Below are 72,089 nucleotides of genomic sequence, written 5' to 3'. Positions count from 1 at the left end.
ATTTCCTCCATTTTGCCCCTAGAAGTAGTATAAAAATGCTATTCTTCTTAAGAAGCATAGTTGACATGAGACATACCTTGTGCAAGACCTCCCCACCCCAGCTTTTATCTTTTCTACCTTATATTTTGCTTTCTTTCTCATCCCTTGTGATCTTCACCTCAGGACCCTGTCACTGAAGAATGTCCTGCTGCTTCACATCACTGGGTACTTAAGTAATAATTTTGAAATTGTCTTTACTGTGTAAGTTTCCCATGTGTACAAGGGGGTAGACTTGCAGTCTTCTGTCCCTATTTAAGTTGTTCAGTGTGCAACCTGGAGCCTGAACCTCTATGTCACAAGGTTGATAGAATATGTGGAATGCAAAATTTAATCACAGCAGGATAAAAGCAAGTTAGAACAAAAAATGGAACACAAAAGGTGATTTTGTTGGTAGGTAGAACCTGAGAATGTTGTCTTTTGAAAGAATGTGCATGATATCAGGACTTTAGGAGGCAAAAATCATGGAAAGTTTCACAGTGAACTTTACTGACCTATCTTGATGACCAGGAAGATACAAATGTTAAGAATAATAGCAGAAAGTGGAGATTGAGAGTATAGAATTTCAGTAGGAAATAGACTCAATAAAAATTAAGCAGCCAGGCAGTGATGGCCCATGCCTTTAATCACAGTGCTTGGGAGGCAGAGGCAGGTGAATCTGTGTGAGTCTGAGGCCAGCCTGGGCTAGAGAGTGAGTTCCAGGATAGGCTCAGAAGCTACACAGAGAAACCCTGTCTAAAAAAAACCAAAAAACCCATAAATTATTAAGCCTGGCTGTGGTGTTGCACACCTTTAATCCCAGCACTTATGAGGCAGAGCCAGGTGGATCTCTGTGAGTTTGAGGTCAGCCTGGGCTACCTGGTGAGCTCCAAGAAAGGCACAAAGCTATACAACGAAACCCTGTCTCCAAAAAACCAAAAAAAAAAATGAATGAATAAATAAATAAATAATCAAATAAATAATAAATAAAATAAAATAAAATAAGTTAGAGGCCATTTGTATGATAATTTGACTACAAAATTTTATTTGGCTTTAAGTCATGGAAGGATTAAACAAGGTAATTCCTACTCCTAGAAAGCAACTTTATACAAAACCTGCTACACCTGTGGTCCAAGCATGTCAGTGTCCATCTGAATTAAGAAGTCAAGCTTTGCAGGATCACCCATAATCTACTGGTCCTGGAAACAAGAAAGAATCAATATTTAAGGTCATGGATTCTTAGTCTGGGGGTTCAGTTCAGCATTGTTGCAGAATTCTATGTTTAAGAGTCAGAAACCCAGTGAGGAGACTGTGAGAGTCCATTGCATGAAGTTGTGAGGATGAAGCCTGGTGTTGCTGGTTTTTGTTTTTTAACTCTTTACTCTTTTGGGGGCCTGCCACTCAGCTCTCAAATAAATCACACAAAGGGAGGCTTATTCTTTTTTTTATCAGTGCCTGGCCTTAGTTTTGCTTGTATATAGGCAGCTTTTCCTTACTTAAGTTATCTCATGTACCTTACACCTCTGGGCTTTTATCTTTCTCTATTCTGTATATCTTTACTTTTTACTCCATGGTTTACTGTGTAGCAGGGTGGCTACCCCATGGTGTCCTCTCTTTTTCTTGCTCCTTCCTTTTTTTTTCAGTTTTCTCTTCCAATTTGTTCTCTCTGCCAGACAGTCCTGCCTAACCTTTTCTGCCAAGCTACTGGCTGTTAGACAAGTTGGTATTTTAGACAGGCAAATTATCACTGCCTCACAGAGTTAAACATATGCAACATAAAAGAATGCAAGTTACTTTTGTATGTTAAAATAATTGTTCCACAGAATAGACAAATATAACACATCTTAAAATAATATTTTGCAACAGCCTGGATTACATTTTGTGACCACATGATGTTGGGATACCTAAGATATGGGACATCTCCCATAGAGCACTAGCTGCATATATGGAGATGAAGTAAAGAGAATTATATGAGAAGTTGCATCAATAGGGCCATCTGAGCCTGTTCATAATGAATCCTCATGCATCTGAGATAGAGATATAGAATTTGATGTCTGTCCTGCTCTATTTCAGTATTGTCTTTGCCTAATCTTCCCTTGATATGTCTCCATTTCTTTATGTTATACTTTAAATGGTTTTCGGTGCCATTGTATTTTGGAAAGTTATAATACATTTTCTGATTTCACAAATGTCACCATCAAGAGACCATCTTGTATGTCAGAAGAGGCTTTGAACATTTGAAATAGTGTACTGATGTGGCAAACTATGAGGATCATTGAAGTGACTAAATGCATTTTCTTCCTAGATGATCACGAGCCTATAGGTACCTGGTTTAGAACATCTTTGATTGAATGAAAAACCTCTCAGACACAATGATATATGTGAACATGTGTTTCTCCTTGGAGACTTTCTTTTGATTGCCTCTTTAGTAGGAGGAGCCTTTTGGGAGAAAATTCCTCACTAGTTGTGTGATATGCATCTCTATAGCCTCAACTGATTTCCTGTTCTTCGTGTGTACTGAGTTGTGGTTGAAACTAATCAGCCAGCTTCCTTGGATTGTCATGCCTTCAACACCATTAGAGATTCTATCTCTGTATCACATAAGGTAGAGTAGAAGCAACTGCTATTTAGTGCTAAGGCAGTTTGTTAACCTGGTCTTTTAATATTTTTGGTATTTTTTGAATATAAGATTTGTCTGTGTAACCCCGAGTGTCCTGAAAGGAGTTCTGTACACCAGGCTGGCCTGGAACTCACAAATCCCCCTGATTCTGTCTCCCAAGTCCACAGATGAATGTGTGTGGACATTCCTGGCTGTTTTGCTTTTATATTATTGGATGATGGTCCTGGGATGTAGGATTTTGTAAATGTCAAGCATATGCTGTTGTACTGAGCTCCACACATATCTTGAATTTTCAAATTTGACACAGGTTATTATTCTATGTCTCTATTTGGCATGTATTCATGGTATTAACATTCTTGAGCCTTCTGAGTAATTGCATTGCAGGCACATGTACTTCCTCCTGCCTGTTACATTTGTTTTGAATTTTGAAATGGATATGAGTATTTTATCTGAATGCATGGATATGCACCATGTGGGTACCTGATCGTCACAGTGATCAAAAGATGGTCTCAGCCGGGCGGTGGTGGTGCATGCCTTTAATCCCAGCACTCGGGAGGCAGAGCCAGGTGGATCTCTGTGAGTTTGAGGCCAGCCTGGGCTACCAAGTGAGTTCCAGGACAGGCGCAAAGCTACACAGAGAAACCCTGTCTCGAAAAAAAAAAATGATGGTCTCAGTAACCCTGAACTTGGAATAATGAATAGTTGTGTTCCCTCATATAAGTACTGGCAATTGAGCCCACCTCTAAGCAAGACCAGCAAGAGCTCTTTACTAGCTTGCCATCTCTCTTTCATAATCTGTGTTGATTATTTATGGTCAACATTTATATGGCTAATGCTTTCTTCTTTCCATTTATAACTATTTAAACATGCACTACTTTTCAGTAAATTTTTACTTATGTTATAGTTTGAATTGTGGCACTTCAGGATTCTTGAGGAATACAAAACTAAAGTAAATGCATAACTCTTTGTAGGAACTTCAGTAAAAATTTCTTAGTTCTTTCTTTCTTGTTCTGCTGACTTTTGCTTGGGAGACAGGGTCTCAAAATGTACTATAGGATTTCCTAGACCTGATTGCATAGACTAGGCTGGGATTCAACTCAGACGCAGATATACCTGCCTCTGTCTTCTGAGTCCTGCCATTAAAGGCATGAGCCAATACACCATCTTATTTTTCCTTATAGTTAGTAATTGTTGATACAATTTCTCTGATGTGTACTCTGTACTGTTGATTTGTTTACTTGTCTCCCTATATTTGTTAATAAGCATTTCTCTTGCAAGGTGATATCCCATTCAAAGGGTACAGAAATGACAGAAGTGATCCTCCTATTCAGCTTCCTTCTAAAGGGACTGGTTGATTACATATAACTTGTATGTCATGAAGTAAGTGTGGGGAGCATCAGAATTATATGACTATACACTCAAAGAAGTATACATTTACAATGATGTAAGTATTATGGTTTCTCTTGTACACATGTATGGGATATTTAAGAATGCAGTGACCTATGATGATGTGCATGTCGATTTCACTTGGGAAGAGTGGACTTTACTGGATCATTTCCAGAAGAGTCTGTACAAAAATGTGATGCTGGAAACCTACAGGAACCTCACTATTATAGGTAAGATAGAGTTTTCTTCACATATTAAAATGAGAGGACAACTGTCCTTAGGTTTTTGGATGCTCCTCTGTAATTTGATTGAGAAAGAATATTAGGTGAATAAATCAGTCATATTCTAAGTTTCACTGAAGATAGTAACATAAATTTTGGACAGTTTTAAAGAAAATAACATATATTTCCTGGTACTATGTTTTAGGATACAATTGGGAAGACCATAATACTGAAGAGCATCTTCAAAGTTCTAGAGGAGATGAAAGGTAACTTTTTATTTTTTTGGTTTTTCGAGACAGGGTTTCTCTGTGTAGCTTTGCGCCTTTACTGGGACTTACTTGGTAGCCCAGGCTGGACTCGAACTCACAGAGATCCGCCTGGCTCTGCCTTCCGAGTGCTGGGATTAAAGGCGTGTGCCACCACTGCCTGGCATAAACTTAATTTCTTAAAAGGATACAAGAATAAAGGACAAATTGAATAATAAATTTTATTTGCATATTAAAATATTTATACAACCACATATTTTTTTAAAATTGATTATGGGGACTAAGCATTTGTTTATAACATTGTCTCAGAACCGCAATCAAATGTCAGAGAATTGCCTCATTCTGTAAACTTGTTTCCCCTAAGTCTGTGGACCTGAGTTCTTTCTCTGGGTGATCCATACTACTCCTACAATTGTTTTTTATTTCTATACTTGGGCGTTGACATATGTACACTCATACATCAGCACATACATAAATTATTTTTAGATTTGAATAAGTTTCATTGCAGTCCTTTGCAATTAAATGATTCCATAGGTTTCATCACTAGAACTCACATAGGGGAAGTAGAAAACAGACAAATATAAATTATCTTCTCAGTGCTACATACACATCCTGGCAGGTATAGACAAACAAATGCAGTTCAAACATTTTTAAGTGGATGAAAATACCGGCATGGAAAATAACCCAATTATTGAGAATATATAAAATGATTTGCCCATTTAAATTATAGAATTTTAAGAAATAATTCTGTTCTTCAAAACAATTATGGTTTCTTTTTAAATACTGTTTTATCCTTTCATTTTCTGATTCCATTGTAGGTCACTTAGAAACCCATATTTCTGGACTTAGAGGTGCATAAATGTAATTCCAGCACAGGGAGAATATGTTGGGCCAATCTCTGTGATTTTGAGGCCAGCTTGGTCCCCATAGTGAAACCAGGGCAGCCTATTTGGACACATTCTGTCTCAAGAAAATTCCAACAGAAAAGCATCTCTCAAATTATGGGATTTTTCATAATATAATCTGGCTGGATCGTGACTGGTTTCAACAAAAGCTTTTGTTATCTTTACTCACATCATGAGAAGTGTGTTACCAATGAAAATAAAAAAAAGTATAGAGAGTCCATTCACAGAGGTATAGAAATCCATTGAATCCTTTGACAACCATCTAGAGGACACTTTCTTCACCTTCAACTCACAGAAGACAGAAAGAGCAGTAGAACATCTTCATCATCGAAATTATAATGACATATTTGTAACATGAAGAGTTGGCTCAGTAGTACCCAAGTTTAATTTCTAGCACCTACATCAAATTTATTTCCACGTACTTGAGTGCATTTGCCTTGCCTCTTAGGAGACCAGATATGCAAATGGTAAAAAGACAGATATGTATGTGATTCCAAATTTTAAGAAAGGCTTTATTCATATGCCTGTTAGCTTAGAAAAGAATGAAATTTAATTTAAGTGCATAAGTTTTGCAAGTTAGTATACTGTGTTCCTGCTAGATACCAATGGTGACCAGAATGTGGTGTCTGATCCCCTGTGACTGGAGGTATTGTCAGTTGTCAGCTGTCTTGTGAGAGCAGGGGATGAGAGTCAGGTCCTGTTTATAAATGGTAGTGTCCTCAATGTTGAGCCTTCTATTCAAGCCTATGAACATGTCATTAATAGGAGTAAGGTGTGGATGGCTGATCTAAGTTCATCTTTACTCCAGCCCAGGTTACTCAGAAGAAATATAAGATTGATAGAACCTGAAACTACTTCACACTTGGTGCTCCAAGAATTTGTTTTTACTCTTCCCCAAATGAGAAATTATTGGTTGAGGAGCAGAGTATACCGTCATTTCAATTTTAGAAACACGTATCTATCTCCAAGAGTCATACATTGTGTTCATGTATCCATAAGAGCCATGTGTTGTTTCTCTTTGAACTTATTCCAGTGATGGTCCATCCTAAACGTGACAAGTTTTCCCTAAGCCCTCACATAACAATCAAATGCTTGCAATTATCAATTCCATTGACTCACAGTTTTATGCCACATACAATTCATATTCAAAATCTCCATTTTTTACAGCACATTATCACAAATATTAGGAAAAAGGACTGTATAACCAGAGACAGTTCTGACAAGGCAAGACCCAAGGAGGTTTTTTAGGAAACATTTCTGCTGGAAATATGAGACCAGATATAACTAAGAATATTCTGGATAAAAATGGATGACCAAGAGATTTCAAATTACTATTTAGAATGCTTTGTGTTGTAGGATATAAAACTAGCCCCCTGTATCGAATGTTACGCTGACCCCTGAGACAGTCACACCCTCTCCTCATTCAGTATCCTGCTATTTTCTGGTTGTATTAAAAAAACAAAAAACTGTCAAGTGATTTAACCTCTTAAAAATCATTTACACTTAAAATATGGAATGAAATAGGATTTTTACCCACCATTTAAAAATGTTTATACAGCTACTAAAAAACTCACATTTACAAATAGTTGGTTAAAATATTCCTCTGGATTTTACAAGTAGCGAGGCAGGGATACTGAAAGACATGATGGATAGTTAGTCAGACTTGGCTTCTTTCTCTTCCACTTCAGGGACTGGACTCTGTTTTTCAGTGTCTCTACTTTCCGCTGGCAGATCTGTAGTTGTTGGTCAGCCACTTTAGCCTGTTGCCTTTATTTTCCTCTTCCCTTTTGTTTGCACTTTTCTGTGTGATGGTTTATCTCATGGCCTTTTCCAGTGTTGCATCCACCTTGGCAGAGGCAGGCTTGGATAACAGTCTCACCGAGCATGACTTGGGCTCTGACTTCACCACTCCTTCCCTTGGGCAATGATTGTGGTGTCACTGGGTAGGAGGAATGTGTGATGCTGAACCTGTCATGGTGCTGCACTGCCTTAGCTGCCACCACATGAACTGCAGGGCCAGTGGGAGAACTGGTCCAAGAGTTTTCTAAACCCAAATCTCCACAAAATGAGGAGAAAATACAAAGAATACAAAGAGGAGAGGAACTGACACTGAAAGTCTTTAAAAGATGGTTGAGCATTTAATCCAAGTCACAAGAGTGAGTTTATCTCCAATGTGGTAAATAGGCAGCAATTGGAGCACAGAATCTCACATGTCAGGTGTTCCCCTTCTTGAGTTTATACCTCTTATAAGGAGAGAAAAGGAACTTACAGGCGTAAAGTCTGACTTGTCTGAATGTGATCACTTTCTGCTTCCCTGATGCCTGCAAAACATTCAGTTTGGAGCTCTGAATGGTGGTGACTCTAGAAGACATCCAGGTTATGAGATGATCCTGAGACTAGAACTGAAGTCTGTCTAAGGCTAAGACAATCAGGCATCTACAAAGAGCTGTGGAGTTTTGAAGAATTTGTAGGGATGGACCTTTGGGTGTGAAAGCCCAAAGTTCAAATGCCAGAGTAATTTCTGAGGTGTATCTGAGGACAAGCTGGCATGAATTGTACTCAACAATCACCCATCTGTGGGAGTGAGCTACCTCCATATGCTGGAAACCATGGTTGCTTATAACTCCAGTTGCAAGGGCTCTGATTCAATCTTCTGGTCTCTGCAGGTACTGCACAGAGACACAGGTAGGCAAATATCCATATACTTAAAACAAAGTTTAAAAATAAAATTCTTGCTGGAAGGTGGTGGTGCACACCTTTAATCCCAGAAATTGGAAGGCAGAGGAAGGCAGAGCACTGTGAGATCAAGGCCAGCATGGTCTGCAGAGTGAGTTCTAGGACAGCCAAGGCTACACAGAGAAACTTTTAGTTTGAAAAAAACTAAAAAAAAAAGTAATTCTTAAAAGCCAGGTTCTGGTAGTGCATGCAGGCTCTTAATCCCAGCACCCAAGAGGCAAAGGCAGGTGAATCTCTGAGTTCAAGGCAAGCCTGGTCAACAGAGTGAGTTCCAGGAGGGCCACTGGAGTTACAGAAAAAAACAAAAGAAAAATGATATTCTCTACAGTATTGTCACAGCCTTGAGTTGGGCAGCAGTCAGGGCTTAGTTAAAATGAACTTGTTCTGGTCCTTCATAGAAGCATTTGTGGTCTTCTGAGCCAGCTTACTTGTAGGCAAAAGAAGCCTTATTCTCAGGTTAGAATAGCTCAGAATAGCTGTTCATTTGAGACCACCATTCACAGTATGAATAGGTGACTTTCCCATGCTGGTTTTTGTATTTGTGTTCTATGTCCTTTGTGTGAGAATTGTGGCATTGATACATTCTTTAAATGTAGATTTTTAGGTTATACATTATGTTGTATTTCTCTTTTAAGTCATGCATCATGATATATTTGAATTTAGATCATACTGCATGATCTAAAAAATAATTTTGCTCTATAAATCTCCATCTGCCTAAGTGGCTAAACTTGCATTCTCCTGGCTCTATTTAAATTGTTCAATGTGCTACCTCAGGCCAGACTTAAGAGAGACTTAAGGATGACAGCACAAGTAGCATGCAAAATCTGTGCCAGACTGGCTTCTCTTTTGACATTAACCACCACTTGATGCATGTCATTATTTAAGATATTCTTGTTCATTAAACTTTTAGGTGTGTGGAAAAATTTATCCCTGGGGAGGCATATTCTCTAAGAGCAGTACCTCCAGCCTTGTAGAAATTTTTTTCTGAGACAAAATTTTTATGCTTGATCAGGTAGCCATGAGCACAGTCAATTTCACTGTCCTTGTGATTGAACCAACTACAATTTTAGATTGACGAACTCAAATACCACAGAGTTTTAAACTTTAAAATTTGGGTTATGTAGTCAACTGTGCATTTCAGTAACAGGAGAAGGATTTTTGTGTGCCTGGAGACTAGAAAAGAAAGAATAGTTTACTGTGTGCACTGCTGGGGGAAACAGAGGAGGCAAAATGCTGCATAAGTCACCATTATGAAATGGACCTGATTATGGAGGATCATTGATTTGGTAACTCCCCAGCACGTATTGATACATGTCATGTGAGTGAAGGCAGGCTAGATTTTGGGTGTACCATTTGAGAAAGTTAGCTTGAGGCCGTGAGTATTGAATTTGAGCAAAAAAATTATCCAATGCAGATATTTTCAATCCTGCTTGTGATGGTTATTTCCATTAGCTGTAGCTGTGTGTGCCAGGTCACAGGTCTCAGCAGCTAATGTTGCACATAGGGGCATGGTGATATGGTATCTTATTAATACCATTCCCTCTACCAGAGAATGGTGTTCTCTTTTTCAAAGTCAATAGAGCCATGTGTTTTTTCAATTATATTTATTTTTTTAACAAGACAATTATTTGTTTCACTGTTAGAATTTGATTTTCTTTAAATGCATCACTGCTCTTACCTCTTACTTGTTTCTGTTCCCTATTGTTTTCAGGTCATTAAGAATTATTTTCCATTTTTCTCAAGTGAGTTGATTATCTCTGTTTAGAGCAATGTCTCCTGTTGCTTAGGCTTGCCTCATACTATGCAGTTGAGAATTGCTTTGAACACCTAATTCTACTTCTGCTGCCCAGTAGGGGAAAGAAAGTTCTGCAAAGTGCTTTAAGACTGGACCTTAACTGGTCATTGAGAAGAAAATATAGACTGGTAAATGAGTGTCTTCCAACTTCTCTTGATTTTATTGCAAACTTACAAATGAAGAGGGACCTGTGTAAGAATTGAGTTCACTGACCAACTATAAAGCAGGTGTACTCCCATTACAGAAAGGGATGGGCAAGAAGGAACATGAAAGGTCTCTGCCTTTGACTGTAGCTCACATTAGAAATAAGTAGTGATGTAATCAATTTTATGTATTTTAGATGATTATTCATTGTTTTGACTGGACACTTGTATCCACAGAACAGGGAATCAAGAATCTGGATAAAGAACTGAACTTATCACAAAACCAAACTACAGTAGTTACACTAGTTTGACCCAAATAGAACTGGATAAAATGGTGTAGCCCTGCCTAAAAGAACTATTATTTTATAGGTTTAAGATGAACAACCTGAGAGAAAATGTGTGACTAATACTTGGTGTTCTCTAACACAAACCCCTAGTCTCTGAATCACATGGCCATGTAGCCTGTTTCAATTTTTTTAAATTTTATTTTATTTTACAATACAATTCATTTCTACATATCAGCCACAGATTCCTTTGTTCTCCCCATTCCCGCCCCCCTCCCCTTCTCTCCAGCCTACCCCCTATTCCCACCTCCTCCAGGGCAAAGCCTTCCACGAAGACTGAAATCAACCTGGTAGACTCAGTCCAGGCAGGTCTAGTCCCCTCCCAGGCCGAGCCAAGTGACCCTGCATAGGCCCCAGGTTTCAAACAGCCAACTCATGCAATGAGCACAGAACCCAGTCTCACTGCCTGGATGCCTCCAAAAAAGATCAAGCCAATCGACTATCTCACCCATTCAGAGAACCATTGGTTCATAGTTCATGTGTTTCCACTTGTTTGGCTATTTGTCCCCGTGCTTTATCCAACCTTGATCTCAACAATTCTTGCTCATATAAACCCTCCTCTTTCTCGCTATTTTTTTAAAATAGTTTTTGGTAATTATATTACATCATTTCAATTGTTGTTTTCTACTTCTTAGCCTTTCCATAGACACTTCATTGTTTTTTAATTCATGGTCTCCCTTTAACAGCAGTTACTGTTTTATGTGACTTAAGTTTGGCTGCAGGACTTCTGAGGTATGAAGGAAATGGTAGGTTGCACTGACCGGTGACTGTGTAATGGAATACACACCTCATGGAAGAGGAACAGAAAGTGCTCTGAGAGACTGGAAAAGTTTCTACTAAAATATATATTTCCCAGACCAAAGCCCCATCTGGCCCTAGGGTGGAATCCAGAGCTGTGAAGGCCTGTGCTGCCTTAGTCATTTGATCTCTGCTTACCTAGTAGAGGAGCTGCTACTGTCCTGAGGCCCTGTTGGAGACAAGCTATTGAGAAACTTTGGGCAAGCCTAGCAATCAGGAGCACCAGTGGGAGGTAGATTATGAGTTTTATCAAGGGTTCTCCTCTAATTAAGATATAGGGAACCATGAGGTAGTCCATCAGCAATGCCATGGTGAGGAGAGGTACTTTGCCTTTCATGCAGGAGGAGCAGGATGGCTGAGCTGTCAGGTCTGCTGGGAGTTCAATGGATCATGTGACAGACTGCTTCTGTTGGAGAAGCAAAAAAAGAAAGGAAAATGTCACCATGAGGCAGTCTCAAAAAAATGGAGGATTGGCTGAATGAGAGCTTTCCTAGCATGTGTGCATCCTATATTCAACTTTATCATGAAAAGATCAAAACAAAAATTTGGGCTACTGAGATGGCTCAGTGTGTGGGTAAAGGTGCTTGGCCCCCAATCCTGGATCTTCAGGGACAGTGTGGTGGAGAGTGAGAACCAATTTCTGTAAGTTGTCCTCTGACCTCTCTATGGACATATTGAATTGAACCCTGACCTTAATAAAATAAAAATGTCATGTGTTAAAATGTCACCACAAAACTCAGTATTTGCACAGTCAATGCTAATCAAAATGTTTCAGCCAGGTGATGGTGGCACATGCCTTTAATTCCAGCTCAGGAGGCAGAGGCAGACTGATCTCTGAGTTTGTGGCCTGGTCTACAGTCCAAGTACCAGGACAGTCAGGGATACATACAGCTACTCTGTCTTTAAAAAAAACAAGCCAAACCAAAAATTAAATACATAAAAATAAATGTTTCCTAAGCATATCCTTAATAATTTCAGAGTGAAAATGCCATGTTTTGTAACCAGATACCACCCCTAAATATCATGCATGAAGCCCTTTAGAAAACTGGAGAATAGCCAGTAGTAAGGCAGGACATGGTGTTCAGGGCCATGATGACCCTCAATATCAGCACACCCTTGACACTGACTCATGATTCCAGAAAGTCAAACCATGGGAAGTTTCTGCTCTCTCACGTGGAATATGGAAGTCCTGGGTTACATCTCCACAGGCCTGTGAACACACATGTCCAACAAAGAGGGTTGGATATGGTAGCCCAAGACCTTAATCCCAGCTTTCAGGCAGAGAGAAGCAGATGGATCTCTGAGTTCCAGGCCTGTAAGGACTATGTTGAGAGACCCTGTCTGGAAAAGAAAAAGAAAAATGCATAATGGAATATTGGTCTTTTTGAAAGCAAATCAAGAAATTCTGCTCACCAAGAAAAAATTGCTGGTTGCAGATGCTGGCAAATGGCTGTAAATAAATGCTCAGACTGTAGTGACAAAATGTCCAACTTAGAAAATATTTGAACAGACAGGTCAGCAATGATATGAGAATATAATGACCAATAAGTGGAGCTGTGAAGACACTCGGAGGGTTTGAGCAGTCACTCTGCAACCCTGAGGACCTGAGTCTGAATCCTCAGCACCTACATAAAAACAAATCCTGGAATATCATGGAAGCTTCTAACCCCAGCAAAGGATGAAGGACATAAAAGTATCCTGAGAGCATGTGGTTCAGTGAAACCCTGTCACAAAATGAAGATACATGTTATTTCTCTCTGGTATCCATGTTTGCACATATGGTTGTACAATCTGTCATGGTCACACCTGTGTCACACACACACACACACACACACACACACACACACACACAAGACAAGCAATGGGTAGAGGGCAATGCTCACAATCAAATGATGTGGCGATTGAAATTAGAGGGGAAACTGGAGCACCTGACCAAGACGACTGGCCCAGTGTGCCTGAGGGAATTTGGAAATGGTGTGGCAGTTTGAATAACCACTGGGTAGGTTTGGTGGCAGCCAATCATGGATCTCTATAAGGCAGCTTCTGGGAGAAATGGAAACACAATACAGGCTGAACATCCTTAATCTTAAACCTGAAATCTGGAGTTCGAGAACAATGAATTTCAGATCCAGGTGCCCCTGTGCCTCAGTACAGGAAGTGCTGCTCAACTGGAAGTGGCTTTACTCAGGATATGGAGATAAGATCCTCCAAGGATCCTCAACCAGTCAGAGGACTCCACCCTGGGCCACACCATCTGAAATCCACTCAGCCTCAGGAGAAAGCTGCAGGCATTATCATGACAACATAGACACTCAAGACTCCAGTCAGATCCAGGGGCCACCAGCTGGGACCTGGATGAAACTCAGTTCTGTTGATGCACCAGACCAAAAACTCTTGCCAGCCAAGCCTTCAAGCAGCATCAGCAACATGAATAGAAGCAAAGATATTTTTTGCTTTGGGCAAGCTGTCTGCTGAGTGATGTGAAAATGTTTTTCCTCAAGGCGGACATCCAGTCACAACACCACCCTCCCCAAGGCACAGTCTAGGCAGAGGCAAACATAACATTTGGATTATCATAAAACCAAGATTCGAGCAGAAGATGACCTTGCCTGTGCTCGGCAGTGAGCCCTAAGTTTGCCAGACAATAAGAAAGCCTATGCTCCAGGGGTGAGGTGTCACCACAGGAATACACTTGCAGCTGACTGATCTCTCTAGGCCACTCCCTAACCTGAATATGTGTTCCCTATTCTTTCTAAGCATTGAAGCTGAAAATATCATATAGGAAGTTCCAGAAATGAACACCACCAAAGTTGTACATTTTACACCATTCTGGTTGGGATAGCATAATCTCTCATGCCAGATGTGCTTGTGACCTCCACCAAATGCCCACTCTCAGTGCTCATCACTAAGGAGCTGCTTGAGTTACAGAAGGGATGGTGCTGGAGGACAGACTTAACAGAATAGACACCCCCAAAAGCAAAAGGACCCACCAATGAGATGCCAGCACACATCATGGAGATTGCCTAATGCTGAAACTCATGACTATGTGCCAACCTGGAGGCCACAGGTTCTTGATAAAGGTCCAAACGGTGTCCTTCTGGATGTTGCTGTGTCTTTCCATGTACCCTCCACCCCCACCCACTCACAGTGCCATCAGGAGTAAAGGACTCCATTACGTTCTTTGTTTTCCTCTTGTGTTGCCGGAATCTGGACTCAACACAGTGTTTGCCCTAGAACATGTATACTGCACCATGAAGACACAGAACATTATCAGGACCACACAATGGAGAGCTAGGGCCACTGGTTCTTCATGCTCAATGACAGGAAAAGCATCAACCCTTCTGTTACCTGAAGACTGGCTCCTTCAATCTCCCCAGGTATGCACAGGGCAGCTACTGCATGTAGCAACTTTTACAGGATACTTAGTGTTTACAAGACATTAATAGAATGCCTCTTGTATGCAGGTGCTTGGAGAAAGAGCAAACATCAAGTAAAAGATAGGAACACCCTAGAAAGTGAAAGCTAGGGCCACTGGGATGGCTCATTGGGTAGAGGGATTGATTGGGATGGCTCAGTGGGTAGAGGACTTGATTGGGATGGCTCATTGGATAGAGGACTTGCCATCAAACCTAACATCTTCAGTTCAATTCCTAGAATGCAAGTGGAAGGAAACAAACAACTCCCAAGAATTATACTCTGACTTTCACGTATGATCGCATGGTTTCTCCCCATCACATCACATTGATGAAACACAATGAGCGAAAAAAGCAAGTTTGGGAGCAAAAGGATTTTGGCCTATACATCTATATCACTGTTTATCCTTGAAGGAAGTCAGGACAGGAACTCAAAGAGGCAAGGAAGCAGGAGCTGATACAGAGTCCATAGATGGGTGCTGCATATTGGATTGCTTCTTCTGTGGTGACTCTAGCTTTTGTCAACTTGACATAAAACCAGCTAGTGTATCCCTAGAAAAAATTGGCTGACTGCTGAGATCTTGAATTTCCTGACTTCTTATTCTTTAAATTAGCAGAGAAAAAAAGATCCCTTCCTGTCACCATCTGGTCTGGCCCAACATGAGGTCAGCAAGACCCAACTATAGCACAGCCTCACCCATGGCCCTTGGATGGCCCTGCTTCACTCATGGTTGCATTCATCCCCCAACTCTGCAGTCCCTCCCTCATTCCTATTTTCCCTAATCTCGTAGGCTCAGCCCTTTAGTCTTCATCAGAATGGAGACTCTCTTGGTAAAAAGGACTCCCTGCCCAGGGAGACACTACAGCCCCATTATGCTTAAACCCTCCAGTAACTCTTGGGCTGCCCCAGCTCCCCAGACACTGCTTGCTGCTCCCTTTCACCTGCACACTACTTCCCAGCTGTGCTTCATATAAGCACTGTAAGATCTCTGCTCTCATTGCCTGTCCTCCTATGGTCCTTTGCTGTGCTTCAGATACTGTGTTGAACTTTCTGATTATAGCAGAATCCACCATGGCACTGATCCTGAATCCAGCAGCCACCAGCAGCATAGATCATGGGGCCAATGGCAGCTTTGTGCCCTGCACTCAGAGCTACCTCCTCCTTAAATGGTCACTCCAGGCTGAGGCACACTTATTTGCTGCTGGGTCTTTCAAACCCTAACCCTTCATGCCTCTGAACACTCCTGGGTCCAGTCCCTCAGTGCAAACCAGTACCTTCTGCTGCCTTCCTTGCCCTGCCTCTTCAGGTACAAATGCCCCATCAGAGCAGCTTGTGTCTCTCTGGGTTTCTGGTGTGCCATATGGCTTTCCTCCCATGGTTGGGGATGTCTGCATGCATGATTTATGGCTGCAGGTCCACTATGACAAGAAATTACCTTTTGATGTAACATACCAAGTGGGGAGTTGGAACAAGAGTGATATTTTGGCTTCTGTAATTACTTCCTGCTGACATTGGCACATTATTGTCAGGGCCTTGGAAGGCTAGAATGTTAATCAAAGGTAAGGAGGCAATTTAGAAACCTCTGGTTCATTGACCAGCTGAAGAAACAGCATTTGCATCAGTTGGATTAGTTTATATCAGCTTTCATGAAGTTCAGGGCTCATACTCATATAGAGCAGGTTGTCATTAACAATTGATGCTTGGATGTGTCTGTCAGCAAAGTGCAAACCTGTGGAGACAGATATAAACTAGGAACAGAAGTTAAAATTTATGACCTTATTTGGAACTTTTAGACCCATATAATGCAAGCCTTTATGTCATCAGACCTTTCTATTTCTCAGACCCTTGTCAGAACCATCCAACCTGTCAAACAATACCTGATTGGGGAGTGTGGATTAAAAAGAGACAGATAGAAAAAACAGAGACATACAAGAAAGAAAAAGACATAGGATAGATTTTGGAGGACTGTCACTGAATACTGTTCTATCCAGTTTACTCTGCCCATTGCTTATATAAAGCTGAGCAATAGACAAGGGAGCATCAGCAAAGCATACTACATTGTTACAGACTTCTTTATCTTAAGGTTGTTTGGGTTCAAGGAGCAGTTAAGCCACTTCCCTGCAACACAGATCTTAAAAGGTCTTATTAATAAAAAACCTAGAGCCAGATATTGGGGTATAAGCTGAAAGATTAGAGAGGTAGAGAGAAAGCTACTACATCTTAGCCCTATGAAATCCTCTGCCAAAAGAGAGAGTTAGCTCCTCTCTGCACCCTGCCTTATCACTTCCTCTCTTCAGAACCTCTCAACATAGTTACTGACTCTCTGTATGCAGAAAAAGTGGTCCTACATATTGAAACTGCAGAATTTATCCCTGATGAGTCAGAATTAACTTTGTTATTTATTCATTTACAAGAAATAAATGGAAACAGGAAGTATCCCTTATATATAACTCACATCTAATACCTTATGTGTCTGTCAGGCCCTTTAGCATGAGAAAATGAGGAGATTCATCAACCAATGATAGGAAATGTGTGGGAGGCCTCAGAATTTCATAAAAAAATAATGTCAATAGTGAGGTTTTAGAAAAGGATTTTTTCATAATCTGGAAACAAGCTAATGAAATTAAATGGAAATGTACTACTTGTTCAGTTTACAATCAGACTCCACTACCCGCAGGATGTAACCCAAAGGATACTCAGAAAAATGAAATCTGGCAGATGGATGTGTTTCATTTTGTAGAATTTGGAAAATTGAAACATGTGCACCACACCATTGATATCTACTCAGGATTTCCATAGGCAACTGCTCTGACTTTCAAAAAGACTGATTTTGTAATCCAGAAATTGCTAGAAGTTATGGCCATCATGGGTATACCTGTATAAGTTAAACCTGACAATGATCTAGCCTATGTCTCAGGTAAAATGAAAGTTTTTTTGCTTATTACAATATAAAATATATTACAGGTATACCATGCAATTCTACAGGAGAAGTCATAGAAACATCAAATTGAACTCTAAAGGGTATGCTAAATAAACAAAAAGGAGCAACAAACCCCCTAGAAATAGATTACATAATTCTTTATTAACTTTGTATTTTCTCAATGCTAATGAGAAAGGAACAATAGCTGTGGAGAGACATTAGACAATAGAAAAAAAATACAGAGTTAAATCAGCCTGTATATTTTAAGGATGTGCTAACCTCAGAATGGAAACCAGGATATATATGTCTTACGTTTGGGATGAGATTTTGCTTTGGTTTCTACAGAGAAGATAAGCTATAAATACCATCAAAATTGATAAAGGGCTGGGCGGTGGTGGCCCATGCCTTTATTCCCAGCACTCCGGAGGCAGAGCCAGGCAGATCTTTTTTTTTTTTTTTTTTTTTTTTTTTTGGTTTTTCGAGGCAGGGTTTCTCTGTGTAGCTTTGCGCCTTTTCCTGGAACTCACTTGGTAGTCCAGGCTAGCCTCGAACTCACAGAGATCCACCTGGCTCTGCCTCCCGAGTGCTGGGATTAAAGGCATGCACCACCACCGCCCGGTGCCAGGCAGATCTTTGTGAGTTCAAGGCCAGCCTGGTCTACAGAGGGAGATCCAGGAAAGGCACAAAGCTACACAGAGAAACCCTGTCTCGAAAAAAAAAAACAAAAAAAAAAATTATGGGGTTGAGGATTTAGCTCAATGGTAGAGTGCTTGCCTAGCAAGAGCTAGGCCCTGGGTTCGATCCTCAGCTCCACAAAAAAAAAAGATAAATGTTTGATTTGAACAAGACAGACCTCTCAATTAGAAGAGGTGATTGTTCCTCAACCAGCATGACTAACCCATTTAAAGTAACTTGGTTTAATGGTATTACATCACACTTAAATTTTATGTCTCCCTAAATGTTTGTTTCTGCTCTTCTCTACAAACACTTATCACAAATGGTGTTTATGTAGTCCCACTTCAATTAAAAATTAAAACTGGCTTTGGAGTTGGAGAATGCGTCTCTCCTTCTTTAAAGCCAAACATGTTAAAAAGAAAATGCAAAATCTCTGTAACATGTCAGAAGAATAAACTTATATGGGACAGAAGAAAGCCAAAATTAAGGGACAATTCTATTGCCACTGTTCTCATAATACTTTGGTTCTGTTTTGATTCCTCAAACTTTCCTTACAGTATGAATTTTATATCAAAATTTATATATATAATATATATAACATATATATATATATATATATATATATATATATATATTTGTAACTCAACATAAATCCAGTTACTCTGAATCTGATACAAGAGAAAGTAGGAAGTAGTCTTGAATTCATTGGCATAGGAGATCACTTCCTAAATAGAACACCAGTATTACAGTCACTGAGAGAAGCAATCAATCAATGGGACCTCAAACCGGAGAAGCTTTTGTAGAGCAAAGGACATAGTCAACAAGACAAAGCAACAGCCTACAGAATGGAAAAAGATCTTCACCAACCCCACATCTGACAGAGGGCTGATATCCAGAATATATAAAGAACTCAAGAAATTAGACATTAAAATGCCCAACAGTCCAATTAAGAAATGGGCTATAGAGCTAAACAGAATTCTCAACAGAGGAAGCTCAAATGACTGAAAGACATTTAAGGAATTGCTCAACATCCCTAATCAGCAGGGAAATGCAAATCAAAAGGACTGTGAGATACCACCTTACACCTGTCAGAATGGCTAAGATCAAAAACACTGAAGACAGCTTCTGCTGGAGAGGATGTGGAACAAGGGGAACACTTCTACATTGTTGGTGGGAATGCAAGCTTGTACTTTTCCATTTTGGAAATCAAAATGGCGATTTCTTAGAAAATTGGGAATCAATCTCCCCCAAGTCACTGCTATACCACTCTTGGACATATATGCAAGGAATGCTCAATCGTAGCACAAGGGCACAGGCTCAGCTATGTTAATAGCAGTATTTGTAATAACCACAACCTAGAAACAACCTAGATGCCCTTCAAATGAAGAATGGATAAACAAAATGTGGTACATATACACAGTGGAGTACTACTTAGCAGAGAAAAACAATGACTTCATGAGGTTTGCAGGCAAATGGATGGATCTAGAAAAAAATCATCCTGAGTGAGGTAACCCAGACTCAGAAAGACAAACATGGTATATACTCACTCATAAGAGGATAATAGATGTAAAATGAAGGATGACTAGACTGCTACTAACAACTCCAGGGAGGCTACCTAGAAAACAGGACCCTAAGAAAGACACAGGGATCACCCAACAACAGAGAAATGGATGAGGTCTACATGAGCAAACTGGATGTGAGAGGGGGTAATGAAGGGCAAATGTTGGGGGAAATAGAGCTTAGGGGAGTGGGAGTTCCCAGCTGGATCAAGAACAGAGAGGGAGAACAAGGAAAAAGAGACCATGATAAATGAAGACACCATGGGAATAGGAAGAAGCAAAGTGCTAGAGAAGTCCCCAGAAATCCACAAAAATACCCTCACAATAGACTATTAGCAATGGTCAAGAGAAAGCCCGAACTGACCTTCTCTGGTGATCAGATGGCTAAACACCCTAACTGTCATGCTAGAACTCTCCTCCAATGACTGATGGAGGTGGATGCAGAGATCCAAGGCCAGGCCCCAGGTGGAGCTCCAGGAGTCCAATCGGTGAGGGAGAAGAGGGATTGTATGAGCGAGAGATATTGAGACCATGATTGGAAAAAGCACAGGGACAAATAGCCAAACTAGTAGAAACACATGAACTATGAACCAATAGCTGAGGAGCCCCCAACTGGATCAGGCCCTCTGGATAAGTGAGACAGTTGATTAGCTTGAATTATTCAGGAGGCCCTCAGGTAGAGGGACAGGAACCTGTCCTTAATGCATGAGCTGTTTTTTTTTTTTTTTGAGCCTGATGCCTATGCTGGGACACTTTGCTCAGCCTGGGTGAAAGGAGGAGGGAACTGGACCTGCCTCGACTGAATCTACTAGGCTGAGCTGAATCCCCAGGGGAGGCCTTGCCCTGGAGCAGATGGGAATGGGGGGTTGATTGGGGGCAGAGCAAGAGGGGTAACCAGAGGAGGGAGGAGAGGGGAATACATGGCTGATATGTAAAATTAAATTAATTATAAAATTTTAAAAAATGAAGTGCTTCTTCTATCAAAGTGCTAAAAGAAAAAAATCTATTTTGCAAGCTTTGCTGACTCTGATTTCTGCCCCCAGCATGTAACAGGATCCTCCTAAATTCTGATTTTTTTCAATGGAAAAACTTTTACAACTCCCAAACATATTCTGTTACAGGAGTTTATTTTAAAAAAAAATTTTGTCTCATTTAAATTGGGGTGGTTCACCCCTACTCAAACAAACAAACCTTCCAAATAAGAATAGCAAGAGAGAATAAAATATTAATAACTGGACTTCATATATACTACATGAGTTCTAATAAGTCACCAAAATTGTTTATGTGCTTCTATTAAAATACACCAACGGCTGGGCAGTGGTGGCGCATGCCTTTAATCCCAGCACTCAGGAGGCAGAGGCTGGCGAATCTCTGTGAGTTCGAGGCCAGCCTGGGCTACCAAGTGAGTTCTAGGAGAGGCGCAAAGCTACACAGAGAAACCCTGTCTCGAAAAACCAAAAAAAAAAAAAAATACACCAATGGACACAGGTGTCATTTATTTGTTGTGAGATTAGCCAGATAAGGATTAGAATTCTGAGATTGAAACAGGCAAACACAGCTCTATATTTAGGATCAAACATGTTCATTTCAAACTTCGCTCTCCATCTTCTTTGCTTTTAGCATCTGAAAAGTGCTTAATCAATAAAGAGTAGCTAGCTGCTGAGTCTTTCCAAATGACAAAGGACAGGAGCCACACACAATATTTGATAACAGTCATGAAGTGAAGTGGTAATTTTTTTCAACCAAGTCAAGTGATTCCCTGCTCTAAAGCATTATTTTCAGCATTTTTGTAAGTTTAGGATCTGATTTTTCTGTTCCCAGAAAAAGACGTTCACTAGAAAGAGATGTGCCGCTTAGCTCATATAAATGCTAGCTCATCACCCCCATCCCCCCAAAAATGTGCAAACAAACAAAAAAACAAAGTCCCACTTATGAAGGAAGTGATTTTATAAGTCATGCCTTGAGATAGCAATCATCTCCATGGTGTATCCCAACCCATCTTTCTCTACGTAGAAGAAACTGACATGCAGAGAGACTAAACTGCCAAAGACATAACCAAGAATTTCCTGGGTGTGCCCACTGTCCTGCCCTTGTTTTGCACTCTATTCTTCAGACCTGCATTCTAAACCTGTACCTCTGTTTATTTCAGACTTTATACTCGTTGGATAGCCTTTGATGTAGCTCAAAAGGCCCTGTTACAGGTCCTAGGAGGAGAAGGACAAAATCAAAGTGACTTTTACAACTGATAAGGTCTATTTACCTTTGAAGAAGGAAATTTGTCAAAGATCTGTTTACAGAAACCTTAATGAATAGGCAAAGGAGTTAGAGGGATACTGAGAAGTTTTCACAGGGAATTGTATACATCAGGCCTAGGCTGTGTCATCCATCTCCAACCTAAGGTAACTAGTGGACACATTGCCTGTCACTACTTACACCCCCACATACCTAGAATTTAAGGTGCTACTTTGTTCTCAGGTTTATGGAGCGTCTTCTCACCTTCATGGAAGGACATAGCATAAGATTGAAATTCATAGTCAAGGCTCTAAATTCAAACCCAATTTCCCATATCTGAAAATTTTAATGGTCAGGGAATTCAAAGAAAAATACATTCATTGAAGTGAAGCTTGTATATAACACATTAGAAGAATTTAGCATGGTACTTGATGTGGCAAGACAATATCAGGGCACTTTTGTTGACAGGGTGAAGTGGTTTGTGAGTCTATGGGTGTCTCTGTGTCTTTGTAAAACTGTGACAGGGAAACACAGGTTGGGTTCAGGAGGAAGTAGGATCTCTTCTTCTGAAACAGATATGGTGCTGTTGAGCATTTCATGAAATACACATCTCACAGACCTGTGAAAACCCCACTGTCATAGAGTACTTTTTTTTTTTTTTTGGAGTACTTTCTTAACATCTTTATTACACTGAGTTATCAGGTACAGCAACTTAGAATGGGAAGAATTGATCATAGCCAACAATTTCAGGTAATAGTTCCATTTTTGGAAAATCAAGATAGGGATTCAGCTAATCATATCACATCCACAGCCAAGAACAGAGATAAACAAATGTACGCATGCTGCCTGTTTGCTTATGCTTATGCTCTAGCTTTTTCATATGTACACAGTACAGGTTGCAGACAATGAAATGATTCTGCCCATTTTAGGGACTCTTATCTCAATTAACAATAAAATCCCACAGAGACCTGCTCAAAGTAAATCTGATCAATATAATTGCACATTGAGGGTCCCTCTTCCCAGGTGACTAGTTTGATTCAGTCTGATAATAAAAACTAAGAATCGCCAGGAGGTGGGGCTGCACACCTTTAATTCCAGCACTTGGGAGGCAGATGTAGACCAATCTCTGTGAGTTCAAGGCCAGGCTGGTCTCCAAAGTGAATTCCAGGAATGGCTCCACAGCTACACAGAGAAAGTTTGTCTCAAAACTAAGAATTACATTCCCCAGCATCGCTGACAGGATTTGAGGAGATTTCTGCCTGCATTCAGAGATGTGGTTCTCAACCTGTGTGGGTCACCACCCCATTGGGGGTCGCATATCAGATATAATGCACATCAAATATTTGAATTACGACTCATAACAGTAGCAAAATTAGGACTGGAGAGATGGCTCAGAGGTTAAAAGCACTGCTTGCTCATCTAAAGATCGTGAGTTCTATTCCCCACAACCACATGGTGGCTCACAACCATCTGTAATGATATCCAGTGCCCTTTTTTGGCCTGCAGGGATATGTGCAGACAGAATACTGTATACATAATAAATAAATAAATCTTTTAAAAAACAGTAGCAAAATTAAAGTTAAGAAACAATGAAACAGTTATGTTTAGGGCTCACCACAACACGAGGAACTACTGTTCATGCTATTTAAAGATTTAAAGGGTCAGAGAATTGGAAAAAAATAGCCATTGATCTAGAGTGTCCAGTGGAACCCAAGTGTCTATGTTGCTAACTATGAAGGGGCTTGCAAAGGATTTTTCTGAATGTCCTTTGCTCTAAGGGAAACTCAAGTTCTGTGTGGAAAACTCCAGCTATCTGGCCACCTTTACTACCCAGTAACAGCAGACCACTTTGAGCTACTGAACAGAGAGTACAAAACCCACTACACACATGCTGATGACACAGATTTTAGTCACATTGGGCTCCATGACCATATCACGCTCCTATGGGTACTTGTTCCTAGGCTGTATCAGCCTCTTCCTCTAGCATAACTCTGCCTAGCTGTTTCCTGTAGATGCTTTACCAGGAAGTTGTTTAACAAGTGTCCTTCTCAGTCAGCATTACGTCTATAAAGTCGTGGCTAAGGAGATAAGGAGATGTAGGTACTTTTTTTTTGATTTTACATCTTTTTTGTATTGTTTTGTTTTTTTCATTTTTCATTATTAAGAAATTTACTACTCACCCCACATGCTGTCCACAGAGCCCCCCTCCTCCCTCTACCCACCCCCATCCCTCTCTCCCAAGCCACTCCACATTCCCACATCCCCCAAATCAAGGTCTCCCATGGGCAATCAGCAAAGCCCAACAAACTGAGCCTAGGCAGGTCCAACACCCTCCACACTAAACCAAGACTGTTCAAGGTGTCACACCACAGGCACTGGGTTCCAAAAGCCTGCCCATTGACCATGGATAGATCCCAATCTCCTACCTAGGTGTCTCTCTAACAGTTCGAGCAAAACAACCATCTTCTGTATCCAGAGGACCTAGTCCAGTCTCATGGGGGCTCCACAGCCACCAGTCCACAGTTCATGGGCTTCCACTAGTGTAGCCAGTCACCTCAGTTGCAGGTACTTATGATGAACTTCAGCATATATAAATTTCTGTGATATTATTACCTTGTGTACATAAAATTTCAGTAGGAGATAAAGATTCAGTTCTACACAGAGAAAGAACAGGAGGATGTTCAATCAATCAGGGAGGGATCTCTGGCTTTGGATGAAGGGGGTGCTGAAGGGCTTCTCTTGTATCCCAGCAGAGGCTCCTGCAAAGGTCAACTTGACTTCTAGTGTAAGGAAAGCTCATTAGCAGGGAAGCAATGTCAGTTCCCATGACATCTGCAGCTCTTCCCTAGACATTCTATTGTATCCTGGACAGCCCTGGCATCCTCTGTGATGTCACTATGTTGTGGCAACACCCACTGTCCTTGGGAAGTATAATCAGTGCTTTCACCATTTACTGATGAACATGATGGCATACTGAAGAGTCTAAATTGGAAAGAGAATGGAGAGGGTAGAGAGAACAGAGAGTGACAGAAGAAAGCTGATCTTCAGCCTCCGTGTAAAACATCAAGGAAGAAATGATCAACAGAATGGTGCAATAAGTTCTGTACAGGAAAAGGGAAGCTTCCTGGAGGAAGTGGGCTTGAGCTGAATCTTCCAGTAGTGGGAAAAAGAAAGTTGGAGTCTCTGGAAACCAACAGAACTTCCCTGCTTGTCATGGCTCTTGAAATTCAAGGATTCCAGGATATAAATTGTTTTGCTTCAGAAGTCAGGAACTGGTAAGATCAAAGCTTTATGCTGGGAACTCTTGGTTTTCATTCCTTTTGGAGGATAGGCATTGGTGATTGAACATGAGACCAACATTAAAGAGGGAGGGATTAATGAGGTGAGCCCATTTCAAGGCAGGACATCACTCTACTTCAACCACACTGGCTAACTTTAAGTACTTCCCAGCTGCTCTGTGTTCCTGAGTTGTCAGTGAGGTGACTTGTTGAGTCTGGTGACCATGTTCTGCCCTTATATGTCTTCTCCATCAATAGATATATGGTTAGTGACCTCTCAAGATATTTGAGGAAACTCCAAATTACTGGGGTGATTATGAACTATTGCAATTTTCTGCTGACTTGTGAACCCACAGGATTGCAGACTCTGCAGCCAAGATAAATTCTGAGTCTGCAGATGTGAATAAGCCTGAAGAGGCTATCTACTTGGTTACTTGGAGCATGTGTTATGAGGGAACCAGAGAGAACCAGAGAGCTGAGATAACCACTTCCCTTCAAATAGAGAAGACAGCTGAGATCCCCAGATGGGGCATCTGAAGCATGGAACAAAATAATTTGGGGTGTCACCAAGTCATTGGTAAACAAACTTTCTCAAACATTTGATTAGGACTCAGGGTGGTCTGTCCATACACTTTGCCTTGTCATACTGCAAGTTAATTTATCTTCATTTACCCACAAGGAGCACCAGGGAGCCACCATCCCACCAAACCTTTCTCACCAAGATGCAGGTGAAGCAGAAGGTCCAGAGACTAACTGGTCAGCTACAGCAAATGACTATTGAAAGAAATTAGCAGTGAGATCGCCTGATCTTTATCACAGAAGAGAGCATGAAAAATACGTATTCATTCTTTCAAACCCTGTGGTTTCAATCTCAGGTCCACTCTGTCATCATTAATTCATTTTATATAAGGTCTGTGTTTCTGGTAGGCTGCATCTTCAGGGTATGTCTTTGCCCAAAATCATGTCTCTGAATTGTTCCCAAAGGCAGAACCTCAAATGTGGACAGGAAAGTCATGAGGACATAGACTATTCTGCTTCCTCTAAAAAGAAACAAAAACAGAGCCTGTGGCATGAGTCATAGTACTCATGGACTGAGGCAGTAGTATGTGAGTTCCCAGTATGCATTTGAAGAGATTCTATCAAGTGCTCGCTAGTGTGAGATGTTAGTTGCTGTGAGTTTGAGTTAATTTTTTGTTACTTGCTTAAAAAGGCCTTGTGCGTTTGATTCTCCAAGCAGCACTTGGAACGGCCTGGTCACTCATCTAAATTTGTGGATACAGGAACTGAGACTGATCCCTGCTCCTTTTGTTCCCCTCTGAGAGGACACATCTGCATGCATTTGTTCAGCATCCAATTGATGGAGTTCTCCCACTTTCACTCAGTCTCTCTTTCTCTGTCTCTCTAAGTATCTCTTTCTCTGTCTCTCTGTCTCTCACATACATGTGTATATGTTGTGTATTTTTCTATGTGTTTGTGCATGTATCTCCCTCTAGTCCCTGCAATAAGGGATCTGAGGTTGGGTATGAGCAGTTCCCTATCTCACAGTTCCCAGGTGATACCTTGGTGAAAATTGGGAGCACCACTTTGAGTATTATAGTTCTGCCAGTGTACTTTCTTTAGTGACACATAGATATTCCCTTGGGGAGTTTATAAATCTGTCATGATGTTGAGTCCCATCCACAAAACTGTTCATGATGTTACTTTGGTCTCCATTGTGACAGGTCCCATCATTGAGAATTTCATTTTGAAGATAGGAGAAACGTTTTCATTGACTCTGGAGAATACACACCTGTGGAGTAGACACTAGGGAAATTCTTAGACAGCTATTTTGGCAAGCCTCCTGAGAGAGCTCATGCAGCTCCACCTCCCATCATCTAAACAGCCTGCCTCTACAGGTGTAGGGTCAGAATAGGTGTAAGTAAATTGTTTGCAAATCTGTGGGTTCGTCCTGGGTTTTGGTAAGAACAATATAAGTAAATTTGTTGCAACAACTCTGGGGAAAGGTGTCCTGACTACCTGGGGAGTCAGGCAACACCTTGATCTGCTTAGGACAGCTCTGATGGCTGGAACTGCAAGAAGACTGTTTAGCCCTGGAGGATGAGGTACCCCACACACCTTGAGCTGCTCAGAACAGCGGCTCTGCCCTGAAGGTGTCCTGGACACCTGAAGTTGTTTAGCACAGCTCTGATGGCTGAAACTGCAAGGGACTGTTCAGCCCTGGAGGGTGAGGTATCCTGGACACCTCAAGCTGCTCACAACAGCTCTGCCCTGAAGGTGTCCCAGAGACCTGGAGCTGTTGTGCACAGCTCTGATGGCTGGAACTGCAAAGAAGCAGCCCGACCATGGAAAGGACAATTTTCTGAATTTTTGGGAAATTCAGGCCTGGAACTGATGGGGGATGATCTCCCTGAAGGATACAACAATCCTGCTCTTCTCCTGGAGAGCTGCTACAGCTGAGCTTTGCTCAGTCCCCTCTTAAGGGGGCTTCTGAGCTGAGCTCTGCTTCTCTTGCCTATGCTGTGGCTTTTTTTACTTCACTCTGCAAAAGGGGAAACCCCTGGAGAAATGTAGCAATATCCTCTGGCACTGGAGAAAAGTGTCACTTTTTAGCTCTTTATGGCTCTGTCCACTGAGGGACGTCTCAGCAAAGATCTTCTGTTCAGCTCCTCCTTGCTCTGCCCTTTCAGCTCCCTTTTGCTCTGTCCACTGGGGGACATCTCAACAATGATCTTCTCTATGCCAGTGAATGAAGACCATCACACCCAAAATTCTTTTGAGAAAGATATTTATTTGGGAAGGAGGAGTCCAGGAGAGTAGCTGCCTCTACCAGGGTGAACAGAAAAGCCATTTTTTTTAAACTGACCAGGCAGGGCGGTTTATACTGGATGTTTTGGAGGTGCAGTCAACCTCGGGTTGACTTGGGGCCCACGGTTCTACTGTTCTGCTCTGTGATTGGTTGATTTCACAAGTCAGTTGGCCAGGGGCAGAGACGGCTCTGATCTGACTGAGACAAACTGTATTTCTTTCTGCCCTGATCTGAGTCTTTCCTCCCTAGTTCTGGGCTCCAGGGTCAGGGTGGGTTTCTTTAGCCAGCTCCTTGTCCCTACAATAGCAAGTTTAATAAGTACCAGAAGTTCCCAGCACTTAGGAGACAAGATGTGACATCCCGTGACATCCAGTAGTCTAGAACACACCCTGAATTCCTGTGATACTTGAGGACTATGTTCATGGAGTTCATTACCTCTAGGTCCAGGACCTACTACCAGGCAAATTCTTTCTATGAAAAGGTCAAGATGGGGCATGAGCAGGTCATGTCACACACGCAGAGCTTAAAGAATGAGACCACCAAGGCCTCAGAGAAATTAAATGGTCTGGCCGAGGATTCAGTCTTCCATTGTTAAGTGCCTGCATTTCAGGGGACCACAACATTGTGCAATGGCCATCTCTGGCTTTCCTTGTTGCTGTACTGCAGAGTCTGAAGCTCTGGCTCCAGCCTTTCTGCCTCTTAGCAAGCTTCCTTAGCAAGTAGTGCTTTGTCTTACGCTTCTCATTCTCAGCATTGCCAATAGTGAAAGAGACTGTTAGCTACTCACAACCCCATATTGTCATACTTAATAGCCTCCAGAACTACTATTTTTAACCTTCCTAATGTCGTGAACATTGAAGTATAGTTCCTCATGTTTTGACATTTCACCATAAAATTATTTTTCTTGCTATGTCATAACTGTAATCACTACTGTTATCAATCATAATGTAAATATCTGTTATGCAGAGTATCTGAGATGCCTCCACTTTGAAAGAGTAATTCCATCACCAAATGAGTCATGACACTTAGAAATCCAGTTTGCAACACGAGATGGATATCATGTACGGTTTTGTGCAGGGGTTTATTGCCATAGGATTGCTACACCACTAGTGTCTCCTACCCTCACTCAGATGGGATTTGTCCTCTTCTTGCTGATATTTTCCCATTTCCATGGTCAGAGAAGAGTAGATGGGGAATCTGTTTTCTTACTATAGGTTCTTGGATTTCTTTTGTTGTTGGAGTTTTCAGAAATAGTATGATTCTTTCGGGAACTCCCTTTTCTCTACCATTGGACAAGAGGAAAATGTCAGAGACCCCCAGACACAGAAAGAGCAGGTAAGAACAAGCAGCTGGGTCAAGGTTAGGTCCAGCACCATTTCCTCCTGTAACATTAGCCTGTTTAACATTTAACCCACTTGTGTTTACTTTATCAGTTTACTCATACACATCCCCCCCCACACACACACATTCAACCCCATCACCATTTTCATGACAGTCAATTGTTTATTTATTTTGTCCATGCACCAGTAGTTCTGGGAAGTGAGTCTTTTGTGAGAATCATTTGACAATCAATCCCTGCTTCTCTGCCTGAAGCTGAAATCCAATGATGGAGAAGGATCAGTCACACATCACACACCTTCACGTCATTATGGGGAGAGAGGTGCTATGAACAGCCTTGAGGGAGTAAGTTCAAAGTCCAGCACCATTTGCTTTTTGGACATTTGCTTTCCAGGGTTTATATATGATCACAGTGAGGATAGCAGCTTGCAAGTAGAAGAGCCCCCTGCAAAGGTCAAGTGAGTCATTCTCTTTGTCACCTCATTGGGTGGCATGTGGCCTTCTTCCTCCCATTCTCTGCATGCCAAGGTGGTCTCTTCACTTTGACAAGCTGTTGGTTCACACTTATAGAGACCTCAGTGGGAGTTAGGCAGCAGTGTTTACTGTGTGTTCTGTTCTCTTTTTTTTTTGTCCTCTCCCATCATTGTTTACCAAATTCCCTATCTGATACTCTCCAAAATGTTGGAACCACAGTGTCAATAACACTAGGGAAGACTGAATGTATTGTCACTTTTCAACGTGATGCCCATATCATAGCTGAGGGACTGTTTTACTCTCCATGTCAGAATGTAGCTCTGCCATGCTGAGAGGTCTTGAGCTCTGCCCCCTGACCCAACATCAGTGATTTTTGTTTCTGAAGCTTCTGGTCCCTGACCCAGCTAATTGTGAGGTTCCATTCATCCTTCCATTTGTGTGGTCTTTTAACTTGAATTGGTGTCATTCTTATTAGAGGAGTGTGTTATATACAATGATCCTTTTATAGAACTGAGTGTTTTACTGGTTCTTTGGTATGATTTGTCAGGTTTGATTTTATTAGTATTGGCTGAGTATTCTCTTGTGCTGTATGTGTTGAGATTCAGAACTCATTGACTTGAGTTCTAATCCTTCTTGTTTCTTTCTGACTAATGATATTTCATTTTTACATTTTCAACACATAGTTATTTGTGAATGAACTCACACACATAGTGTTCACTCAGTTGTGCACACACTATAACTCACATGTAGATGGTGGATGGGAATAGTTTACTAGTGTTCAATGCCTTTATTCTACCATGTTTCCCAGGAATTGAATTCAGACTTGTTGGCATGTACCTTTACTTGCTGAACCATCTACTAGTCCCTAATTTTTAAATGTATACCTTTATATCAAATAGACTTCGACTTCCCTTTTGCAACACTTTATTTTTTGTAGATTCCAATGCTCTGATATTTTCATACATTTCAAGAATGTTATACTCTATTCCTACCACCATTTGTGTCTAAGAACTTTGGAATCCACTCCCAATTTCTTTAGCATCTCACTGATTGTTCAGTGTTTTGTTTTCTAGCCTCCATGTGCTTACATATTTCCTATAGTTCATTTTTGTTCTTTTTTTATTTTTTATACTGTGATCTTATAAAAATAAAAATTATTTCAATTACCTTGTTTTTGAGAAGATTTGCTTTGCATAAAACCATTTTGAAAAGTAACTGCTCAGGCTGCTGATAAAAATGAATTCTGCTACTGTTCCATAAAAGTTCTGTAAATGTTAAATCAGTCCATTTATTTGTATATCAGTTGTTCATTTCTTTCCTTTTGTTTTGATAACTGATATAATCATGTATTGAAATCACCCAAAATAATGATGAATTCTATCTGTTATCTCATATTTTGTAGTGAGTGCTTTATAAAATTGGGAACATCAATGTCACAAGAACATATGTTTATGGACTCTTGTTGAATTTCTCACTTTATCAATATGTAGTGCCCTTCATTTTCTCATTCACTAATTTAACTTTAAAGTGTACATTGTGGACTATCAGTATGGTTACCTGTTTGTTTCCACATGTGATTTTTTGCCTATTACTTTGGCACTGAAGTTCATTTGTTGTAGGTACCAAATAGCTCTATGTAATAGAATATTATTTTAAGGTGTACTGCTTTTGTTCATGTTGAATTTGTTTAACTCTGTGAAGCTATGTTACTGTGACTGTGTAAAACACCTGATGATTTAATAAAGAACTGGCCAATAGCAAGAAAGGAGAAAGGATAGGTGGGACTTGCAGGCTCAGAGTATATATAGGAGAAAACTGGGTAGAAAGATCTAAAATCAGGGAGTCAGAGGAGGAGGAGGAGGGCTCCAGAAGCCAGCCACCCAGCTACACAGCAAGCCACAGAGTAAGAGTAAGAATTACAGATTTTAGAGAACAAGAAAAGCCAAAGGCAAAAGATAAAAGGGTTAATTTAAGAAAAGCTGGCTGGAAATTAAGCCAAATTAAGGGCTGGGTACTCATAAAAAAGAATAAGCCTAGATGTATGATTTACTTAGGAGCTGGATGGAGGGACATCAAAAGAGCAATAACCTCCAAAAACTGCTCTCTTTCACTTACATAGTCTATTCTGTCAGGCTATTTCTTCTAATTGGAATGTAAGACACTTAAAAGTCAGAATTATCTCGTTATAAAATAATTACTATCAGTTTATTATATCTCCTTTACAATAAGTTTTAATTTTTTAAGATAGTTTTTACTTAAATATTTTTAGTCTAATGATGTACTTGGACTCTCTCACATACATTTATACTCAACCTTCCCAGTTCTCTTCTTCTTGCTTTGGTTTTGGGAATGCTTTCTTCTAACTTATTATTTTTGTCTGTTTTTATAGGATACATTTACAGGATACATTGCAATCTTTGTGTTTAGCTACCGTAAGTGCACCAAAGATGAATACATTCTGAATGAAAGGATTCTTTTCTATTATTCAATACAAAATTTTTTTAATACATAGAGTTTTCAAGATAGCAATTTCAATTTCACCCATGGAGAAAAATGACATCATTGTAGGCTATGACAGGCAAAACCGAAGGGTGTTAGAAAATTTAAGCTGCCTTATCCAAGCTTTTAAAATTCTAGTTGTATCCATATTCTGCAAAGCCTTTAGATAGTACTGCATAATTTATTTGTGGCATAATGACATTATAATTTACTCAAATTATTGATATTTGAATGACTGATGTAATAGTAAAACTTACTCTAAAGGTTTCTCTTTTAATCACCAGTAACGTCATATGAGAAATTACTGCAATTATCAGTGATTTTTAAAAACTTAATTTATTCATAATAGACACACAGTCTCAGGGGGAAAAATATTAACATTTAAAAAGGGGTATAGTAACAAAGGCCTGAGAAATTAATGGGCACAAGAGTGGGGTTGTTTTCATTCTCCTGATATGAGAAGTAGATTATATGGACCATGTCTTAATGTTCAACAAACTACTGGGATAAAAAAGGATGCCTTTAATAATGCTTGGTTTACTACAGCCATATTAAAGGTAGAAGGAAAAATACTTATAACTCACAGAGAGACTTGTGTTTTCATGAGTAGAGAAATGAGGATATAAAGTGAGGTCATGTTTGGGAGAGGTTGATTTGCCATGGGGCTATTGTGACAGACTGTGAGATCAATATTGTTGCCTGGCAACCCAGGTGGGATTCTCTCTGCCCAGATCATGGCACAAACAAGCAGGGAGCAGCTGAGATACAGTGTTTTCTTAGGACACTTTATTATCCAAAATATGTGTACCATACAACCTTTATTGTGCACAAAGTGGGAGGTGATTCCAATCAGGCCATGGCAAAATCCTTTGAAATTACCCTTACACCTGGCACTAGTACTTAATAAAGGGTACCTAATCCCACTGAATACTGCCTGAGCAAAAGATGTTCAGAGCCTTTTCTGGGTGGATGTTCCACTAACTAAGAAGTAAACTATGGAATAAGAAATAAAAGCCTCAGAGTTATCTTCCAGGGTAACAGTTGTTCTATTGTTACCTTCTTTCTACAAGGTTTTAAGCCATTTCTTTTAGTAGATTGAGATTGAAGTGGGAGTTGCGTTTCTCTGAGACAGGTGCCCAACTTAACCTATCTGATGCACTGTTAAACCCTAGATGAATGGGGACAGTACCATCTATGAAAGGTGAGGGCCTTTTGTGTCAGTTTTGGACTTGGGGTCTGAAGATAGGTGAGGTTCCTGCCACACTGTTCAAGCTAGGATGCTATTGTTACTTATTGAGAAGTCTCAGTCTCTGGCTCTAGGCCAATGTTGACAATATTTATTGTGATGTTTCTGGACCCTCTTACTGCTAATAATGGGGTTACATTAATTTTTCAATATTTATAGTTACTGTAAATTGTGGAGCTTCCATTGACACTAGAAGAGTGACTCTGGTCTTAGAATCAAGTGAGTAAACCTATGTTTATTCTATGGAAATTCTATGCTGAAACCGAGTTGTCATAGTAATACACTCAGGTTTATTTTCCTTTGACTTCATGTGAGAGATTGCAAGTAATGGAGTCTGCATTCTCCAGGACATCCAAGGGGATTTAAGATCTGTGGAACTGGTGGGCAGTGTACATTCCCAAAGCATGCAGGGCTCTTGAATTCTTGACCAAACAGAAAGAGAAAAACAGTCTTACAGTTATAATAGTTGTTGTGTTTAGCAGGAAATCAAAAATTATCACCCAAGGAGTCTACAAATGGAGCTTAGGTAAGAAGAGAAGCTGCCTGGGCTTTCTTTCTTCACACTTGATAGAAAATGGAGATACAAATTTACAGAGCCACAGTCAGTGTCCCTAGCTGTTCTTTGGTTCTTTAAACTAAACCATTCCACATTTAAAGAGAACCCAACATATCCAGGTTGTTCTTCTCTCTTCCCATGAAGTTGAAAGAATACTGGTATTTCTCCTAGTGTTTGTTTTTGTTTGGCCACTGAGATTATAATATGATTATGTTATGTCCCCTTGATTTGTGGATGCACAAACATCCCATTTATGTTTTTATGTTCTATCCATTTGATAAAATTTTAACAATATGAATACCCAAACAGGAGCTAAATAATCCAACAATTGCTATGCCAATTTGCATGAGAAAAAACCCAGGAGGCCACAGTCCTACATAACAATCTAGCAGAAACTCAGGGATGTTGGGCATGTGAGAAATATTCTTTCCAATGGAATAGGAAAATATGTTACCTGATATAGTTCTTTTTTTTTAGATTGCATTACACTATATTAAAATCCTCTTTCTATGTGTGAACAATACCACATATATTACTTTGTTTACACATTCAGGGCTTCTTTTATTAGTCATTTTTTAAATAAAATCTAAATCATTTATAAGCATATACATTTCTAATATCATAAATATTATCTTCTCAGTTATCTGTTCTAGCTGCCTTTCCTTTCTCCTTCCTTGATTCTTCTTTCCTACCTACTTTCCCTCACCCACTTTTCATCCATTATCTGTTATTATTACTCACTATACTCATATTCAATTTATTTTCCTTTTCATATTTTTCTTTCTTTTTACTTTATTTCCTCCTTCCTTCCTTTATTCTTTCATTCTTCCTTCCCTCTTTTCTTCCTTTCTTTCATTTTTCTTCTATGAAATGTTCTTCTTTACAAGAGCTGAAGATTTAGTTCACAGACTAACCTCATGTGAGGAAAAATTACTACAAGTGAACCTCGTACACATTATTAATAGAAGATGGTGGAAAAATTGTAGCTTGCTTTGCTTGCTGGCATCTGGTTTTGCTAGTGGATTTGGAGTATCAGTGAGCAGAAGGCAGTGTCTTTTCTCTGGGTGAACATTATTAGGAGATGTCTATGCTATAATGGAATGTTGTTTCAAACCAGTGAAATTAGAATAGCTTCCTTTGTCCATTTTCCATTACCTTTGTTGCTTACCAGCAAAGATGCACCTTGAAAGGATTGTTTCTTTTTAACTTTGATGGCATTATATACCAACATGCTAAAAATCCCATACGGGTCTTGCAGGGTCAAAATTTAAAAAGTCTTCCATCCATGCTCTTCCATACATAGAGATACTGTCTATTTAATATATTTTATGATCACAGGTGCAATAATGAGGAGCATAAGGCCTACTTATAATCTAAGATTGGTTTGAACTAAGAGAGCTCATGAATTGGGAAAGAAGATAACATTCTGTATACTATAGAAATATTTATTCTTGTGAGAGAACAGGTAAGACTGTTGGCTCAAAAGCTTAAAATTAGATTCTCAGAGATTTGAATTATATAACAAGCTGCTTTTTATACCTTACAGCTTGCCCTCATGAATAAAGAAGATTTGTCAGCAACAAAAGGGATTCCTAGACCTAGTTTAGTAAAGAGTGAGGATCTCATGTCTCCAGTCATGATGTAAAGCAAAGGATAACCAGAATACAACCCACAGCTCCAGAGAAGCTATCTAAGAAGACGGACCCTAAGAGAGACACATAGATAGCCCTGCAAAGAAGAAATAGATGAGATCTACATGAGCAAACTGGTATTAATGGGGTAATGGAGGGCAAGGAATGGGGAATGAGAACACAGGGGAATGGGATGGTCAAGCTGGAAAGGGACAGAGTGGGAGAGCAAGGAAAAAGATACTATGATAAATGAAGACATCATGGGAATATGGAAAAACAGGGTGCTAGGAAAGTTCTCAGGAACCCACAAGGATGATCTCACCTTAGAGTACTGGCAATAGTCGAGAAAGTGCCTGAGCTGGCCTACTCAGGGACTGGATGGTTAAATACTCTAACAATCATCATAGAACCTTCATCCAGTGACTCATGGAAGCAGATCAACAGATCCACAACCAGGTGCCAGGCCAATTTCCAGGTGTCCTATTGATGAGAGAGACAAGGAATTCTATGACTATGATGGAAAAAAGTACAGAGACAACTAGCCAAAGTAGTGTAAATGCATGAACGGTGATCCAAAAGCTGAGGAGACGCCATGGTACTGGACTAGGCCCTCTTGATAGGTGAGACGGTTGTTTAGCTTGAATTGTTTAGGGGACACCCAGGCAGTGGGATCAGGACCTGTCCCTAGTGTATTAGCCAGCTTTTTAGAGCCTAGTTCCTATAGTGACACACTTTGAGAAGCCATGGTGCAGGGAGAAGGGGCTTGGACCTGCTTCAACTGAAAATACTAGGCTCTGCTGACTCCCCATGGGAGACCTTGCCTTGGAGGAGGAAGGAATGGGGTTGGGTTGGGTTGAAGGCTGGGAGGTGGGAGAAGGGAGGACAGGGAAATCTGTGGTTGGTATGTAAAATGAATAGAAAATCTCTCTATAATAAAAAAAACTAAAAAAATCTTAGTGCTATTACATTATCTGGCATCTCTGGAAAATTCCCTTACAGGGCAATACTTCAATATGATGTGCCAAGTGAATAACTGATTGGGAAAGGAAGATGCTCAGAACTTCAAATACATATATATATACATATATATATGTATGTATATATGTAATAAAGCTATGATATAAGATAAACAACTGATTGCTGATTATCCTACTTTATTACATTTCTACCAGACACATGAAAATATCTCTTTGAATACACACATAAAGTATTTAATGTTTCTGCTGTGGGATGTTCTGTATGGCAAATGTGTTACTAATTAGTCAATAAATAAAACACTGATTGGCCATTGGCTAGGCAGAAAGTGTAGGCGGGACAAGGAGGAGAATAAAGCTGGGAAGTGGAAGGCTGAGTCAGAGAGACACTGTCAGCTGCCACAATGACAAACAGCATGTGAAGATGCCGGTAAGCCACGAGCCATGTGGCAAGGTATAGATTTATAGAAATGGATTAATTTAAGCTGTAAGAACAGTTAGCAAGAAGCCTGCCATGGCCATACAGTTTGTAACCTATTTAAGTCTCTGTGTTTATTTGGTCAGGTCTGAGTGGCTGTGGCACTGGTGGGTGAGAGAGATTTGTCCTGACTGTGGGCCAGGCAGAAAAACTTTAGCTACCAATGGCGTCCAACGTGGTGGCAAGAGTTTCCACCTAAAACCTGAGAAAAGATTCTAAAACGGAGCTAAAAACAGTTTCTAATTGTCTCTCTCAAATGAGCCCCAGCTGCCGGTTTGAGCTACTGGTGAGTTCCTAGCGCGTGTGCTCGACCTGCAGTATGGCAGGAATGAGGCCTCTGCAAGTGGCACATTAAGCTGCACGGTGGATTTAGACTTTGCTAGTATAAAACAAAAAAAAAAAAGAGGTTTCTGGGCTACATGCTGCTTGGATAAATCATAGACCCACAATAGCTCCCAGAACTAGCGGTAAACTACGACCGCCATGTTGGGAAGCTGAGGTGGGCGGAGCCAGCAGCCACAGCTGCTGCAGGTTAAAGCAATAGATTCACAATAAGACAGATTCAGATGTAATAGTTTACAATGTGTGTAAAAGATACGTAGGCTTGAAAGAGTCAAAAAAGGTGATATATACAGTCAGTGAAACAAATACATAGTTTTAAAAAATAAAGTCTTTAAAGAGACATTAAATTAATATAAAAAATATAAGCCACGTAAAGATGAATATTACACAGAGAATCTGGATTGTGTTGTCTTTGGGATTCTTAACTTCAGAGAGATATTTGATTGTAAAGGAAGCTGAGTTAAACCAATATGCATATTTTAAAGATATCTTGACTTCAAAATTTGGATGTAAGGATATGTTGCTTTGGAAAGGAGACTCGGCTTTTGTTCCCACAGAAAGCCAAAGGCTATGGATTTGTTCCAGATTAAGATACATCAGGTGTGACCAGCCAAGACCCCCTGAAAGGTCTCCGATGACACCAGGGCCCAGATGATCCAACATCCAGAATGATTTGAAGACAACTGGCTCAGACAATACAGCCTCATGGACTATTCCATAATCCTAAAATTTTCTTTGTGTCCTCATAAGATACAGCGCCCCCCTCCAGCAGGAAGTAGTAAGAGAAGCTATGCCCAAATTCCCAAATTATATGTAATTTTACTTTGTTAAGGTTAAAACCTTCCTTTTGAAAAAAAAAAAACAAAGGGGAAGTGCTGTGGGATGTTCTGTATGGCAAATGTGTTGGTAATTAGTCAATAAATAAAACACTGATTGGCCATTGGCTAGGCAGGAAGTGTAGGCGGGACAAGGAGGAGAATAAAGCTGGGAAGTGGAAGGCTGAGTCAGAGAGACACTGCCAACCTCCATGATGACAAACAGCATGTGAAGATTCCGATAAGCCATGAGCCACGTGGCAAGGTATAAATTAATAGAAATGGATTAATTTAAGCTGTAAGAACAGTTAGCAAGAAGCCTGCCGTGGCCATACAATTTGTAACCAATATTAAGTCTCTGTGTTTACTTGGTCGGGTCTGAGGCTGTGGAACTGGCAGGTGAGAGAGATTTGTCCTGACTGTGGGCCAGGCAGGAAAACTGGAGCTACATGTCTCTAGTAGTTGTGTGTGCTGTGCTATGAGTGTTGCTGTTGCAAGCTGAGCAAAGGGCATGGCCCAGCTGGAGAACCACAATATGATGAGTGAGGGGTTGCTGTCCCCAGACTGGGAGGAGTGCTCAGTTGAGAAATGGGAGTCAGTGTGTCAGGTCCTTCCCTTGCTGGGTGGGAGGAAGTGGTCAGATGCAGAGTTCTGCTTGTTCTTGTCCTGCATTGTCTAGCATGGTGCCACCCTTCCTGCCTGCTCCAGTGTGGATCTTTGTGGTCCTGCAAAGTTTTTGCAATTGTTGAGATTGGCTGGCAGCCTCTGAATAACTTCACTCTGTTGGCTGCATCTGTGCAGAACACTGAGAGCAGGACTGTGCTTTGGAATGTCCTTGTTGATATCACTGTGAAATGCCAGCACCGTGTGTGTTGTTTCTATGGAACATAGATTTCCAAACTCAAAGAGAACTGGTCCATCCCTTATCTTCCAGAAGTTCTACACTTTCAACATTTAACATTAAGATTTAAAATCCAAGTGGAATTAATTTTAGGAGCTTGTAAACAGTATTTCCTGATTAAAGTTGCACTCTAATGCTCAACTGTGATGTAGAAGAGTAAAAATGATGGTAATAGAACTGATGGTACATGGTCTTCACAGTTCTTAGTGTGGAACCAAAATAAGACCAAAATACTTTCAACCCAAAACTAAAGGCCTAAGACTGCTCCTTTTTAGCTACAGGGCATAAGTTACTGGAACAGGCCAGAAGTTACTGAAACCAGTCAGTTCAGATTCCAGAAATCAGGAAGTGTAAACGTACAGAGCCACAAAGTAGTCAGGAGGTAAAGGCTGCTGGAGTATGGAATGTCCTCTCCCTGGCCCCCTAGGCAACTGCTAGATCATAGAATGTCCCAACCCTAGTTTCCATAGGGACTGTGTAATCACCAGATGCCCCCATCTGGGGGCAGCCAATGAGAAATGGTGGCAGGCAACCACTCCCTTAGAAGTAATTTCTAGAAGTCCCTAGAAGCGAGCCAATCAGAATTGTACCCATACTAGCACCCCTAAATGATGTAACCTTGTGATTTTTCCCTTTAAAAGCTGAGCTTGCAGATAATTGGGCACTTCCTCCAGCCTCCACTGCATTGGATCTGTTTGACAAAGTCCCTGCCTAGGCTTGTATTGCATTTGGATATCCCGAAATTAAACCTTGCTTTTGCATTCCGGCTTGCTCGTCCTTAGTGGTCTCTCTGGGGGTCACAATCTGGGCACAACACTTAGGAGACATTAATTCACAAAATAGAATTTAGGTAAGATAGGGCTGCATCACAAATACCCCAAAGATAAGTAGTATGGTAACCATGCTGATGAGAAATTACTAGGAAAAGATGTAAAAGTTTGTTCCTCAGGATTAACCAGCTACATTCCTTAACATGGGAGACAACCCTTGTTTATAACCATTAGAAAGGCCCATCCTTCCACTAAAAACCGGGTCTCTAACATGCTGTTCAAGAGACCATTACAAGGTCACAACCAACATTAAGTCCTGGTATGCCATGGAGGTTTATTAATTCTTGAACAGGGAGTCTCCAGTTTTTTTGAAAAGCAGTTTTGAGTCAAGTTCTCCTACATTGGTTGAGGTGGACTTGAACCCTGTCTGTAGCCCCACATAGCATTGCCTTTGTTATCCCCTGACTAATCACCCTAAATTCTATATTACATGTCTGCACCACCACAAGGTTCTAAAATTACCAGTTTGAGTCACATAGTGAATTGTCCACTGCACAACAAGGAAAGGAAATGTGTGTGAAAAATGGCTTCTTCAGACCAGAAGAGGAAGAAGAGTGGAAATGGCCTGCAGAGAAGTGATGATGACTGTAGACAGGAGAACAGGCCACTGTGTACACAGCATTGGGCATTAGACTAGGCAATAGCTTGATCACAGATTGAAGTTGAGTCTAGTGAGCTGAATGGGTCTCCATTACAAAGAAGGGATGATGGAGCATGGTGAGTGACTTTCTCTATAATTTCCCTGCATGTATTAATTTCTCCCATGTGAATGAAGATGGACACTATTGTGTGGTGTACAGTTTATGGAGGATAGCTTGGACTGTTAAGTATTCAGTTTCCAAATAGCAAACTCTCCTATGGAGATATGTGCAATCCTTACTGATACAGTGAAGTCAGCTGAGATATTTGAGATACAGGCCTTTGGCCATAATTCCATGTGTTAGCTTACAACACTCAGTTGCTACCATTTTACATGTGACAAAGTCATTCAGTCTCTTATAAATGGTATTCACTCTACCATGGGGGTGCCTACTCTGATTCAAAGTCAGTATAGCTACGTATGCTTTCAATCACTTTTGTTACTTTAAAATATCTATTATTGGTATCACTTTTAATATTCATTTTCTTTTAATGCATTACTGATAATTTTTTCTATGTTTCCCAGTTTAAGAATTTTATTCCATTTTTTCCTTAACTGGTTTGTTTATGTATTTATTTATGTCAGTTTATAGCAGTGCTTCTCATTCTTAGAGGTCATGGCTCCCTTTGGGGGATCAAATAACCCTATCACAGGACAGGTCTAAGACTGTCAGAAAGTGCACATATTTATATTATAATTCTAAGAGGAAAAAATATAGTTATGAAGTAGCAGTGAAAATAATTTTATAGTTTGGGTGTCACCACATCATGAGAAACTGTATTAAAGAGTCACAGCATTCGGAAGGTTGTGAACCCTTGGTTCAGGTAAAAATCTCTTGTAGCTCAGGCTTGCCTCACATTATGTAATTGAGAATTTGCTTTGAACACCTAATCCTGCCTCTGTCTCCCAGTGCTGGAAAGCAAGTCCTGCAACTCCTTCCAATATGAGCCTTGACTGATCTGTGGGAAAGAAAAATAGACCAGAGAATAAGTATCCTCCAACTTCTCTAGATTTTATTTTGCATATACAAATGAGGTGGAACTTGTGTAAGAATTGAGTTCACTGGCCAACTATAAAGCACATGTAGTCACAGCAGAGAGAGAGATGAGGAAGAAAGAGGGTGAAAACTTTCCTGCTGTGATAGTAGTTGACATTAGCAATGAGTAGTGAGGTTATCAATGTTACAAGATCAATAAATGTTCTGACTGGCCATTTCATGGGTCCACAGACCAGGCAATCAAGAATCTGGATACCAAAGAACTGAAATTTTGTAAAACCAAATTAGAGTAGTTACACTATTTGAACCTAAGAAGTAGAACTGAATAGAATGGTGTGGCCCTGCCTAACATGACTGTGTTTTCCAGGTTTAAGATGTATACCCCAAGAGAAATGGTGTGAATAGTACTTGGTGTCCTCTAATACAAATCCCTGGTTTCTGGAGCACATGGCCATAAAGCCTGTTTCAACTTTTTAACAAAATTATTTGGGATTATATTTACATTATTATCACAATGTCTTCCTGTTGTGCCCAGATCCTGACCCCCAGAGAGACCACCAAAGATGAGCATGCCAGAATGCAAAAGCAAGGTTTAATTCTGGATATACAAGCCTAAGGAGGGACTTTGTCCAATATAGTCAACACAGTGGAGGCTGGAGGAAGTGCCTGCCTGTCTGCAAGCTCAGTTTTTAAAGGCAAAAGCCACAAGGTTACATCATTTAGAGGTGCTAGTACGGGTACAATTCTGATTGTTTCGCTTCTAGGAGCTTTCTAGAAGTCATGGATTAATCTTACTTCTAAGGGAGTGGTTACCCACCACCATTCCTCATTGGCTGCCCTCAGGTAGGGACATTTCTGTGGTCAGTTACCCTGGAAACCAGGGAGAGGACAATCCATAGTCCAGCAGTCATTACCTCATGACTACGTTGTGACTCTGTACTATTACACTTCCTGGTTTCTGGAATCTAGACTGACTTGTTTCAGTAACTATTGGCCTATTCCTAGAAGGAGAAATCTTAGGCCTTAGTTTTTGGGTGAAAGCATTTTGGTCTTATTTCTAAGATGGATCATTTTGGTCTCACATTCCCTGCTTTCATACCCTCCCATAGACCCTTTATTGTGTTCTAATCCATGGTTTCTTTTTGTTTAAGAACAGTTACTGTTTGAATGTGACCTGTATTTGGTTGCAGGATTTCCCAGTTGTGAAGCAACAGTTTGGTTGCACTGGACTTTGATTATGTAATGAACAGTGCACCCATAGAAGCATGTGCCTTGGAAGAAAAACAGGAAGTGCTCTGGAGATTAGAGAATTTTACTAAAATACCAAATCTTCTGGTTAGTGTCCTATCCAATCAAGTGTGGAAGGACCCACCTGGGAGGGTTTATTTTCTCTCTGAGGCCTTTGAAATCTGCTTACCCAGTAGGGAAACTGCTAATATCCTGAAGCCCAGGTGAAGTCTCTGATGAGGGACTCTGGGGAGTGTTAGCAATTAGGAACACCAGTAGGAGGTAGCTTCCAGTTTCTTTCCAGGATTCTCCCCTTGTTCTGCTTTAGGGATCTGTAAGGAAGTCCACAAGCCCATGCTGTGGTGAGTGTAGCACGTTCAGTGCAGGTCTGTTGAGCTTTCTTTTCTGCTGGGACTAGGATGAACCATGATCCAGACTGTGGTTTTGTTGGTCCATGTGTTAACCTCGGCACTAGTGCTTGTCCTCTGAGCCTTCCTGTGTATGGATTTCTTGAGTATGTAAGTATGTAGAGCCTCTGCAGCCCTGCATGGGAAGATAGGATGCTTGTAATATCACTGACCAGTATGTGCCCATGGCCCAGTTTTTAGTGTGTGGTGGATAGCAATAATGCCTGCTCTGCCACCATCCTTTCTCCATGTTCTAGCAAGAGGCTGTGGATCAAAAAACAGAGACAAGAGACAGCAGGTCATTCGCCTCAGCAGAATGCCAAATGTCATTTATTGAAGGAGGAAGGAAACCTTAAATACAGTCTTACAGCACAATGGGAGAACCCCAGAAGGCAGAAGTTTCCTACTGATGTTTACAATCTTGCATCTAAGCTCTTAACACCCAATATGCAGGATACACAAACAAGGAACTTCCCTTAAGCATTGAGGAGGGTGGAAACTGGCAGGGAATTAGCATAGGGAGAACATCAAGGTCAAAGTCAGCAAGGAAGGCTGGAGAAATTTCGCAGTTGTGCATTGTGTTGTGTGGGTGGATAGGGCAGAATCCACATCTTGTGCCATAATCCATGTGACAGGAATCATTCATAACTAATAAGAAGTCTTTGTGTCATGATTTGAGAGCTGGTTGGTGGTCTAAATGAAAGCCTGCTACAGATTCACACTCACTCTTTCTCATAGAGGGTTTCTCTTCAGATATTACTATTGCATATATATTTGTATGTCTATATTCATAAATAAATATGAGCTGCTGAGTCCATTTGGTATTTTTTCTATTTATATGATTTTAGTGCAGTCCACTTTGTTTTGGATAACCAACTATATCTCATCCCTGGGAAATACAATTCTGCCTCTCAATAGTCATTAGTTTCCCATAGTTCTTGGTCTAGGGAGATGGTTCATTAGATCTCTTCAAACCTCCTATGTTACTATGTCTATTGGCCATGTTTTCTCTTCCACATGAGATCTTCTTGCAGGGCTCAGGATCTGTCTACTTTGTCAGCTTTGGCTTTGTGTTCCCAGCTCCTGTATGAATGCAGGTCTGGAGTAGGTCTCCTCTTCCTGAGCCCTGTGTTTGTAGTGGATGGGCTGCCCTGTTGTCTCTTCTGGCCTTGATCTTAGAGCAGCTCTCCAGTTTAGCTGCCAAGCACTCCCCATTCTGCTACTTACCAAAAAAACTAATGTCACCACAGGATTCCTATATCCTCTGAGTCAGGCAAAAAATAGTGTCTAGAAGGTTATTTCCAGGGAGGAGGAATGTCTGTGAGCACATTTTCTGGGTGTGTCTGTGAGGGACTTGCCTGGGGGATGCATCTGGAGATTGCAGTGAGGAGAGAACTAGAGGAATTTCTGTTGAGATCGTCTCAGGGATAAGATATGTTTAGTAGGTGATTTGTGGGCTTGGCCCAGGGAAATAGGAATGCAGGGCTGTAAAAGTTCACAGGCCATGTGCACCAACACTGCTCTTCTCTTGCCTATCTCAAATATCTATGGAACTGAAGGAGGTGTTCATGGAGTGTCACGTGGCCTGATAATTTGAAGTCCTGGAAACCACGGAACCTGAATCTAGCTGGACAAGCATCCAACCTAGGCTGATGATGAAACCAAGAGATGTGAAGTTCCCTATTGTGCTGTTGTAGTTGCTAGGAGTAGCTGGGTGCTGGGAACAATGCAAGAACTACTTGCCATGGTCATAGAGGTGAGAACCTGATGCAGGAAAAGTGAGACAGAAATCCATCTACATTTTTAAAGCATCTTCCTGCCACCAGGTTGTCTTCTGATTCTTTAGTCTATAAGCCAATCTCCAGAGCCTTGTTTGAGTCCATATGCCTTCCAAATACTTCTTGATTGCTCAGCTGCCATACTTAGCTTTCCAGGAGCCTCCATTGTCTCAGAGACTTCAGATACTGCTAGAGTCTTGGATGTTCCTGAGACAGCATGGGTGATCCCCATTGGTGAGCTCCTTGGTAAAACTGGAAATGTTATAAGGCAAATAATCTCATTACTGTTGTTTTGTAATCAGTGTGTTAAAGCCTTTGCATATCATAGTAATCTTCAAAGGTATAAAAGAACACACACTGGGGAGAAACCCTATGAATATAATCAGTGTGCAACACTGTACTCTACAAAAGCATGAAAGAACACATTCAGAAGAGAAACCCTATGAATGTAATCAGTGTGCTAAAGCCTTTGCACAACACAGTACTCTTCAAAGCATGAAAGAACACATACTGGAGGGAAACCCTATGAATGTAATCAGTGTGCTAAAGCCTTTGCACAATACAGTACTCTTCAAAAGCATGAAAGAACACATACTTGTGCAAAACCCTATAAATGTAATCAGTGTGATAAAGCCTTTGCAAAACACAGTACACTTTAAGTACATGAAAGAACCCAGTCTGGAGAGAAACCCTATGAAAGTAATCAATTTGGTAAAGCCTTTGCAAAACATTGTCAGCTACAAATGCATTTAAGAACACATACTGGAGAGAAACTATATGAATGTAATCAATGTAGTAAAGCCTTTGCATATCACCAAACTCTTCAAATGCATTAAAGAACACATACTGGACAGAAACTCTGTGAATGTAATCAGTGTGGGATAGCCTTTGCACAACATGCTCATCTTCAAAGTCATAAAAGAACACATACAGGAGAGAAACCATATGAATGTAAGGAATGTGGTAAAGCCTTTGTACGATTCAATAGTCTTCAAAGGCACACAAGATCCCATACTGGTGAGAAACCCTATGAATGTAATCAGTGTGGTTAAGCCTTTGTACAACATGGTAATCTTCAAGTACATAAAAGAAGACATACAGGAGAGAAACCCTATGAATGTAATCAATGTGGTAAAGCCTTTGCACATCACCAAACTCTTCAAATGCATAAAAGAACACATACTGGAGATAAATTCTATGAATGTAATCAATGTGTTAAGGCCTATGCTCATCACAGTACTCTTCAAATACATACAAGAAGACATGCTGGAGCAAAATCCTATGACCATTATTAATGTGGTAAAGCTTTTCATCATCACAGTCATCTTCAAATGCATGAAAGATCACATACTAGAGAGAAACCCCATGAATTTAATCAATGTGGTAAGGTCTTTTCACACACAGTACCCTTCAAATGCATGAAACAACACCTATTGGAGAGAAACCATATGAATGTAATCTGTGTGAGAAAGTCTTTGTATATATCAGTAGTCTTTGAAATCATTAGAAAAAGTCATACTGCAGAGAAACCCTAAAAATATAGTCAGTGTCATACAGTTTTTTTCTTTATACACAAATAAACCTTTTTCTGTGCAGTCAATCTCTTAAAGCCTTTGCATATTACAATAGTGTTTGAGTACCTGCAAAAAGTACTGAGGGCTTATTATTATAAAGTATTTGGCACGATCCTTATCCAAAAGACTTGCATTCGTTTACACAACGGTGTTCATTCTGTAAAGAACAATTTGACAGTATCAGCAATCTGTTCATGCATCATGATGTCCATTTTTACAGTGTTTGCCCCTGCAAAACCATGGAATAAATGAATTTATTAGTTTATAAAGCCCTCTGTGTAGAATAAAAGGTCAGCCAAAGAAACATATCTGGAAACTAAAACCAGAGCCAGTGAAAAACATTCAATTTGGCACTGAAACCAGAGCCAAAGAAATACATTCTACCTCTGACCAACTGACAACAACATCAACCAATCCATGACCAGAGAATCCAACCAATCACTGTGCATGAAACCCTCCCAATCTCGGAGCATGAACTTGAAATCCAACCAATACCTATCCTCAAAATATTTTCACTGGAAATCTTCACCACTATGAAGCCCTGTAGAAGCCTTGTGTCTGTTGAGCTGGCAGCTGCTCTTTTTCACACTGACACAGGCAGCCACTATTCTGGATTCCTCTCCCTATATAAATCTCTTGATTTAGATTTGGGTGAAGATCTTCTTTTGCCAGAGCAGAGCAGAATCTCTGCTGGGAAACTTCCTAGTGGAGTGGAACAGAGAAATAATGGACACCTCTGCAGAAAAATTCTCTTCAGGGAGTGGAGCAGAGCAGCAAAAGACAGATCTGCTGGAAATCTGTCTTAGCTGAGTGTAGCACAGCTAATCTGTAATTGCTCATTTTTGGAGAGGAGCAGGTTTGCCACATCCTTCAAGTAAACTATCCCATACTGGGACAAGCTTTCAGGACTAGCCTAACTTTCTAACAAGTCAGTATTCCTATCTCCTCACAGCTTTAGGTATCCAGCTTCTTTGCACAGCTTTTTTTTGAGAGCTGTAGGTATCCTGGAAACCTTTCCTGCACAGCTTCAGGTAGAGCCTGACAATCCAACAGCCAGTATATCTTTTTCCTTTCAATTGTATATATCCAGGATACCGTCTACTCCCAACTATAAGTGTAGCCTAACTTTTGATACTCAGGGAACTTTTCCTTCCAGAACTAAACACTTCCACCATGAATTTAAATAATAATGTAGTATTTTTAGATTTTATACTCCTCTTTAATTACATGAAATAACTAATTCAGGTGTCAAACTTTATGGATTTGTATTAGTTCCTTTTCTGTTCTTGTTATGTAATGTCTATGTCAACTTATGAGGTTTTTTTTGGCCCCAGGGTCATCATGTAAGTCAGACATGGCAGAAAAATCAAGAGCTCACATCCTTAGATTGCATTATGAAGCAGAGTGGGAACTGAAAATGATGTGTGGATGTAAATTATCAAATCCTACCCCTGATGACATATTTCCTCAGCAGAATAGCATTTCCCAAACCTTCACAAATGATACCACCAACTGAAAAGGATTTCTTTGAATTCAAGTGTACATGCTTGCTTTCTGTTATATGAACCAATTCACAATGAAGAAAATCTTTGTAAACCTTTAATTGTCTCAATATCTGTGCTACAGCAATGCATGCTTACAAATGAAAAAATTTCATCAATGAAAAATTGTTTTTTTTAAAGAGTTGTTTTAATTTTAATTATGTGATATTAGTACATGTTTTTTTGGGATATATGAATTTGAATACTAGTTTCTGAAAATGTTAGGCTTTTGGATCTTCTTGTAGCAAGAACTGAAGGAAGTTGTCAAAATCAGGTCTTATTTCTAGGAATAAAGTTTCCTTAAGTGCCCAACCATGTCTCTGGTTGTGAAAATATTTTAAAGCCTATTTATAACACATTAAAGTCAGGAAATAGGGACAAACTTATACAAGAGAAAAAAATTTTTCATGTAAACAACTTGGTACAGATTTTAGAAATCACAGTTGTCTTCAGCTTAAAAAAAAAATCTTACATCATTTACTTTGCAGTATAGCCTTTAAGGAAGTAAATTAGTTACTATGTTTAGTCAAGACTGATGGGGGAGATCAATGCATTTTCATTTCTATTTTGAAACATTTGAGGTAGATAGCAAGGTGCAGTATATGTGGGGCAAATTCATTTAGTTAAATTTGTTTTGTGGTCTTTATATTTCTTCTGTGGCTTTTGATCATCTTCCTTTGAGTTTTTACTTAGTGATATGTATTTTTATGCTATAATACATAGAATGGGAAACCCATCATCTTACTACTCTATTGTTTATTTAAATATCAGGCAGTGTAGGATCATACTTTCTGAGTAAGAGTGTCTGTGAAAAAGGTGGTGGGTTGTGGTGTTTGGTTTTGATTTCATTTTTCACAAATTCCCTTGAGATTTTGTTGTTTATGTTAAGCCTGGCATGGATTTCAGGAATGCTTCAAGGATACATTTGAACTCATGATCCTCATGTGTCTAATTCCAGAGTATAACACCAAGAGTAGATAATCTATGCCCAATGTGTGCTGTTTTGTCAACCCAACAATGTTAATTTTAAAATACTTAATAGAAAAGAATACAAGAAACATTAAACACTTTATATGTGCATTCAAAGTGGTATTTTCACGTGTCTGGTAGAAATGTAATAAAGTAGGATAATCAGCAGTCAATTGTGTTTCTTATATCATAGCTTGACGATTTCTTTCTGTATATATAATTTGAAGTTCCAAGCATCTTCCTTTCCCCATCACTTATCCATTTGGCACTTCACATTGAAGTATTGCCCTGTAAGAGAATTATCCCAAGATGGCAGATAAGGTACAATTTTTTACCATCTTCTATTAATTATGTATATGCGGTTCACTTGTAGTAATTTTTTCTGACATGAGCTTGGTCTGTGAACTAAATCATCACCTCTTGTAAAGAAGGACATTACATAGAAGAAAAATGAAAGAAAGGAAGGAAGAATGAAAGAATAAATGATGGAAGGAAGAACACAAGTAAAGAGGAAAGAAAAATATGTAAAGAAAAATAAAATGTATATGAGTATAGTGCATAATAATAAAAGATAAAGGATGAAAGGTGGATGAGGGAAAGTAGGTAGGAAAGAAGAATCAAGGAAGGAGAAAGGAAAGGAAGCTAGAACAGATAACTGAGAAGATAATATTTATGATATTAGAAATTTTTGTGCTTATAAATGATTTAGAGTTTGTAAAAAAATTATTGATAAAAGAATCCTTTAATGTGTAAACAAAGGAATATATGTGGTATTGTTCACGCGTAGGAAGAGTATTTTAATATAGTATAATGCAATCTAAAAAAAAGAACAATATCAGTTAACATATTGTCCTATTCCATTGGGAAGAAAATTTCTCCCATGCCCAACATCCCTGAGTTTCTGCTAGATTATTATGTAGGACTGTGGCCTCCTGGTTTTTTTCTCATGCAAATTGGCATAGCAATTGCCAATTTGTTGGATTATTTAGCTTCTGTTTGGGTATTCATATTGTTAAATTTTTATCAAATTCATAGAACAATAAACATAAATGGGATATTTGTGAGTCCACAAATCAAGAGGAAATAACATAATCATATTATAATCTCAATAGTAAATAAAAACAAACACTAGGAGGAAGACCAGTATTCCTTCAACTTCATGGGAAGAGAGAACAACAACCTGGATATGTTGGGTTTTCTGGAAATGTGGAATGGTGTAGCAATAATGCACATGCTACCACCACCCATTCACCATGTCTGAGTGAGGGGCTATGGATCAAAAAACAGACACAAAGACAGCAGGTCATTCACCTGAGGAGAATGCCAAATGCCCTTTATTGAAAGAGGGAGGAAATCTTAAATACAGGCTTACAGCACAATGGGAGAACCCCAGAGGCAGAAGTTCCCTACTGATGTTTACAATCTTGCATCTAAGCTGTTAATGCCCAATATGCAGGATACACATCAAGGAACTTCCCTTAAGCATTCAAGAGGGTAGAACCCAGCAGGGAATTAGCATAGGGAGGACATCTGGTCAAGGTCTGCAAGCAGGCAATGGATTTACACAATATGGGAGGATACCAGGGCCCTACAGAGTGGTTTAGTTTAAAGACCCAAAGAACAGCTAGGGACATTGAATGTGGCTCTGTAGAATTTGTATCTCCATTTTCTATCAAGTGTGAAGAAAGAAAGCCCAGGCAACTTTCCTTCTTAACTAAGCACCATGTGTACACTCCTGGGGTGAGCACTCCTGGGGTGATAATTTTTGTTTCCCTGCTAAATACAACAACTTTTGAAACTGTAAGACTGTTTTTCTCTTTCTGTTTGGTAAAGAATTCAAGAGCCCTGCATGCTTTGGGAATGTACACTGTCCACCAGGTCCTCAGATCTTAAATCAACTTGGATGTCTTGGAGAATGCAGACTCCATTATTTGCAATCTCTCACATGAAACCAAAGGGGGAAAAAAAAACTGAGTGTATTACTAAAACAAATCGGTTTCAGAATAGAATTTCCATAGAATTAACATAGGTTTACTCACTTGATTCCAAGACCAGAGTCACTCTTCTAGTGTCAATGGCACCTCCACAATTTACAGTAACTATAAATATTGAAAAATTAATGTAACCCCATTATTAGCAGTAAGAGGGTCCAGAAACATCAGAATAAATATTATCAACATTGGTCTAGAGCCAGAGACTGAGACTTCTCAATAAGTAACAATAAAATCCTAGCTTGCACAGTGTGGCAGGAACCCCACCTATCTTCAGACCCCAAGTTCAAAAGTGACACACAATGCCTTCAATTTTCATAGGTGGTACTGTCCCTATTCATCTAGGGTTTTAGAGTGTATCAGATAGGTTAAGTTAGGCATCTGTCTCAGAGAAAAGCAACTCCTACTTCTACATCAATCTAGTATAAGAAATGGCTTAAAACCTGGCAGAAAGAAGGTAAAAATAGAATAACTGTTACCCTGGAAGATAACTCTGAGGCTTTTATTCCTTATTCCATAGTTTACTTCTTAGTTAATGGGGCATCCACCCTGAAAAGGCTCTGAACATCCATTGCTCAGACAGTATTCAGTGGGATTAGTAATAGTGCCAGGGGCAAGGTTAATGTCCAAGGCTTTGGCCATGAACTGATTGAAATCACCTCCCACTTTGTGCACAATAAAGGTTTTATGGTCCACTTATTTTGGATAATAATGTGTTTAAGAAAACACTGCATTTCAGCTACTCCCTGCTTGTTGGTCCCATGACATGGGCAGAGAGAATCCCACTTGGGTTGCCAGGCAATAATATTGATCTCACAGTCTGTCACAATAGCCACATGGCAAATTAATCCCACCCAATCATGATCTCACTTTATGTCCTCATTTTTCTACTCCTGAAAACACAAGTCTCTCTGTGAGTTATAAGTATTTTTCCTTCTACCTTTAATATGGCTGTAGTAAACCAAGCATTATTGAAGGCATCATTTTTTATCCCAGTAGATTGTTGAACATTAAGACATGGTCCATATAATCTACTTCTCATATCAGGAAAATGGAAACAACCCCATTCTTGTGTCCATTATTTACTCAGGCCCTTGTTACTTTACCTCTTTTTAATGTTATTTTTTTCTGCCTGAGGCTGTATGTCTCTTATGAATAAATTAAGTTTTTAAAAATCACTGATAATTTCAATAATTTGTCATATGACGTTACTGGTGATTAAAAGAGAAACCTTTAGGGTAAGTTTTACTATTACATCAGTCATTCAAATACAATCAATAGTTTGGGTAACTTATAATGTCATTGTGCCACAAATAAATTATGCAGTACTATCAAAAGGCTTTACAGAATATGGACACAACTACAATTTTACAAGCTTGGATAAGGTAGCTTAAATTATCTAACACCCTTCTGTTTTGCCAATCATAGCCTACAATGATGTCATTTTCTCCTTGGGTGAAATTGAGTAGTGTTATCTTTAAAACTCTATTTATTAAAAAATTGTTGTATTGAATAATATAAAATAAAACTTACATTCAGAATGTATTCATCTTTGGTGCATTTAAGGTAGCTACCTTAAATGTCTTTAGCTAAAGACAAAGATTGCAATGAATCCTATGAATGTATCCTATAAAAACAGACAAAAATAATAAGGCAGAAGAAAGCATTCCCATAACCAAAGCAAGAAGAAGAGAACTGGGAAGCTTGAGTATAAATGTATGTGAGAGAGTCCAAATACATCATTAGACTAAAAATATTTAAGTAAAAGCTATCTTGAAAAAATAAAACATATAGTAAAGGAGATATAATAAAATGACAGTAATTATTTTACAACTTAAGATAATTCTGACGTCTAAGTGTCTTACATTCCAATTAGAAGAAATAGCCTGACAGAATGGACTACATAAATAAAAGAGAGTTGTTATTGGAGGTCATTGCTCTTTTGATGGACCTCCATCCAGCTCCCAAGTAAATCATACACAGAGGCTTATTCTTACTTATGAGTGCCCAACCTTAGTTTGGCTTAATTTCCAGCCAGGTTTTCTTAAATTAACCCTTTTATCTTTTACCTCTGGCTTTTCTTATTCTCTAAATTCTGTAAGTCTTACTCTTACTCTGTGGCTTGCTGTGTAGCAGGGTGGCTGGCTCCTGGAGCCCTCCTCATTCTCTGACTCCTTGATTTTAGAGGTCTCCACCCAGTTTTCTCCTTCTATATATACTCTAAGCCTGCCACCCCACCTATCCTTTGTACTTTCTTGCCTTCGGCCAGTTCTTTATTAAATAATCAGGTGTTTTACACAGGCACAGTAATATAGCTTCACAAAGTGAAACAAATTCAACATAAACAAAAGCAGTAAACCATAAATAATATTCTATTACATAGAGCGATTTGGTACCTGCAACAAATGTATTTCAGTGCCAAAGAAATAGGCAGAAAATCACATTTGGAAACAAACAAATATAACCACACTGATAGTCCACAGTGTGCACTTTAAAGTTAAATTAGTGAATGAAAAAATGAAGGTCACTACATATTGATAAAGTGAGAAATTCAACAAGAATCCATAAACACACGTTCTTGTGACATTGATGTTCCCAATTTTATAAAGCACACACTACTAAATATGAGCTAACAGATAGAACTCAACATTATTTTGGGTGATTTTAATACATGATTATATCAGTTATCAAGACAAAAGCAAAGCAATGAACAACCGATACACAAATAAACGGACGGATTTAACATTTACAGAACTTTCATGAAACAGTAGCAGAATTAATTTTTATCAGCAGCCTGAGCAATTACTTTTCAAAATGGTTTTATGTGAAGCAAATCTTCTCAAAAACAAGGTAATTGAAATAACTTTTATTTTAATAAGATCACAGTATAAAAAATACAAAATAAAACAAAAATAAACTATAGAAAATATACATATACATGGAGGCTAGAAAATAAAACACTGAATAATCAGTGAGATACTAAAGAAATTGGGAGTAGGTTCCAAAGTTCTTAGACACAAATGGTGGTAGGAATAGAGCATAACATTCTTTAAATGTCCAAAAATAACAGAACATTGGATTCTACAAAAAAAAAAGTGATGCAATAGGGAAGTTGAAGTCTATTGGTATAAAGGTAAACATTTAAAAAATTCGGGACTAGTAGATGGTTTAGCAAGTAAAGGTACATGCCAACAAGTCTGAATTCAATTTCTGGGAAACATGGTATAACAAAGGCATTTTTTAGTAAACATTTCCCATCCACCATCCACATGTGAGTTACAGTGTGTACACAGCTGAGTGAATGCTATGTCTGTGAGTTTATACACAAATAACTGTGTGCTGAAAACATAAAAATGAAATGTCATTAGTCAGCAAGAAACAGCAAAGATCAGAACTCATCTAAATTGGTTTTGAATCTTAACTCATATTGTACAAGAGAATACTCAGCCAATACTAATAAAATCAAACCTGAACAAACCATACAAAAAGAACCAATGAAACACACAGTTCTATAAAAGGATCACAATGTATGACACACTCCTGTAGTAAGAATGACACCACTTCAAGTTAAGAGAACACTCAAATGGAAAGAATATGGAACCCCACTATTAACTGGGACAGGGTCCAGAAGCTTCAGAAACAAAAATCACTGATGCTGGGTCAGGGGCAGAGCTCAAGACCTCTCAGCGTGGCACAGCTACATACTGACCTGGAGAGTAGTACAATCCCTCAGCTATGACATGGGCATCATGTTCAAAAGTGACAATTCATTCAGTCTTTCCCTAGTGTTATTGACACTGTGGTTCCAACATTTTGGAGAGTATCAGATAGGGGATTTGTTCAACTACTATGGGAGAGGACAAAAGAAAAGAGAACAGAACACACAGTAAACACTTTTGCCCAACTCCCACTGAGGTCTCTATGAGTGTGAATCAACAGCTTCTCAAAGTGAAGAGACCAACTTGGCATGCAGAGAATGGGAGGAAGAAGGCCACATGCCACCCAATGAGGTGACAAAGACCATTGCAGGGGGCTCTCCTACTTGCTATCCCCACCTTGACCATACATTAAACCTGAAAAGCAAATGTGCAGAAAGCAAATGGTGTTGGACTTTGAACTTACTCTCTCAAAGCAGTTCATAGCACTTCTCTCCTCATAATGACATGAAGGTGTGTGATGTATGACTGAATCCACCTCCATCATTGGACGGCAGCTTCAGTCAGAGAAGCAGGGATTGATTGCCAAATGATTGTCACAAAAGACTCACTTCCCAGAACTACTGGGGCATGGACAAAAAAATAAACAGTTGACTGTCATGAAAGTGGTGATGGGGTTGAATGTGTGTGTGTGGAGGAATGTGTATGAGTAAAGTGATGAATTAAACACAAGTGGGTTGAATGTTAAACAGGCTAATGTTACAGGAGGAAATGGTGCTGGACCTAACCTTGACCCAGCTGCTTGTTCTTACCTGCTCTTTCTGTGTCTGGGAGGTCTCTGACATTTTCCTCTTGGCCAATGGTAGAGGAAAGGGAATTCCAGAAAGAATCATACTATTTCTGAAATCTCCAACAACAAAAGAATCCAAGAACCTATAGTAAGAAAACAGATTCCCCATCTGCCCTTCTCTGACCATGGAAATGGGGAAACATCAGCAAGTAGAGGACAAATCCTGTCTGAGTGAGGGTAGGAGACACTAGCGGTGTAACAATCCTATGGCAATAGACCCCTGCACAAAACCATATATGATATCCATCTCGTGTTGCAAACTGGACTTCTAAGTGTCATGACTCATTAGGTGATGGAATTACTCTTTCAAAGGGGAGGCATCTCAGATACTCTGCATAACAGATATTTACATTATGATTGATAACAGTAGTGATTACAGTTATGACATATCAAGAAAAATAATTTTATGGGGAAATGTCAAAACATGAGGAATTATACTTCAATGTTCATGCCACAGGGAAGGTTAAAAATAGTAGTTCTGGAGGCTATTAAGTATGACAATATGGGGTTGTGAGTAGCTAACAGTCTCTTTCACTATTGGCAATGCTGAGAATGAGAAGTGTAAGACAAAGCACTACTTGCTAAGGAAGCTTGCTAAGAGGCAGAAAGGCTAGAGCCAGAGCTTCAGACTCTGCAGTACAGCAGCAAGGAAAGCCAGAGATGGCCATTGCACAATGTTGTGGTCCCCTGAAATGAAGGTACTTAATAATGGAAGACTGACCCCTCGGCCAGACCATTTAATTTCTCTGAGACCTTGGTGTTCTCATTCTTTAAGCTCTGTGTGTGTGACATGACCTTTTCATGCCCCATCTTGAGCTTTTCATAGAAAGGATTTGGCTGGTAGTAGGTCCTGTACCTAGAGGTAATGAACTCCATGAACATAGTCCTCAAGTATGACAAGAATTCAGGGTGTGTTCTAGACTACTGGATGTCATGGGATGCCACATCCTGTCTCCTAAGTGCTGGGAACTTCTGGTATTTATTAAACTTGCTATTGTAGGGACAAGGGGCTGGATAAAGAAACCCACCCTGACCCTGGAGCCCAGAACTAGGGAGGCAAGACTCAGATCAGGGCAGAAAGAAACACACTGTTTGGCTCAGTCAGATCACAGCCATCTCTACCCCTGGCCAACTGACTTGTGAAATCAACCAATCACAGAGGAGAACAGTAGAACCCTGGGCCTCAAGTCAACCCGAGGTTGACTGCAACTCCAAATCATCTGGTATAAACCACCCTGCCTGGTTAGTTTAAAAAAAAAACTGTTCTGTCCACCCTGGAAGAGGCAGCTACTCTCCTGGACTCCTCCTTCCCAAATAAATATCTTTCTCAAAAGAATTTTGGGTGTGATGATCTTCATTCACTGACATAGAGAAGATCCTTGTTGAGATGTCCCCCAGTGGACAGAGCAAGAGGGAGCTGAAAGAGCAGAGCAAGGAGGAGCTGAACAGAAGATCTTTGCTGAGACGTCTCAATGGACAGAGCCATAAAGAGCTAAAAAGTAACACTTTTCTCCAGAGCCAGAGTACATTGCTATATTTCTGCAGGTTTTTTTTCCCTTTTTGCAGAGTGAAGCAAAAGAAAGCCACATGATAGGCAAGAGAAGCAGAGCTCTGCTAGGAAGCCCCCTTATGAGGGGACTGAGCAAAGCTCAGCTGTAGCAGCTCTCCAGGAGAAGAGCAGGATTTTCGTATCCTGCAGGGAGATCATCCCCCATCAGTTCCAGGCCTGAATTTCCCAAGAAGTCAGAAAATTGTCCCTTCCAGGGTCGGGCTGCTTCTTTGCAGTTCCAGCTGTCAGAGCTGTGCACAACAGCTCCAGGTCTCTGGGACACCTTCAGGGCAGAGCTGTTGTGAGCAGCTTGAGGTGTCCAGGATACCTCACCCTCCAGGGCTAAACTGTCCCTTGAAGTTTCAGCCATCAGAGCTGTCCTAAGCAGATCAAGGTGTTGCCTGACTCCCCAGGTAGTCAGGACACCTTTCCCCAGAGTTGTTGCAACAAATTTACTTATATTGTTGGTACCCAAACCTGGGACCAACCCACAGATTTGAAAACAATTTACTTACACCTATGCTGACCCTACACTGGTAGAGGCAGGCTGTTTAGATAATGGGAGGTGGAGTTCCATGAGCTCTCTCAGGAGTCTTGCCAAAATAGCTGTCTAAGAATTTCCCTGGTGTCTATTCCACAGGTGTGTACCCTCCAGAGTCTGTGAGGATGTTTCTCCTGTCTTCAAAAAGAAATTCTCAATGATGGGACGTGTCACAATGGAGACCAAAATAACATCATGAACAGTTTTGAAGACGGGACTCAACATCATAACATATTTATAAACTCCCCAAGGGTATATCTATATGTCACTAAAGTAAGTATACTGGTGAAACTATAATACTCAAAGTGGTGTTTCCAACTTTCACCAAGGTATCACCTGAGAACTGTGAGATAGGGAACTGCTCATGCCCAACCACAGATCCCTGATTGCAGGGACTAGAGGGTGATACATGTACAAACACATAGAAAAATACATAACATATACACATGTATGTGAGAGACAGAGAGACAGAGAAAGAGATACTAAGAGAGACAGAGAAAGAGAGACTGAGTGAGAGTGGGAGAACTCTATCAATTGGATGCTGAACAAATGCATGTAGGTGTGTCCTCTCAGAGGGGAACAAAAGGAGCAGGGATCAGTCTCAGTTCCTGTATCCACACATTGAGATGTGTGACCAGGCCTCTCCAAGTGCTGCTTGGAGAATCAAACGCACAAGGCCTTTTTAAGCAAGTAACAGAAAATTAACTCAAACTCACAGCAACTAACATCTCACACTAGCCAGCACTGGAAAGAATCTCATCAAATGTATGCTGGAAACTCACATACTACTGCCTCAGTCCATGAGTACTATGACTCATACCACAGGCTCTGTTTTTGTTTCTTTTTAGAGGAAGCAGAATAGTCTATGTCCTCATGACTTTCCTGTCCACATTTGAGTTTCTGCCTTTGGGAAGAATTCAGAGACATGATTTTGTGCAAAGGCATACCCTGAAGATGCAGCCTACCAGAAACACAGACCTTATATAAAATGAATTAATGATGACAGAGTGGACCTGAGATTAAAACCACAGGGTTTGAAAGAATAAATACCTATTTTCATGATCTCTTCTGTGATAAAGATCAGGCGATCTCACTGCTAATTTCTTTCAATTGTCATTTGCTGTAGCTGATTGATCAGTCTCTGCACATGCATCTTGGTGAGTAACCTTTGGTGGGATGATGGCTCCCTGGTGCTCCTTGTGGGTAGATGAACAAAAAATAACTTGCAATATGACAAGGCAAAGAGGATGGACAGACCACCCTGAGTCCTAATCAAATGTTTCAGAAAGCTTGTTTACCAATGTCTCGGTGACACACCAAATTGTTTTGTCCTGTGCTTCAGATGCTCCCTCTGCGCAACTCAGCTCTCTTCTCTATTTGAAGGGAAGTGTTCATCTCAGCTTTTTGGGTCTCTCTGCCCTCATAGCAATGCTCAAGTAACCAAGGAGATAGCCTCTTCAGGATTATTTACAGCTGCACACTCAGAATTCAACTTGGCTGCAGAGTCCACAAACCTGTGGGTTTACGAGTCAGGAGAAAATTACCATTGTTCACAATCACCCCAGTCATTTAGCGATTTCCCAAATATCTTGACAGACCACTCTAACCATATAACTATTGATGGAGAAGACATATAAGGGCAGAATGTGGTCACCAGACTCAACAAGTCACCTCACTGACAACTCAGGACACACAGAGCAGCTGGGAAGTACCTAAAATTAGCCAATGTGGTTGAAGTATAGTGATGTCCTTGAAATGGGCACACCTCATTTATCCCTCCCAGTTTCATGTTGGTCTCATGTTCACTCATCAATGCCTATCCTCCAAAAGGGATGAAAACCAAGAGTTCCCAGCATAAAGCATTGGCCTTACCAGTTTCTGACCTCTGAGCCAGAACAATTAATATCCTGGAATTCTTGAATTTCAAGATCTATTACAAGCAGGGAAGTTCTGTTTGTTCCCAGAGACTTCAGCTTTCTGTGCCCTATTACTGGAAGATTCAGCTCAAGCCCACTTCCTTCAGGAAGCTTTCCTTTTCTTGCACAGGACTCATTATGTGATTCTCTTGACCATTTCTTTTTTGATGTTTTACATTGAGGCTGAAGGTCAGCTTTCTTCTGTCACCCTCTGGTCTCTCTACCCTTTCCATCTCTTTCTGAATTAAACTCTTCAGTATGCCATCATGTTCATCAGTACATGGTGAAGACATTGAATAAGCTTCCCAAGAGCAGTTGGTGTTGCCTCAACATAGGTGACATCACAGAGGATGCCAGGGCTCTCCAGGATACAGTAGAATGTCCAGCGAAGAGCTGCAGATGTCATGAGAACTGACATTGCTTCCCTGCTAATGTGTTTTCCTCATAACACACAAGAAGTCAAGCTGACCTTTGCAGGAGCCTCTGCTGGGATACAAGGGAAGCCCTTCAGCATCCCCTTCATCCAAAGCCAGAGATCTCTCCCCAGTTACTTGGACATCCCTTAGTTCTTTCCATGTGTGGAACTGAATGTTTATCTCCTACAGTAATTCTATATACACAAGGTAATAATATCATAGAAATTTATATATGCTATAGTTCATAATAAATACCTGCATTTCCTTATCTCTTTGGGCACAAGATATTATAGACTTAATGCTGACAGAGAAGTACACTTGTTAAACAATTTCCTGATAAAGAGTCTACAGGAAACATCTAGGCAGAGTTATGCTAGAGGAAGAGGCTGAAACAGCCTAGGAGCAAGTACCCTTAGCAGTGTGATATGGTCATGGAGCTCAGTGTGATTAATATCTGTGTCATCAGCATGTGTGCAGTGGGTGTTGTACTCTCTGTTGAGTAGCTCAAAATATTCTACTGTTACTGGGTGGTAAAGGCGGACAGACATCTGGAGTCTTCCACACAGAACATGGGTTTCCTACAGAGAAGAGGATATTCAGAAAAATGCTTTGCAAGACCATTCATATTTAGAAACATAGACACCAGGGTTCCACTGGACACTTTAGATCAATGTTTCTTAATTTTTCCAACTCTCTGACACTTTAAATAGCACTAACAGTAGTTCCTCATGTTGTGGTGAACCCTAAACACAACTGTTCCATTGTTTCTTAACTTTAATTTTGCTACTGTTATGAATCATAATTCAAATATTTGATTGCAGGATATCTGATATTCAACCCCCAATCGGGTGGTGAACCACAGGTTGAGGACCACAGCTCTGAATGCAAGCAGAAATCTCTTCAAATCCTGGCAGTGGTTCTGGAGCAGTGACATTCTTACTTTTTATTATCAGACTGAATCAAACTAGTCACCTGGGAATAGGGACCCTCAATGAGGAATTATATGGATCAGATTTACTTTGCGCATGTCTCTGTTGGATTTTATTAGTTGTTAATTGTTAATAGTCCCTAAAATGGGCAGAATCATTTCATTGTCTAAAACCTGTACTGTGTACATATGAAGAACCTAGAGCACAAGCATAAGCAAACAGGCAGCATGTGTACATTTGTTTATCTCTGCTCTTGGCTATGGATGTGATATGATTAGCTGAGTTCCTACCTCAATTTCCCAAAAGTGGAACTATTACCTGGAATTGTGGGATATGATCACTTCCTAACATTCTAAGTTGCTGTGCCTGATAACTCAGTGTAATAAAGATGTTAAAAAAGCACTCTATGACAGAGGGGTTTTCACAAGTCAGTGAGATGTGTATTTCATGAAATGTTCAACCACACCATATCTGTCTCAGAGGAAGAGATCCTACTTCCTCCTGAACCCAACCTGTGTTTCCCTGTCACAGTTTTACAAAGACACAGACACACCCATAGACTCACAAACCACTTCACCCTGTCAACAAATGTCCCCTGATATTGTCTTGCCCTATCAAGTACAATGCTAAATTCTTCCACTGTGTTATATACAACAAGCTAAACTTCAATGAACGAATTTTTCTTTGAATTTCCTGACCATTAAACTTTTCAGATATGGGGAATTGGGTATGAATTCACAGCCTTGACTTTGAATTTCAATCTTAAGCTATGTCCTTCATTGAAAATCAGAAGATGCTCCTTAAGCCTGAGAGCAAATAGCCCCTTAAATTCCAGGTATGTATGGGTGTAAATAATGACTGGCAAAGTGTCCACTAGTTACCTTACATTGGAGAATAACTCCGGGGCTGATGTACACACACCCCTGTAAAAATTTCTCCCTGTCCCTGTAATTTCTGTGCTTCTTCATCAAGGTTTATGTAAACAGATTTTTGATGAATTTCCTCCTTCAAAGGTAAATAGACCTTATCAGATGTGAAAAGTCACTTTGATTTTTTTCCTTCTCCTCCTATGACATAAAACAGGCCCTTATGAGCTACATCAAAGGCTATCCAAGGAGAATAAGGTCTGAAATAACCACAGGTACAGGTTTAGAATGCAGGTCTGTGGAACAGAGTTCAAAACAAGGGCAGGAGAGCAGGCACACACAGGAAATTATTGGTTATGTCTTGGCAGTTTAGCTTCTCTGCATGTCAGTTTCTTTTACCTAGAGAAGTTGGGTTGTACCATGGAGATGGGTGTTGTTACAAGGCATGACTTATAAAATCACTTCCTTCATAAGTGGGACTTTGTTTGTTTGTTTGCATGTGTTTTTCTGGTTTTTTTTTGTTTTTTTGGTGGGGGTGATGAGCTAGCATTTGTATGAGCTAAGCTGCACATCTCTTTCTGGTGAACATCTCTTTCTGGGAACAGAGGAATCAGATCATAAACTTATAAAAAGTGCTGAAAATGATGCTTTAGAGCAGAGAATCACTTCACTTGGTTGAAAAAAATTAACACTTCATTTCATGGCTGTTACCAAATATTGTACATGGCTCCTGTCTTTGCCATTTAGAAAGAGTCACCAGCTAGCTATTCTTTATTGATTAACTACTTTCAGATGCTAAAAGCAAAGAAGATGGAGAGGGAAGGTAGAAATCAACATGTTTGATCCTAAATATAGACTTGTGTTTGCCTGTTCCAATCTCAGAATTCTAATCCCTATCTGGCTAATCTAACAACAAATAAATTCCAACTGTGCCCATTGGTGTATTTTAATAGAAGCACATAAACGATTTTGGTGACTTACTATAACTCATGTAGCATGTATTAAGTCCAGCTATTAATATTTTCTTCTCTGTCTTGCTATTCTTATTTGGAACATTTGTTTGTTTGAGTGGAAGTGAACCACCACAATTTAAATGGGGGAATTTTTTTTAAATAAACTACTGAAACAGAATATGTTTAGGAGTTGTAAAAGTTTTTCCATGGGAAAAAAATCAGAATTTAAGAGGATCCTGTTCCATGCTGGGGGCAGACATCAGAGTCCACAAATCTTGCAAAAATAGATTTTTTTCTTTTAGCACTTTGATGGCAGAAGCACTTCATTTTTTAATTTTATAATTAATTTAATTTTACGTATCAGCCATGTATTCCCCTGTCCTCCCCTCTCCGGGTCCCCTCCTCGCCCTCCCCCCATCAACTCCCCATTCCCATCTCCTCCAAGGGAAGGACTCCCAGGGGGATTCAGCTCTGCCTGGTAGATTCAGTCAAGGCAGGGCCAGTCCCCTCCTCCCTTCACCTAGGCTGAGCAAAGTGTCCCAGCATAGGCCCCAGGTTCCAAAAAAACCAGTTCATGCACTAAGGACAGGTTACAGTCCCAATGCCTGGGGACCTCTTAAATAGTTCAAGCTAATCAACTGTCTCACTTATCCAGAGAGAGGGTCTGATCCAGTTCGGGGATTCTGAGCTATTGGTTCATAGCTCATGTGTTTCCATTAGTTTGTTTATTTGTCCCTGTGCTTTTTCCAATCATAGTCTTAATATCTCTCGCTCATACAATCCCTCTTCTCTCTCACCGATTGGACTCCTGGAGCTCCACCTGGGGCCTGGCCAAGGATCTCTTCATCTGCTTCCATCAATGATTGGAGGAGAGTTCAGTTAGGGTGTTTAGCCATCTTATCACCAGAGCAGGTCAGTTTGGGTTTCTCTCGACCATTGCCAGTAGACTATTGTTGAGGTATCTTTGAGGATTTCTGGGGACCTCTCTACCACTTTGCTTCTTCCTATTCCCATGAGGTCATCATTTATTATGGTCTCTTTTTCCTTGTTCTCCCTCTCTGGTCCTGATCCAGCTGGGACCTCCTGCTCCCCTAAGCTCTTTTTCCCCCTGACACTTGCCCTTCATTACCCCTCCTCACCGCCAGTTTGCTCATGTAGACCTCATCCATTTCTCTGTTGTTGGGCGATCCCTGTGTCTTTCATAGGGTCCTGTTTTCTAGGTAGCCTCCCTGGAGTTGTTAGTAGCAGTCTAGTCATCCTTCGTTTTACATCTATTATCCTCCTATGAGTGAGTACATACCATGTTTGTTTTCTGAGTATGGGTTACCTCACTCAGGATGATTTTTTTCTAGATTCATCCAATTGCATGCAAACCTCATGATGTCATTGTTTTTCTCTACTGAGTAGTACTCCACTGTGCATATGTACCACATTTTCTTTATCCATTCTTCAGTTGAAGGGCATCTAGGTTGTTTCCAGGTTCTGACTATTATAAACAATACTGTTATGAACATAGCTGAGCATGTGCCCTAGGGGTATGATTGAACATTCCTTGGGTGTATGCCCAAGAGTGGTATAGCTGTGTCTTAGGCGAGGTTGATTCTCAATTTTCTAAGAAATTGTCATATTGAATTCCAAAGTGGAAAAGTACAAGCTTGCATTCCCACCAACAGTGGAGGAGAGTTCCCATTGCTCCACATCCTCTCTAGCATAAGCGGTCTTCAATGATTTTGATCTTAGCCATTCTGACAGGTGTAAGGTGGCATCTCACAGTCCTTTTGGTTTGCATTTCCCTGATAATTAGGGATGTGAGCAATTCTTTAAATGTGCTTAAGCCATTTGAGTTTCCTCTGTTGAGAATTCTCTGTTTATCTCTATAGACCATTTCTTAATTAGACTGTTGGGCATTTTGATGTCTAATTATTTGAGTTCCTTATATAATCTGGATATCAGCCCTCTGTCGGATGTGGGGTTGGTGAAGATCTTTTCCCATTCTGTAGGTTGTTGCTTTGTCATGTTGACTGTGTCCTTTGCTCTACAAAAGCTTCACTGGTTTAAGAGGTCCCATTGATTGATTGTTTCTCTCAGTGACTGTGATACCAGTGTTATATTTAGGAAGTGATCTCCTATGCCAATGTGTTTAAGACTACTTCCTACATTCTCTTCTATCAGGTTCAGAGTAACTGAATTTATGTTCAGTTACATATATACATACATATATATATATATATATATATATTGATATAAAATGCATACTTTAAAGAAAGTTTAAAGAATCAAAACAGAACCAAAATATTATGAGAACTGTGGTAATAAAATCATCCCTTAATTTTGGCTTTCTTCTGTCCCATATCAGTTGACTCTTCTGACATGATACAGAGATTTTGCATTTTCTTTTTAACAACATGCTTGTCTTTAAAGAAGGAGAGAGTCATTCTCTAACTCCAAAGCCAGCTTTAATTTTTAATTGAACTAGGCCTACATGAACACCATTTGTGATAAGTGTCTGTATAGAAGAGCAGATACAACATTTAGGAAGACATGAATTTTATGTGTGATGTAATACCAATAGCCCAAGTTAATTTAAATTGGATGGTCATGTTGGTTGAGGAATTATCACCTCTTCTAATTAAGAAGTCTGTCTTGCTCAAATCAAACCTTTATCAATTTTGATGGTATTTATAGCTTATCTTCTCTTGTAGCAACAAAAGTAAAACCTCATCCCCAATGTAACACATATCCTGGTTTCCATTCTGAGGTCAGCACATCCTTAAAATATATAGGCTGATTTAACTCTGTAGTTTTTTCCTATTGTCCAATATATCTCCACAGCTATTTTTCTTTTCTCATTAGCACTGAAAAAATACAAAGTTAATAAAGCATTATGTAATCTATTTCTGGGTGGTTTTTTTTGCTCCTTTTTGTTTATTTAGCATACCCTTTAGAGTTCAATTTGTTATTTCTATGACTGCTTCTCCTGTAGGATTGTATGGTATACCTGAAATACGTTTTATATTGTAATAAGCAAAAAACTGTTTCATTTTACCAGAGACATAGGCTAGATCATTGTCAGGTATAACTTCCAGTAATTTCTTGATTGGAGAATCAGCCTTTTTGAATCTCAGAGCAGTTTCCAATGGAAATTCTGAGTAGGTATCAATGGTGTGGTGCACATGTTTCAATTTTCCAAATTCTACAAAATAAAACACATTCAGCTGCCAGATTTCATTCCTCTGAGTACCCTTTCAGTTACATCCTGCAGGTAGTAGAGTCTGATTGTAAAATGAACAAGTAGGACATTTCCATATAATTTCGTTACCTTGTTTCCAGGTTACTTAAAAAAATCCTTATTTAAAGCCTTACTATTGACATGATTTTTTTATGAAACTCTGAGGCCTCCTGTACATTTCCTATCAATAGTTGATCAATCTCCACGTTTTCTTGTGCTAAAGGACCTGACAGACTCATATGGTATTAGATGTGAGTTATGTATAAGGGATACTTCCTGTTTCTGATTATTTCTTGTAAATGAATAAATAACAAAGTTAATTCTGACTCATCAGGGATAAATTCTGCAGTTTCAATATGTAGGACTACTTTTTCTGCATACTGAGAGTCAGTAACTATATTGAGAGGTTCTGAAGAGAGGAAGTAGTAAGGCAAGATGCAGACAGGAGCTAACTCTCTCTTTTGGCAGAGGATTTCATGTGCTAAGATGTAGTAGCTTGCTCTGTACATCTCTAATCTTTCAGTTTTTACCCCAATATCTGGCTCTAGGTTTTTTATTAATAAGACCTTTTAAGATCTGTGTTGCAGGGAAGTGGCTTAACTGTTCCTTAAACTCAAAGAATCTCCAGATAAAGAAGTCTGTAACAATATTGTATTCTTTGATGATGCATCCTTGTCTATTGCTCGGCTGAATATAAGCAAAGGGCAGAGTAAACTGGATACAACAGTATTCAGTGACAGTCCTCCCAAATCTATCTTATGTCTTTTTCTTTCTTGTACGTCTCTGTTTTTTCTATCTGTCTTTTCTTAATCCACACTCCCCTATTCAGGTATTGTTTGACAGGTTCGGTGGCACTGACAAGGGTCTGAGAAATATAAAGGTCTGGTGACATAAAGGCTTGCATTATATGGGTCTAAAACTTCCAAATAAGATCATAAATTTTAACTTCTGTTCCTAGTTTATATCTGTCTCCACAGGTTTGCACTTTGCTGACAGACACATCCAAGCATCAATTGTTAATGACAACCTGCTCTATATGAGTATGAGCCCTGAACTTCATGAAAGCTGATATAAACTAATCCAACTGACACAAATGCTGTTTCTTCAGCTGGTCAATGAACCAGAGGTTTCTAAATTGCCTCCTTACATTTGATTAACATTCTAGCCTTCCAAGGCCCTGACAATAATGTGCCAATGTCAGCAGGAAGTAATTACAGAAGCCAATACATCACCCTTGTTCCACCTCTCCCCTTGGAATGTTACATCTAAAGGTAATTTCTTGTCATATGAAACCTGAGATAAAGTAATTACTGATGGTGACCTTTAATTTTGGCACTCAGGAGGCAGAGCCAGGCAGATTTCTGTGAGTTCAAGGACAGCCTGATCTACAGAGCAATATTCAAGACAGGCACAAAAAAATTAAAAAGAGAAACCCTGTCTTGAAACCCAATAATACTACTACTACTACTACTAATAATAATAATAATAATAATTACTAATGCTCATTCTCATTTCCAAGTTCCTTCTCGATAAGGAAGTCTGTCAGCCATCAAAGGCTTTAGGCCCTTCTGCTTCTGTTAATTGCTGTTGGCTCTTGCATCACTGATGCCTTAACTCAATGATAATTCCTGTCTGGGTACCACTAAACTGATGATGCTAAAGTCCCAATGTCAGCCCTTGGACCAAACCTATTACAAGCTTGCAGATCATCACAACCAAATAAAGGGAGGCTCATTTTGCCACTGGTAATGGGAAAATGGTCTCTGTTTAGAACAATGTCTGCATGGCTATTCCCAACTCTGCAACCTCACTTAGACACCAATGTGATCCAGCTTCCTGATCCGACCAGAAGATACCTGATGAGCTATACTTCTGGCTTAAACCCCCTATGTTAATGTTAAGATTTTAATTCACACAAAAGACTCTTGCATCCTTTTCCAATGAGTCTCCATGATAGTCTGCTACCCTGTGACGAAGTTTTTTTCTTTAACCAATTAGAAACATCTCCAAGATTTGAGATCATGCACTACTCAAGGGGGGAATCAGAGGAGCAAGAAGATGCTATAACAGGCTGATCAATCTCCTCTCAGAGGTCAGACCTCAATTTCCATTTGCTGAGACTAGGCAGGCAGTTTCTGAGGAGAAGCCATGAGCAAAGAACAATTAATTACTAGTGCCTCTGACCACAAAGACAAGGGAGATAGGGCACACCAGGCCTGGGACACTGAGCTAGCCCCTATGGTCAATGCATTAGGCCAGCCATCTTTGACAGAAGATGAATGACAAAGCCTAGAACTTGTCCAGGCATGTACCAAAATGGAAAACTATAGCCTGATCAACAACTACCTAGCCCTGGCAAATTAAAAGTTACTAACATGATTGCCACTAGCATAAGTCTATCACATCTAAGATGAGCTGACTTCCTTGGACACTCACCTTCAGCTGTGATTAAAAGGAATGCATACATCTCTCTCACATTTTTCACCATCTTGCCTTTACATAGGATGGCAGGCCCCAGCATCCTGGAAACTTTCTTGAGATAATAAGCATTCTTGCTGATTGCATACATGATGGTGGTCTTTTTTTGTTTGTTTATTTGTTTTGTTTTGTATTGTTTTTCGAGATAGAGTTTCTCTGTGTAGCTTTGCGCCTTTCCTGGAACTCACTTGGTAGCCCAAGCTGGCCTCGAACTCACAGGGATCCGCCTGGCTCTGCCTCCCGAGTGCTGGGATTAAAGGCGTGTGCCACCACCGCTTGGCCATGATGGTGGTCTTATATGGGACTTCTCCATGATATTAGCAGAGCTACATCCCCAGCAGATGTTTATTTACTGTGATGGCAGGGATGGAACTAGGGCCCTTACCATGTCCATTGAGCACCATACCATTGAGTAATGACAGCCTGACATTTTTGTTTATAACCTCTGACATGTATGCATGCTGTCTGATTTGTTTAACACAGGATGTCCTCAGGGTGACAGTGTCTTCATGGAGTCCTCACTGTTAGACAAAGTCCAAGATGGCTGGACACTCAGAATGTTGATGTCCCAACTTTTGGAAATAGCAAGAACATCAGGTATGTGTCCTTGATCAAACCTATTTTCTAGCCAGCATGGTGGCACATACCTGTTTCCAAGCACTTGGGAGGCAGGAGAATCTCCTGAAACCAGGAATGTGAGGCCAGCTTGGTAAACACAGTCAGGCACTGCATCCATGTGCAGCTGCAGCCATAAATCATGCATGCAGACATCCCCAGCCAGGGAAGGAAAGTCATATGGCACATCAGAAACCCAGTGAGACCCAGGCTGCTCTGATGGGGCATTTGTGCCTGAAGAGGCAGGGCAAGGAAGGCAGCAGAAGATACTGGTTTGTTTGCATTGAGGGGCTGGACCCAGGAGTGTTCAGAGGCATGGAGGGTTTGTGTTTGAAAGACCCAGCAGCAAACCAGTGTGTCTCAGCCTGGAGTGACCCTTTAAGGAAAAAGGAGCTCTTAGTCCTGGGCCCAAAGCAGCCAGTGGCCCCATGATCTATGCTGGTGGTGGCTGCTGGAACCAGGAGCAGGGCCATGTTGGGATTTGCTATAATCAGAAAGTTCAACACAGTATCTGAAGCACAGCAAAGGACCATAGGGGAACAGGCAACAAGAGCAGAGACCTTACAGTGCTTATATGAAGCACAGCAGGGCAGTAGGGTTCAGGTGAAAGAGAGCAGCAAGCAGTGTCTATGGAGCTGGGGTAGCCCAAGAGTTCCCAGAGCCCAGGGGTCATACAGGGGTTAAGCATAGTGGAGCTGTAGAGTCTCCCTGGGCAGGGAGTCCTTTTTTTCCATGACAATCTCCATTCTGATGAAGACTGAAGGGCTGAGCCTAGGAGATGAGGGAAAATAGGAATGAGGGAGAGACTGCAATGTGGGGGGAAGAATGCAACCATGAGTGAAGCAGGGCCATCCAAGGGCCATGGGTGAGGCTGTGCTATAGTTGGGTCTTGCTGGCCTCAAGCTGGGCCAGGCCAGATGGTGACAGGAAGGGATCTTTTTTTCTCTGGTGATTTAAAGAATAAGAAGTCAGGAAATTCAAGATCTCAGCAGTCAGCCAAGCTTTACTAGGGATACACTAGCTGATTTTATGTCAGGTTGACAAAAGCTAGAATCACCACAGAGGAAGCGAGCCAGTATGCAGCACCCCTCTATAGACTCTGAATCAGCTCCTGCTTCTAGGTTCCTTCCCTGTTTGAGTTCCTGTCCTGACTTCCTTCAATGATAAACAGTGATATAGGTGTATAGGCCAAAAAACTTTTTCTCCCCAACTTGCTTTTTTCACTCATTGTGTTTCATCACAGCAATAATAACCCTGACCAGGACAAGGGGTGAAGCACAAAATAGAGATGGACTCTACCAGGGAGGAGTCAACATGAGATAGTGTGGAGTTTTCATTGTTTGTTTTTTTTGGTTGTTGTTGTTTGGGGGAAGGTGAGGGAATGTGCGCATGAATGGAGATGCTTCTGGATGCCAGAGAGGGCATTGAATTCCTTAGAACTGAAATGGTTGTGGGCTTCGATGCGGGTGCTGGGAACTGAATTCCAGTCCTCTGCAGGAGCAACAAGCACTCAACCACCACGCCATATCTCCTGTCCCCTTTTTAACAATTACACCAATTTACTTGAAGTGATGTGCTGCGGAGATGCCATGGGAACACATGTGGAAGTCAGAGGACAGCTGTTGGTAGTTGTTTCTTTCCTTCCACTTGGGATTTAACTGAAGATGTCAGCTTTGATGGCAGGTCCTCTACCCAATGAGCCATCCCTATGAAGCCCTCTACACACCGAGCCATCCCAGTGGCTCTAGCTTTTACTTTCTAGGGTGTTTTTATCTTTTACTTGATGTTTGCTTCTTCTCCAAGCTCCTGCATACAGGAGGCATTCTATCAATGGCTTGTAAACACTAAGTATCATATAAAGGTTACTACATGCAGTAGCTGCCCTGTGCATACCTGGGGAGATTGAAGGAGCCAGTCTGCAGGTAACAGAAGGGTTGATTCTTTTCCTGTCATTCAGCATGAAGAGCCAGTGGCTCTAGCTCTCCATTGTGTGGTCCTGGTCATGTTCTGTGTCTTCATGGTGCAGTATTCATGTTCTAGGACAAACACTGTGTCATTTGTAGGAGGAAGAGTGATTGAGTCCAGATTCTGGCAACACAAGAGGAAAACAAAGAAAGTAATGGAGTCCCTTACTCCTGAAGCCACTGTGAGTGGGTGGGGGTTGAGGGCACATGGGAAGCCACAGCCCCATCTAGAAGGACACCATTTGGGCCTTTACCAGGTACCTGTGGCCTCCAGGATTGGGCATAGTCATGAGTCCCAGCATTAGGCAGTCTCCATGATGTGTGCTCGCATGTCATTTGTGGGCCCTCTTGGTTTTGCGGACCTCTATTCTGTTAAGTCTGTCCTTCAGCACCATCCCTTCTGTAACTCAAGAGGCTCCTTAGTGATGGGCACTGACAGTGGGCATTTGGTGTAGGTCACAAGCTCTTCTGGCATTGGAGGTTTTGCTATCCCAACCAGAATGGTGTAAAATGTACAACTTTGGTGATGTCCATTTCGGGAACTTCCTGTATAATATTTTTAGCTCCAATGCACAGCAAGAATAGGGAACACATATTTAGGTTAGGGAGTGTCCTGGAGAGATCAGTCAGCTGCAAGTATATTCCTGTGGTGACACCTCACCCCTGGATAATAGGCTTTCTTTTTGTCTGGCAAAATCAGAGCTCACTGCTGAACACAGACAAGGTCATCCCCTGCTCGAATCTTGGTTTATGATAATCCAAATGTTATCTTTGCCTCTGCCTGGACTGTGCCTTGGAGAGGGTAG

At 40.3% G+C, this 72,089-nt stretch overlaps 1 long non-coding RNA gene across 1 annotated transcript; it reads left to right on the top strand.

Moving 5' to 3' along the window:
• Positions 1 to 35,615: 35,615 nt before the first annotated feature.
• On the top strand, positions 35,616 to 36,349 carry LOC131901133 (uncharacterized). The gene is made up of 2 exons (XR_009376382.1): positions 35,616 to 35,691; positions 35,773 to 36,349. It is a non-coding gene; the product is annotated as an uncharacterized LOC131901133 (long non-coding RNA).
• The last annotated feature ends 35,740 nt before the right edge of the window (positions 36,350 to 72,089 follow it).

The sequence above is a fragment of the Peromyscus eremicus genome, unplaced genomic scaffold (genome assembly GCF_949786415.1).
Source record: "Peromyscus eremicus unplaced genomic scaffold, PerEre_H2_v1 PerEre#2#chrX_unloc_3, whole genome shotgun sequence".
NCBI lineage: Eukaryota > Metazoa > Chordata > Mammalia > Rodentia > Cricetidae > Peromyscus > Peromyscus eremicus.
The sequence above is the reverse complement of the archived record's forward strand: the minus strand, read 5'-3'. Positions and strand labels throughout refer to the sequence as shown.